The following is a 51,461-nucleotide window of genomic DNA, read 5'->3' as shown; positions in this document are numbered from 1 at the left end:
GTGAAAAGTATTTTGATGAGAGTGTGATGAACCGCCCCGCCTTAGGAACGACGCCCCTTCCAACGTAAACCAAGGGAAAGGAAATGGGGAAGCTGGCATTTTAAAGGTTTGGTGCAGGGAGGGGCGCCTGGCTGTCTCAGCGGGTAGAGCACGAGGCTTTTGATCTCTCAGAGTCGTGAGTTCGAGCCCAGGTTGGGGGTAAAGATTATTTGATAAACAAATTTTTTTTTTTTTTTTTTTTTAAATAAAGGTTTGGTGCAGGGAAGCCGATGGAAGTTCGGTTCGATGCTTTCTCCTTCTTTCAGTAAACTCGGCCTGGAGTAAGGGAGTTGACCCTGCGTGGAGGTTGGAGGGGAGTGCGGGCTATTTTTTTTGGAAAAGGCCGCTGCGGGGAGGTGTGCCCGGGCGAGGAGACAGACGTAGGCTGGTCGGCGCTGGGGTCCTGCGGGCAGAAGCCCGGTGCGGCCTGCAGAAGAGCCGGGAGGACGAGTCGTGGCGCGCTGCCATGGCAACAGGACCGCGGGGCGCAGCCCGCGGCCGACTGGTAACTGGACCGAGCGGCGGCGTTTCAACACAGCGCTCGCGAAACCGGGCGAGGTGCCAACCAAGAGGCCCAAAACGCGACGGCAGGCGCCGCCAATCTGGGCGTCACTGGCCGTGACGCTCGCGCTGCTGCGCGTCAGCGTGCGAAACGTCATCATCCCGCGACGCCGACGCTGTAATAGGACGCCCTCCCGGAAGTGGGCTCTAGATCTGGCAGTCGAAGTGGCCGCCGGTGGCCTCCGAGACCAGATCCGGGGAGGTCGCGGCTGAACTGTTTGTCTACGTTTCCTCCGGATCCCTCCTGAATCCTCCAGGTCCGCGCAGAGAGGAAATTTCTCCGTCGTCATGGGGGGCGGAGATCTGGTAAGTGGGGGAAGCCTGGGCGGGAGAGGACTGAGCGGGAGACCGACCGGGTCTGGGGACGGAAATTGGAGGGTGCGGGAGTGGGTGACCATGGCTACACAGCCGTGCTTTCGCGAGAAGGGAGCCGTAGCCTTGGAGAGGGGACCGATCTCTGGGGCCACGGAGGGACAGGGTGGAGACTTGGAAAGGTGTGTGAAGCGTGTCGCCAACGGTGGCGGCAGGTGTTTGTGTTGTTTGTTCGCGGGGACTCTCCCGACTGGAAATTCTGGGAGGGGGTGGTGGTGGTGGTGGTGGTGGTGGAACCATGCTTACGAAAGGAGGCAGATATCGAGTCACGCAAGCTTTACTTTGTATGTCTTGTCTTGGGACACTTCTCTCTTCCTCAGCTGGGAGTTCAGTCATATTTTGGACTATAGTAGGAGTGGTTTGTGCCCCATTCTCTTTGCCCTTGAGCCGTATCCAGGGGTCTGTTTTAAACCTGAAGAGATCTTCTTCATGTCCACCTTTCTGACTTCCACTCCTCGTCAGTGCTTCATTCTGATCTGTAGTGACAGCTTTCTTCTGAATTTATAGCACTTAAATATAAGTGATGTGGCAATTTCTCTTGAACTGCATAGTTCATTTGTAGGGTGCTGAAGCCCCCGACGGGGCAAAAGACCCACAACGGCATGGTGCAAGGTCAGAAAGATGCTAATCTCTTTAAAGTGTAGCTGATTGAATCAGCAAATAGATCAATTCTACCTATCCAGTATCTGTATTAGAGTTTGTTAGGTGTCACTGATTAGAATGACACCTAATTCTAATGCTGAGTGTGGCTCGATCCCATGACCCTGGGATCATGACCTGAGCTGAAATCAAGTGTCATATGCTCAACTCACTGAGCCACCCAGGCACCGCTTTTTGTTTTGCTTGTGTGTGTGTGTGTGTGTGTGTGTGTGTGTGTGTGTCGGGGTGGGGGGATGATGGCCCTATGCATTGTAGGATGTTTAGCAGCATTCTTGGTCCCTCGCCACTGGATACCAGTAGCACTCTTCTCTGGATGGGGCAACCAAAAATGTGTCTGGACATTGTCAGATGTGGAGTGCATGGGGGGGGGGCAAGATCACCCATGTTAAAGGAGAGAGAGGAAGACCAGTAGGCTAAGGCCAGGGATGGGGTGGGGACAGGGGATTGAGTGACCTGATGAAGGGAAAGGAAGGACAAGGAGGAAGAGAGAAAAGAAAGAAAAGAGAGCCCTCATTGACGGAATACCTTCTCCGTGCCAGATACCTTGTGTTGGTTTTCTCATTTAGGCCTCTTAACCGGTCTCCTGGTCTCCAGTCTCTGCCCTCTCCAACCCATTCTTCACATGATAGCTAGTCATGCCTGCACTGTTTAGTGTTTCCTACTCTCCACAGGATGAAGCCCACTCCATTAACATGGTTTATAAGGCCCTTATTCTATTGCTTTCTTAGTTGGTTTTGTTGATTTCATCTTGGACCCCCCCCCCCTCCGGTCCCCCTTCATCAGCTTGCATGCCATCTTTAGCCACACGAAATCATCTGTGCTGTGTTCTTTGTTGCCGCTGGGCCTGCGGTTGTGTGTGCTGTTCCCTCTGGAAATCTGCCCCCACTCTACCCTGCTTCCTACATCACTGGGCTAAATTATAATTGTCCTTAGATGATCACTGCTTCCAGGAAACCTTCCCTGGTTGGGAAGCTGAACCAAAGTAGTGGCTTATGGGGAAGCGGGAGAGGAGAAGCATTCTTGAAGTCCGTCGAGGTGTGGTGCGAAGGGGAGCTCAGAACCAAGGGGAGAGTCCCAGGAAGGAAGGGGGAAAGAGGTACTCGGTGGGGTTGTAAACCACGAAAGGTTGGGGTTGTAAACCAAGGTGAAGGCAGGTTAAGTGGACTCGAGAGAAGGAAGATTGTGTTCGTGAAAATGAAAGGTCCCCTGCCAAAGGCACTTGAGTTCTGTTGCCTTTCAGAGTTTACCTTCCCACCTCTCTGCCCATTCCTCCTTTACTGTCATCACTAACCCTTAGTTCAGGAATGGCCCGTGGAAGTCCGAGTCGTGTGCGTTCCGAGTGAAAAGTGCTCAAAGGGAACCCGGACAAGGCCTGAAGCCTTACATACTTGACCAGAACCCCTGGATGTGTGGGAGATTGGTGGGGGCCAACCTCGCCGTTGTGAACGATGCCTTGCCCCTAGATGTCTGCCCTGGCATGAACAGGGAGCAGAGGGGTCGGTGGTGGTGGGGCCCACGCACCCACCGGCTCCCCGCATCGTCTTCTCCCTTCTTTCGCCACCACAGAATCTGAAGAAGAGCTGGCACCCCCAGACCCTCCGCAATGTGGAGAAGGTGTGGAAGGCCGAGCAGAAGCATGAGGCTGAGCGGAAGAAGATCGAAGAGCTGCAGCGGGAGCTGCGGGAGGAGCGGGCCCGGGAAGAGATGCAGCGCTATGCCGAGGACGTCGGGGCTGTCAAGTGAGGGGGCAGCCGGGGCTGCGGGGAGGCGGCGGGGCTGTGGGTGTCCCAGGGTGCGGGGCCGGCCCCCAGCGGCATCTTCCTTTGGCTGCAGACCTGCTGGTTAAGAGCATGGGTTTGGGAGTTGGCCCGGCCTGAGCGCTGAGGCTGGCTTGGGGTGTCCTGGCCTCACTGTGGCACCGAGAGCAAGTTCGGGGCCTCGGTGACCTCGGTAGGACCAAGGAAGGGAGAGTGTCCAGTTCCCAAGGTTTGTGGAGGATCAAATGAGATGACACCCAAAGGGCCTAGCGCAGGCCTGGCTTGTGGCAGGCGATCGACCAATAACCAGGCCTGAGGATGATTGCCCCCCACCCCGCCTCTCGGGACGTGTCCAGGTCTCAGACCTGCTTTTGTTTGTTTACGTACCGCGGACTCATTTCAGGGGCGCAGTGAGGCCTCGTGGAGGGAGGCAGATGGTGCGTCTGTCAGTAAAAGCTACGTGAGCGTGGACAGTCCCACCGCTTGGTTTTACCTTATTTCAGTTTCCTCTTGTATAATATGGGATAGGAGTAGCAGATAATTATCAGGCTACCCGTCTCATAAACTGAGGTGGGAGGACATGTGTTCTGAGAAAAATGCAAAGCATAAAGCTTACAGCGCATTCTTAAGTTTTGCGAGAACAACACAGAGCCAGAAATGGGGTAATCGGCACCGTCTCCTTGTTCGTTCTCCTCGTACGTGTGCCTTGCTCGCGTCCTTGTGGGCAAGTCCCCGGGGTGCCGTGTGGCATACTCTCCCCACTGGGTATCTAGGGCTCTTCCTTAATACTTCATGACAGGGTCTGTGACATTCAGGGTTGTGTGTGTACGTGAAACTTAGTTTCACTTCATGGAAATGGCATTACGGACATGGTGCCCTGGGGACGTTCAGGATAATGGATTGGGGAGAAGGCCCTTCTGACTCAAGTATGAAACTTGGAATGTTTTAAAATAAATAAGAGTTTTTAGAGGCACGTAGGTGGCTCCGTCCCTCGAGCACCCAACTCTTGGTATCGGCTCAGGTCATGATCTCACGGCTTTGTGGGTTCGAGCCCTGCCTTGGGCCCTGCACTGACAGTGCGGAGCCTGCTTGAGATTCTCTCTCTCCCTCTCTCTCTGCCCCTCCCCCACTTGTGCTGTCTCTGTCTCTTTCAAAATAGATTTTTTAAAATTTGGGAAAAAAAAAAAGAATTTTAGAATTTTTAAATACAGCAAAATATGACATTAATATATCCAATGAGATAAGGGAATGAAGTTTTATGTTTTTTGGTACTGTAGACACGCCTTAAATTATTTTACTTTATATGCTTTATGTAAATTAAAGCCTATAAAGCAAAAAAAAAAATTTACTTTTTTTTTTTTATAGAGTGAGCGAGAGTATGTGGGGGAGGGAGCTGAGGGAGGGAGAGAGCGAGAATCTTAAGCAGGCTCCACCCTCAGCACGGAGCCCGAAGTGGAGCTACATCCCACAACCCCGGGATCATGACACTGAACTGACTAAGCCACCCAGGTGCCCCTAAATTTTTTTTTTTTTTTTTTTTTTTTTAGGTAAATTCTGCCCCCCATGTGGGGGCTCAGACTCACAGCTCTGAGATCAAGAGTTGCATGCTCTACTGACTGAGCCAACCAGACACCTACGTTATAATTTAATGCAAATAGGGGCACCTGGATGGCTTAGTTGGTTGAGCAACCAACTCAGCTCAGGTCATGATCTCGTGGTTCATGAGTTCAAACCTCGCGTTGGGCTCATTGCTGTCAGCGCAGAGCCTGTTTTGGACTCTCTGTCCCCCCTTCTCTTTCTGCCCCGCTGACTCTTGCATGCTCCATCTCTCTCTCAAAAATAAGTAAAAATTAAAAAAAATGTTTAATAAAAACTAACAATTGAATGTAAATAAACTTCACACATTCAAATTAATTCCTGGGCAGCTTACAAAGTGAACACACATTGTTCTATGTGAAATTTTAGACTTTGTGAACCCTGGATTTTCAAACAGATACCAATTTTAGATTCAATACTCACTAGTCATAAGAGTTTGCTTTCCCACTAACCAAAAGTTAAAAAAAAAAAAAATTGTGAAATTCTCTCTCTGTCTTTTTTTTTTTTTTTTAATTTTTGTTTTAAAGTAATCTCTACACCCAGCGTGGGGCTCAGACTCACAATCCCAAGATCAAGCATTGCATGCTCTTATGACGGAGCCAGCCAGGTGCCCCTTGAAATTTTTATTCAGCAAAGCATTACACATCATATGCCTGATGTGTCTTATTTAATCCCCAACAAACCTGTGAGGTAGGTACAGTTTTATCCTTATTTTATAGGTGAGGACACCAGGGCTCGGAGAAGGTGCTTGGCTTTAGACCTGGGGTTCAAATCCCTGTTGCCTGACTCCAGAGCTGGTGCTCTTAACCATCATGTTGATTATACGGCCTTTCAGGAAAGTGAGCTTCCTAGAATGTTCTAGGCAACACTGATCTTCCTACTCAGACTTCCTTAAGATCTGAAGTGGTCTGCCTTTCACAATCAATTCTTTCTTTTTTTTTTTTTTTCGCCCCAGGCACAGAAGTCCCAAAGGAAATGGTGGCCATGTTTCACGGCTATTTGCCCTTTGTCCTTGACCTTCTAAGCACTTATTATATATTTTATTTTAATGCTATTGGACATTTACTTTAGTCACAAATAGCGTCTAAGGGTGGATAAAGAAATGTATTCTCTCTTTACACCTCATCCCCTTCCCCCCGTGTGCTAAATGTCTCTTCATAGCCTGTTTGGCCATAGTTATCCTATGGTTTAAAACAGACTGTACCTTGGTCTTCCCAAATCCTTCTTGAACTGCAACTTATTCTGTTAAAGAAGTCCTGGGAAAGAAATCCTGTTGGCATTGTCCATATAGGACTCTCCAATGGGGAGAGTGGTCACTGGGTTGAAGGCAACTGGGAGGAGTCTTCAACAAACTAAGGACCATTGAGAAACCACACAAAAGCGAAATAAGTCAGTCAGAGAAAGACAGATATATCCTATGTTTTCACTCATATGTGGATCTTGAGAAACTTAACAGAAGACCATGGGGGAAGGGAAAGGGGGAAAAAGTTACAAACAGAGAGGGAGGGAGGCAAACCATAAGAAACTCTTAAATACAGAGAACAAACTGAGGGTTGATGGGGGATGGGGGAGAGGGGAACGTGGGTGATGGGCATTGAGGAGGGCACTTGTTGGGATGAGCACTGGGTGTTGTATGGAAGCCAATTTGACAATAAATCATATTTTTAAAAAAAAGAAACTGCACAAAAGCAAATCTTGTCAACCAGATACCAGCTCGTCCAGTTAATCCTTGGATCACCCATCACAGCTGACCCAACAACCATGGCCACTGGTCCATTTCTTGCTGCCAGTGTGGCTCCTATCAAGGCAGCACATGTGATGGAGTTTCAGAGGCCTTTGTTCCCTTTATCTTGAACCGTACAACAATCGATCGTGGAAAACAGACCTCTCCAGACTACAAAGCTACCTCCCAACTGCGGAGGCCTGATTTTAATAGCTGTCAAAGTCTCCTGTAGTCGCTGGTTTATTCCAGCTGGAGAATGGCAAGAACCTTTAATTGCTCGAAAGACTCCACTACCTGCGGTACTCATTGTAAAGGCCCCACCACAGTCTCCCACAGTTCGCCAGGGCACGGCCCTGTCTATATTCCTCCTTCTTGACTCCAGTGGGGTGAGTGAGGCTGGGCAAGCTGGGTGGAGCCCGACCCCCGTGGCCCACAATCAGTTTTTAATTATAGACTAGAGGGTTTCTCAAATCGCTCCTTTTAATGGGGAAAAAAAACAAAAACAAATCTAAAACGAAAGCATTATGACCCTCCGTTATTGGGTTAAAATATTCTTATTAAAAATGTCCAAAGACCTAACTAGGAAGACTTTCCTTATGCTCATAGTTGTTACGTAATCGTAAGCAAAAATCGATACGCCAGTTTTGAAAAGCCATATTCAAAAAACATTGAATTTAATGTTACAGGTAATACTGCTTTTGATGAAGCTACTTAGCCGCTCGCAGTGTAAACGTGCTATGGGCTGCTGCGGCGCATGCACTTAATTTGGCGTGCCTTTGCTGTCTGTTGTGGGAAGGTTCAGTTCTCCCACCATTTTTTCCCCCTCAGAAGCACAGGGCCATGTTTGTTGGGCAAATATCGGACATGACTGACATTACTGATATTGATAACTCTCTTTTGGCTTGAAAGCATAATTTCCTTCTTCACTTATCTCTGGTCTTCTCTCATCATCTTGAGTCATCTCAGATGTGGAATTCCTGCTTGTGCCCACGCTCCAAAAGACACCTCGAACAACCGCACACGTGCTCCCTGAAACTGTTCTCGGTCACGAGGTGATGCAGAATCTCTTTATTGTTTCAGATTATCCTCAAAACTGAAAGCGTAACATAAGGACTTTGTAAAGGGAGGCTTGAGAAGCCCTGAACAAAGGTCCATGTCTCGGAGGATACTGTCTTCACAGAAATTGCTTTAAGTGTGGAGGAACGATCTCTCCACGAAATGGCGAGCTCCATGCCGGCAAGCACCATTTCTTCTCATGTGCCACGAGGACACAGCGTTTAGTCCCTACTAGGTGCTTGGAGAATGAGTCGTGCTCTTGCCAGCTGCCATCTCTCCCTCGTGTTGGGGTTGTGTGTGTAGGTCTGCAAGAGCCCTACACTTCCTTTGATTGTATTTTTTTTTTTTGTCTTGACCTAGGAAAAAAGAAGAAAAATTAGACTGGATGTATCAGGGTCCTGGTGGGATGGTGAACCGTGATGAGTACTTGCTGGGGCGCCCCATTGACAAGTACGTCTTTGAGAAGATGGAGGAGAAGGAGGCAGGCTGTTCTTCGGAGACAGGACTGCTCCCAGGTTCCATTTTTGCCCCATCCGGTGCCAATTCCCTCCTCGACATGGCCAGCAAGATCCGGGAGGACCCGCTCTTCATCATCAGGTACTGGCAACGGGCCGGGGAGGGTTTCTTCATAGTTGCTCAGCTTTCCAGTCGGTTTCCTCTTGACTTTGGTCTGCTCTGTAAAAGGATTTGTCTCCATTTGGGCTCCCTGATGTTGGGAAGGAGGCTCCATCAAGTGTGTCTTATCTAGGCCGTGTGGTAAGAGATGGCAAGTAGACCAGGGCAGACCAGATTGATTCATTTACCTTTGGCCCTTGAACAAAAAATGGGATAGAAGCAAGGTAAGGGGTACGTGGGTAGCTCAGTTGGTTAGGGGTGGTTTTGGCTCAAGTCATGATCTCGTGGTTCGTGAGATTGAGCCCCACACCAGGCTCTGTGCTGGTAGTGCGGAGCTTGCTTGGGATTCGCTCGCTCTCTCTCTCTGTCTCTCAAAAAATTTAAAAAAAAAAGATGAGAAAGGCTGGCAGCTTCTTGGAAATTTGGGGATATGTATATCGTGGGATAGGTGGGTGAACGGGCCTTCTACCTACCCCCCGGCCCTCCTTTCTTGTGCAGCCAAACCCTTTAAAAAGAATCTGCCTCGAAACCCTAATGTGTAATGTATCAAAGTGGAGTTGCATTTTGCCATATGTATAAATTTGTTTGGTTTAATTTGCAGGATTTTATTTCAAGTGGATAGGTTGAACGTTGAAAAACCTTTGTCATTTATATTTCTTCTTTTGAAAACATGTTAAAGTTATTTACATATTGGGGCACCTGGGTGGCACAGTCGGTTGAGCGTCCAACTTCAGCTCAGGTCATGATCTCACGGTTCGTGGGTTCGAGCCCCGCGTCAGGCTCTTGCTGACAGCTCGGAGCCTGGAACCTGCTTCAGATTCTGCGCCTGTCTCTCTCTCTGCCCCTCCCCAACTCACACTCTGTCTCTCTCTCTCAAAAATAAATAAACATTAAAAAAATTTTTTTTAATAAAAAAATAAAGTTACTTACATGTTAAAGGTATTGCATAGATATATATATATAAAGGTATTGTATAAAAATTTATTTATTTTGAGAGAGAGAGAGTGTGAGCAGGAGAGGTGCAGAGAGAGAGAGAGAGAGAGAGAGAGAGAGAGAGAGAGAGAATCCCAAGCAGGTTCCGTGCTAACAGCTCAGAGCCCGACTTGGGGCTTGAACTCAAGAACTGCGAGATCACGACCTGAACTGAAATCAAGAGTCAGACGCTTAACTGACTGAGCCACCCAGGCGCCCCACCATTTTGTTAGCCTCTTAATTAATTAAATTGTGGTAATTGTGTTAGCTGTGCTGACAGGTTCAGAGCCTGGATCCTGCTCCTGATTCTGTGTGTCCCTCTCTCTCCGCTGCTTCTCCACTTGGACTCTCTCTCTCCCAAAATAAATACATTAAAAAAAAAAAAAAAAAAGGTTTTCACCTTACAAAGCTGAAACTCTTTACTCATGAAACAAGAACTCCACATTTCCCCTTGCCCCAACTCCTGCGAACCACCATTCTCTTTTCTTTGAGTTCTACTACTCTAGGAACGTCATATAAGTGAAATCATACAGTAGTTATCTTTTTGTGGGACTGGGTTATTTCGCTCAGTATAATGTCTTCCAGGTTCGTCCATGTTATACCATGTATAACATGTCCTTCCTTTTTAAGGCCGAATAATATTCCGTTGTATACATTTTGTTTGTCTCTTCGTCTGTCGATGGACATTTGGGTTATTTCCACTTTTTGGCTATTGTGAATAATGCTACTGTGAACATTGATGTACAGATATTGTGCACATTATTTTATAAGCCTTTTTTTCACCTAATTATATATAGCAAGCATCTTTCTACGTCCCTATGTTTTTATAATACCATTTTTTATGTCGATATTATGTGATATACCATAATTTTTTAATGCTCTCTTATTAGTTCCCTAATAACCTGTTTCTGAATTTTCATTGTTATAATATGGACGACTCTGTAGGGACCTCTTGATTATATCCATACAGTAACAAATTCTTGGGAAAGAATTGGTTAAAGAGTGTGCAGGCAGTGATAAGTATTGCCAAATTGTCTTCCATGAAGGCTGACCAGTTTACCCTCATGAATAATGAGAGTAAGACTCCTTTTTGTTTTTTTAATTTTTTTTAATGTTTATTTATTTTTGAGAGAGAGAGAGCAAGTGGGGGAGGAGCAGAGAGAGAGGGAGACACGGAATCCGAAGCAGGCTCCAGGCTCTGAGTTGTCAGCACAGAGCCTGACGCGGGCTTGAACTCACAAGCTATGAGATCATGACTTGAGCCCAAGTCAGATACTCAACTGACTGAGCCACTCAGGCATTCCCCGTACTCATTCTTATACAACAGGGAGCCAGTGTGGACTTGCCCCACACCATTCAGTCCCTTCTGCAGATTTGGGGAAGAGTCCTGACTTCCACACCATCATGTAGCTTTTAACACAGGGCCTGTCTGCGTGTATTTGGAAAAACAATTGCTATATAGATGGTCTTGTGGAGAGTACAATGAATGACTTAATCCCCTTCCCCAAAGAGATAGTCATGATTTTTATAATGTTCTCTTTCTCTTTAGGAAGAAGGAGGAAGAGAAAAAAAGAGAGGTGTTGAATAATCCCGTGAAAATGAAGAAAATCAAAGAATTGGTAAGTAGCGCATCAAGTTAGGCACCAAGAGTGCCTTTTAGCTACTTCTCGTGAGAACTACTCACCATTCACTCTTACCTTGTGAGAGGGCAGACAGAATGGCTTTTACATTCTGGCTTTTAGAGACCTTCCCTTGGTGATTTTATGCAGTCTTCATTATCGAGCTCAATTACGCTTACCTTCTCTTTTATTTTTTTGATTGGAAGAGCACCATGTGATGTCTTTTTTGTTTGTTTGTTTAGAAAAAAGGGGAGTATGGGATAGGCCTGTGCAAGTCCTAATCACACAGTGTGTTCAGGGGATCAGGTGATATCAAGCCTCGAGGGCCCATTTGTCATTCACGTGACATATTCCGCGATTGTGTTTTGGATTAGTTGGCAAGGAGAATGGAAAGCTGGATCCTGCGGTCCCCGATTGCTTTCGGTGTTGCTGGGAGTTCCTCTGACAGATTGGAAATTCCCAGGCACCGGTTCTGGGGATGGTTTAAAAATACAGATTCCGGGGCGCCTGGGTGGCACAGTCGGTTAAGCGTCCGACTTCAGCCAGGTCACGATCTCACGGTCCGTGAGTTCGAGCCCCGCGTCAGGCTCTGGGCTGATGGCTCAGAGCCTGGAGCCTGTTTCCGATTCTGTGTCTCCCTCTCTCTCTGCCCCTCCCCTGTTCATGCTCTGTCTCTCTCTGTCCCCAAAATAAATAAACGTTGAAAAAAAAAAAATTAAAAAAAAAAAATACAGATTCCTAGCCCCACTCGCCAGAGATTCTGTTCAGTAGTCTAGGGGCTGTTTATGCACCCCCCAAGGTAAAACTCGCCCCCTCTGGTTGGTGGGGAAACTCCGCTGGGGTCCTGGGCCTCTGTAGTCCCAGAGGACGAAGTCAGGTAGTTTTGGGCGTGAACCAGGCCCCTCGGAGGGACCGACAGGGGCCTTCGTGATCTTGCATGGTTATGTTCTGGGTGTTTTGTAGTTGCAGATGAGTCTGGAAAAAAAGGAGAAGAAGAAAAAGAAGGAGAAGAAAAAGAAGCACAAGAAACATAAGCACAGAAGCTCAAGTAGCGATGGCGGCAGCAGCCAGGATGAGCGCAGCCGGGGGAGGTGAGCACGTGGGGGCGGGCCTCCCTCATTGACTCATTCACTCATTCATTCCCCACATAGTCACGGCTGCTCTAGGCGGGGAACTGCCAGGCACTGGGGTTTCAGTGGTGAACGCTCGTACGTGGGCCCCGTGCCCACAGAACTTTGCCATCTAGCACCAGAGTTCCTTGGAGGTCTTGGCGTGGCCCCTAAAGGGCTGCCCGTAGCCTTGTAGGTCTTAGCTCAGACATCCTGGCTGTGACTTTCGTCTCAGCTTATGACTCCTCCAAGACCGAAGTGGGTTTTATGTAGGCCTTTTTTTTTTGTTTTTTTTTTAAAATGCATTAATGGGCCCATCTGGGCGCATTCTGTGTGCCTTCTCTGTGGGAACAGTGAGCATTGTCACCGCTGACTCACTCTTAGTCGCTGGAATAGCAAGCAGCACGAGGTGAGAGGAGAATGTGTTCAGGCGGCGGGGCTGAAGAGCCAGGCCCACGTGTTTTCATAGGAAAAACATGACTGTGCTGATGCATCTTCCAAAGACAGTCCAAAGCGAGAGCCACGCTCCCAAGTAATAGAAGAAGTGGGGAAGGTCACGTTTGAAGCAGGAGGAGGCGTGTTTCAGCACGAGACATTTAAACTGGACCTTCATACATGTTCTTTTTCAATGAATGTGTGTTTTAATCTCTTAGAGCTCAAAAGAAGACGGCAGATTCTTCCCCTGTTTTGTCCAAAGCCCCTGGATACGGCTTACAGGTAAGGGTGTGGGCGTCTCAGAGGGAGTGACCGTGGACCAGGGAATGCGTTAACTTGAGAGCCTTTTTGGACAGAGAGCATTTCGAGCAGCCAGTCAGACACCACGTGGGAAAAAGGGAGTTTGGGCAGCCAAAGCGGGCACCTCTGGGGAACTGGCCCATTCCTTGTCCTTGAGCCTCCGACCGGGGCTGGGGGCCCTCTGAGTGGAGAGTCTAAACCACCAGTGGGGCCTGCAGGTGTTCTGCCCGTCTCTCTGCAGATAACTTACGTGAAATGCAGGCATTTTAAGCTTCAAGGTTGATGACTTTTGACAGATGGACATCCCTCTGGATCCCTTTTTCCCATAGTAGGTTTAACCTTAGGGCCTGTTCTCCACGCTCTGTCTCTTGCTCCTGCTCAGGCTTTGGTGAAGCACCAAGCCAGTGGAGGTGACTGGGTGGGTACATTCTCTTAGGGGACCCTGCAGATAACTTTGCTAAGTTTGAGTGGTTCTCTGCGGTTAACTGTGTGATGGGATCGGTACACCCACTTAGCTTCGTACAGACCCGCATTGCTCATTCATTTCCTTGCTTCACTGCATTTCCTCCTGAGCTGCACATTTTCCTCTGAATACCTTTTCTTCCCTTCCTTGGTGCTACAGATCAGGGACTCCTACCACAGCCAGGGACTGCAGAGTCCTCTGACGGCCAAGCAAAAGGGAATGCACGGGTTGAAGAATTATTCCAGGTCCAGAAGCTCCTCCCACTCACCTCCCAGACATGCCAGCAAGAAGAGCACCAGAGAAGCAGGGTCCCGGGACAGGAGTTCTCGATCCCCAGGCAGAAGGTCACGGTCCCCAAGGCCAAGCAAACCGTGAGTGTAGGAATTCACTGGGAAATGGCTTGTAAGGGGGGGGAGGGGGTTGCTCACCGCAGGTATTTCTGTTCATTCATTTTTCCAAAGCCTTTGCTTTATTTCCTTTACATCATTTTCCCCCACCGCTATGTAAAGCTCAGTCCCCTAGAGCTACATATTTATATATGTAGGCTCTTTGGAGTGAGTTTAGTACCAAATCTTCTGTTTCTTTAGGTATTTGTTTTTCTTCCACCTCTGCCCTCTGTTCCCTTCAATTTGGATTGTATTTCTAAGACTGTTAACTTTTCTCCCATCATTTGAGGGACACAATAAGAGCCCCTACCTTGAAAAGGCTTTTCTCCTTTCTGCCCTCTGTGTGTCTGTCCCAGGCACAACTCTAAGGTCAACAGGAGAGAGAGAGGCCGCACTAAGAGCCCATCGCCTAAAAAAGAGGTCTATCAAAGGCGCCACGCTCCTGGATACACCAGGTGAGTCAAGAGCCCCGTAGGTGAACTTCAGGCTCTGCGGGCCTGAGTCTCGGAGTGGCTCAAACCAGGGCAGGTGGATAATCTAAATCACCTTTTCTCTTTCTTTTTTTAATTAAAAAAATTAAAAAAAAAATTTTTTTTTTCAACGTTTATTTATTTTTGGGACAGAGAGAGACAGAGCATGAACGGGGGAGGGGCAGAGAGAGAGGGAGACACAGATTCAGAAACAGGCTCCAGGCTCTGAGCTGTCAGCACAGAGCCCAACGCGGGGCTCGAACTCACGGACCGTGAGATCGTGACCTGGCTGAAGTCGGATGCTTAACCGACTGCGCCACCCAGGCGCCCCTTAATTAAAAAAATTTTAACCCAAACCTCTCTCTTTGAGAGAGAACGAGACAGTGCGTGAGCAGAGGAGGGGCAGAGAGAGAGGGAGACACAGAATCCAAAGCAGGCTCCAGGTTCCCAGGTGTCAACATAGAGCCCGACGCGGGGCTTGATCTCACAAGCCGTCAGTCAGATCGTGACCTGAGCCAAAGTTGGACGCTTAACCGACTAAGCCACCCAGGCACCCCTACATCACCTTTTTGCCAAACCTGCTTTTATTCTTCATGTCAGCTTTTTTTTTTAATATTTTATTTTTTATTTTTGAGAGAGAGAGAGAGAGAGCATGAGCAAGGGAGGGGCAGAGAGAGAGAGGAAGACACAGAACTTGAAGCAGGCTTCAGGCTCTGCACTGTCAGTACAGGGCCCAACGTGGGGCTTGAACTCATAAACTGTGAGATCCTGACCTCATGAGCTGAAGTCAGATGCCATCCAGGGACCCCTCTTCCTCTCAGCTGTTAACAGTCTGTCCCGCCTCCCTACACTGCGCACACTTAAAGGACAAAGTAAGAGTTTTAACTTGATGAACAATCGATTAAGCGACTGTCTCTGGACATCTAACCATGTTAATTCTCTCAAGAGATTTCCACCGAGAAGCTTTTCTTGAGAGAGTGCTCCTTTCTTGAGGCACCAGCTGAAGGAGAAGCAGGGTGCTCTCCTTGAGGGCCGACACCCTAAGATGGACTCTGTGTTCACGTTGGGTGTGTGGTGGGTCAGACAGAACAGGGACATAAAGCCCTGGGACCTGAGGGGAGTTGGTGGTGCCCATGAAAGGCTGTCCCTAGGGGTCCGTCTTGCTCTTAGAATTTAGAGGAGCCAGGCAACTCTTGTGAACTTCCTTTTACTGCCCAAATTGGCTGCACGTTCGAATCACCTGGGAAGCATAAAAAAGAAAAAATCCCATTACCCAGCTACACCCCAGCCCTACCACATCAGAACCTCTGGGGGTGGGCAGCCAACGTTGAGAACCGCCGAGAGTCTATAACCACCTCTTTTATTCACTGTGTTAAAACAGAGGCAGACCCTACATGTCCCTTGCAACTCTTAATTGCCCGACTCCCTGAGTCTCCAAGGAACAGAAACTTTTAAAAGGTTTAGTCTTGACTGACAACCTTGAAAAGTATGTTATATATTTCCCTGCCTTCCCAGACAGAGTATGTTACGTAGAATTTGACCTATTATCAGTTGGCAGTTTTTCAGCTGTGCTGTAATTCATGCTGCTCTTAGGGTAGATACTCGTGAGTGTATTTGTTTCTGTGTTTTAAGGCTTGTGGGCGGCAGGCTTTTTCAGATCCTGCTTTGTTTTTCTCTCTTTTGCCATCTACCATCACTTTAAGTTTATGTATTTATTTTGAGAGAGAGACAGCACGAGCAGGAGAGAGGCAGAGTAGAGGGAGAGAGAGAATCCCAAGCAGGCTCCACACTGTCAGCACAGAGCCTGATGCGGGGCTTGAACTCAGGAACCGTGAGATCATGACCTGAGCCGAAACCAAGAGTTGGATACTTAACTGACTGAGCCACTCAGGTGCCCCTCACTTTAGTTTGTTTTCTTTTATCAGCCTTCCTTACCTCCCTTTTTTTTTTTTAATTTTTTTTCAACGTTTATTTATTTTTGGGACAGAGAGAGACAGAGCATGAACGGGGGAGGGGCAGAGAGAGAGGGAGACACAGAATCAGAAACAGGCTCCAGGCTCTGAGCCATCAGCCCAGAGCCCGACGCGGGGCTTGAACTCACGGACCGTGAGATCGTGACCTGGCTGAAGTCGGACGCTTAACCGACTGCGCCACCCAGGCGCCCCTCTCCCTTTCAATTTGTGTTGAATTTTGTGACATAAATGGTTTAGAGCCCTCAAGACCTCTCTTCCCCAGGAGTAAAAGCACAGAAACTTTAACGCATAGACTTTATGATTTCATTGTCTGTTTCGGTTTGGTGTTCCAAGTGGTCAAGGTTGTTTTATGTACTTAAGATGATGCTGAATTAAGAAAAAGAAAAATTAGGGCCATAATTGAGAATTCTGTGAGAACTCTTTCTTTTGTGTATTTTAGCTGGTGATCTAAAATGACTTTCTTAATGGCTGAAAAGATGAAGGTTCTCTTTTATAGTGAGATGCTCAATTTAAAGTGATTTTTAGGGGCGCCTGGGTGGCTCAGTCGGTTAAGCGTCCGACTTCAGCTCAGGTCACGATCTTGCGGTCCGTGAGTTCGAGCCCCACGTCGGGCTCTGGGCTGACGGCTCAGAGCCTGGAGCCTGCTTCCGATTCTGTGTCTCCCTCTCTCTCTGCTCCTCCCCCGTTCATGCTCTGTCTCTCTCTGTCTCAAAAATAAATAAACGTTAAAAAAATTAAAATAAATAAATAAATAAAGTAATTTTTATGGGTCAAGACTGTATTTTTTTCTTGTAAAAAATTTTCGGGGTCTTTTGGGATTCCCATTTAATTAATATTAGTTTTGATTGCTTTTGAAATTTCTTACAGGCAACACAGCCCTTTTATAAGTTAAAAATATATGTGCTCAAAACAGACCAAAAAACCACTACTATGATGTCACACCCCAGAAATGCCTAAAATTCCTTCTATTGGGCTTATAAATTGCCCGGAATAAAAGTGGCTACAGGCAATAAAAAATAAAGCTATTACTCTTTTAAATTTTTTTTTTTTCAACGTTTATTTACTTTTGGGACAGAGACAGAGCATGAACGCGGGAGGGGCAGAGAGAGAGGGAGACACAGAATCGGAAACAGGCTCCAGGCTCTGAGCCATCAGCCCAGAGCCTGACGCGGGGCTCGAACTCACGGACCGCGAGATCGTGACCTGGCTGAAGTCGGACGCTTAACCGACTGCGCCACCCAGGCACCCCTGAAGCTATTACTCTTATATTAATTACTATTATTTTAGAGGCACAATTACTGTTATTATCGAGGCTTAAATTATTTTGATCAGATAATACCCCTTAGGGATACATTTTATTTTGTTTTATTTTATTTTATTTTATTCTATTTTATTTTATTTTATTTAACATTTTATTTATTTTTAAAATATTTTTTTTTCAACGCTTATTTATTTTTGGGACAGAGAGAGACAGAGCATGAACGGGGGAGGGGCAGAGAGAGAGGGAGACACAGAATCGGAAACAGGCTCCAGGCTCTGAGCCATCAGCCCAGAGCCTGACGCGGGGCTCGAACTCACGGACCACGAGATCGTGACCCGGCTGAAGTCGGACGCTTAACCCACTGCGCCACCCAGGCGCCCCAAACATTTTATTTATTTTTAAAGAGAGAGTGAGCACAACCGGGAAAGGGGCAGAGAGAGACGGGGACACAGGATCCGAAGCAGGTTCTGCGCTCTCAGCACAAGCCTGATGCGGGGCTCAAACTCACATACCGTGAGATCATGACCTGAGCTGAAGTTGGACACTCAACTGACTGTGCCACCCAGGCTCCTAATTGTTTTTTTTTTTTTTTTTTTTTTTTTTTTCGAGAGAGACTGCGAGTGGGGGAGAGGGGCAGAGGGAGAGGGAGATCGAGAGAGAATCCCAAGTAGGGGCTTGAACTCACAAACTGTGAGATGATGACCTGGGCTAAAATGAAGAGTCAGAGGCTTAACCGACTGAGCCACCCAGGCACCCCTAATAATACACATTTTTAAAAGTTAAAAACGATTAAAAATCTTCTCACAAGAGGTGCCTTGTGAGACCCAGAGCCTGCTTCGGATTGTGTCTCCCTCGCTCTCTCTGCCCCTCCCCCCTCACACTCTGTCTTTCTCTCAAAAATAAAATAAACATGAAAAAAAAAATGTCACAAAAACTACCAGTTCCTTGCTCTGCCTGACCTCACTTCCAGTCATGCTGCCTAGTGGCAAACACTTTCAGCTTTTTGAGTGGTTTCTTTTGGCAGCTACCTGTCTCTAAAAATATGCACATGTTGCTGTCTCTTAAGTCATCAATTTTATGTATGTATGTATGTATGTATGTATTATTTATTTATTTATTTATTTTAAGATTTGATTTTTTAAAGTAATCTCTACCCCTAATGTGGGGCTTGAACTCACAATCCCAAGATCAAGAGTCTCATGTTCTACCAACTGAGCCAGCCAGGCACCCCTTAAGTCATCAATTTTATTTATCTATCTATCTATCTATCTATCTATCTATCTATCTATATTTATATCTATTTACTTATTTATTCCTATTTATTTATTTTTAAGTTTACTTATTTTGAGAGAGAAAGAGCACAAGCAGGGGAGGGGAAGAAAGAAGGGGAGAGAGAGAAAGAGAGAGAGAGAAACCCAAGCAGGCTCTGCACTGTTAGCACAGTGCCCGACACAGGGCTCGAACCCACAAACCGTGAGATCATGACCTGAGCCAGAGTCCAGAGCTGGGCGCTTAACCGATTGAGCCACCCAGCTGCCCCTTAAGTCATCAATTTTAGACATTAGGTATTTTCTTACTATTGGAGTAAATGAGCTCTTACACACTCCCAGTCCCATATTTCTTCTCCCTCCATTTATTCCATTAGGTAAATATCACAGTTTTTGGTTTTGTCAATAAGTGGATTCATGTTCTTCCATTATGTAAATATTGTTCATCGATACTTTTCATCGCCAAGCAGAATATTGAGGTTATATCTCTTTTCTTGTATGAGTTTCATATTTTTTCTAGGGTCAATATTTGCCTCTTTCAGTTTTGACTTACGGATTTTATTTCTGGGAAATGTTCTTGTATCAGTTCTTTGATAACTTCTTTGTTCTCTCTGATTTTTCAGAGCTCTTGTATGTTCTGATTGTTCCTTTTTAAAAGCCTTTCTCGGGGTGCCTGGGTGGCTCAGTCTCTTGAGCATCCAGCTCTTGGTTTCGACTTTGGTCATGATCCCAGGGTTGTGGGATTGAGCCCTGCGTTGGGCTCCGAGCTGAGCCCGGAGCCTGCTTAGGAGTCTCTCTCTCTCTCTCTCTCTCTCTCTCTCTCTCTCTCCCCGCCTGCCCCTTTCCCCTGCTTGCAGTCTCTCTCTCTCTCAAATAAAAAATTAAAAGAAAGTAAAACAAAAGCCTTTCCCATTTCAATGATGTAATATCTTTTATTTATCATCTCTGAGTGAGATTTTTAATTGTTCACTTTTTGTTGCCAATTTTAGTTTTATTTAAGATGAATTGTACATTTTTTAAAAGTTTCGTGGTTTATCTTTGTTAAGTTCTCTTTTCCTTTTCCTTTGGTCGCTTTCATGTGAGAGGCTTTCCTGAAATGTTTGGTGATATTTCACTGTCTCTTCATAGGCATTAAAAAGCTGAGATCACTGTATTGTGTATGGGCAGGGCTTGTCTACTGGTGGAGTTTGGTTTTTTGTACTGGTTTTTAGCTGGGGACATTCTTATACCCTCTGGTTACCTTTGGTTCTCCTGTCAGGAACCATTAAATTTTTGTAGAAGAAAAAAAAAAATCCCCTCTGGTTGCCTGACCAATGGCTCTAACTCTGGCTGCTGGCATTTTGGGACGTTTGGCTATGCCGGATACCTCTGCAACTTCTGATTTCCTATCTGGTTAATTCTTCAGACACTACAAGAAATGTCTCCCCTTTGGAGGGTCTCCTGTATTCGTTTGGGAGAAAAATCACTGGCCTCCCCCAAGTTAGGCATGAGGTCCCAGGATGTCTTAATTGCTTCCCATACAGACTTTAAATCATTCCCTTTGTTTTCAGCCTTGCTGCCATCCTTCAAAGTACTGGGTGCCTGCAGTCCCTGAGCCTTTCCTGGATTTTGCTTCTGATTAGTATTGGGCACTTTATTTATTTAAAAAAAAAAAAATTTTTTTTAATGTTTATTTTTTTTTTTAATTTTTTTTTTCTCAACGTTTATTTATTTTTGGGACAGAGAGAGACAGAGCATGAACGGGGGAGGGGCAGAGAGAGAGGGAGACACAGAATCGGAAACAGGCTCCAGGCTCTGAGCCATCAGCCCAGAGCCTGACGCGGGGCTCGAACTCACGGACCACGAGATCGTGACCTGGCTGAAGTCGGACGCTTAACCGACTGCGCCACCCAGGCGCCCCTGTTTTAATGTTTATTTTTGAGAGGCAGGGAGACAGAGCACGAGTGGGGAAGGGACAGAGAGAGAGGGAGACACAGAATCCAAAGCAGGCTCCAGGCTCTGAGCTGTCAGCACAGAGCCCGATGCGGGGCTCGAACTCACAAGCCGTGAGATCATGACCCGAGCCGAAGTCAGACATTTAACCAGCGGAGCCACCCAGGTGCCCCCTAGTATTGGGCACTTTAAAGGGATTCAGTTTTCTCTAATCTGTTAAAGTAGTTACCACTTCTTTATCCACTTCCATCTTCCAAAAATTTTTAGACATCTCTTATCCAGTGTCGTCTCCTCTCCCGTTCTCTTTGTGGTTTTTTTGAAAGGGAGCATTGCCATTTCACTGTAGACAACCGAATGTCAAGTTTTAGTGTCTTAAGTTTGTTTCTCAAAATTTGGCTCCATTTATGTATGTATGTTTGTATGTATGTATTTGTTTTAAAGTTTTATTTATTTATTTTTAAGTAATCTTTATGCCCATTGTGGGGCTTGAACTCATGACCCTGAGATCAAGAGTCACATGCTCTTCCGACTATGCCAGCCAGGCACCCCTTATTTTTTCTTTTAAAGGGGGATCTTTCATGGGGTACCTGGCTGGCTCAATCTGAAGAGCTGCGACTCATGATCTCGGGGTTGTTAAGTTTGAGCCCCACGTTGGGTGTAGAGATTCCTACAAAAAAATAAACTTAGAGAGGGATCTTTTTTTTTTTTTTTTCTCTAAAGACTTTATTTTTAAGTAATCTCTACACCCAACATGGGGCTTAAACTTACAACCCCAAGATCAAGAGTCACATGCTCTACCAACTGAGTTAGCCAGGCACCTCTAAAGGGGAATCTTCCAAATGGGTACATCACACCCACTTGAGAAGCAATGGATTCCGATTTCTCATATTGTTAAATAGTGATTGAGCTCCTTCATCACCTCCTCTTCTTGCTCCGACTTCATTTCAGTGAGTGCCAGGAAAGACTTACCTATTACTTTCTGAGGTTAAGTTGAATTGACTTGAATTCTTCAGGCATCTGGCTTCTGGCTTAGTCCTAAAGTGGTATACTCATGGGCTGCATCCATGAATTTCTAAGCATTTCCAGTGGGTAGATGGTAGATGTCAACAGTCACATGGCTAACTTAGTCCTCCATACTTCAATAAGTTGTTGAGCAAACAGTGGAATATTTTGTTTTTTGGGGGGAATATTTTGTTTTTAATGTTTCAGAATAATCACTCCAGGGATTATTGAGAGAGTATGGAATCCTTCATTACAAGTCTTTGAAATTTGGATGAAACCACCTGACCCAAGATGTTAGGAAGGAAGGAAACTCATGCTGAGTTTGGCCCTGGGTTGGGCATTTCCATGGAGAGAGCAGTGCGATGGAGAACCTGGGGTCCTACCTGATTTCTGTTCTCCCTGAAGTGTTTGGGGTTTTTTTGCTGGGAGAGAAGTAGACCTGATGGTTTTTGTGTTCAACAGAAAGCTCTCATCAGAGGAACTAGAGCGAAAACGGCAAGAGATGATGGAAAATGCCAAGTGGCGGGAGGAAGAGAGGCTAAACATCCTCAAGAGGCACGCTAAGGATGACGAACGGGAGCAGAAGCTGGAGAAGCTGGGCTCCCGAGATGGAAGGTTTATCCAGTGAGTGCATCTTCCTGCTGCCTAAAGGCTTTCATGGCTATGGTTCCAAGGAGGCAGTTGGGCAGCTGACTCACTCATCGTGTTCCTGGTGTTTCTGTGACTATGTAGAGAGAACGGGGAGGTCAGCCTCCAAGCCACCTTTGTTACTACTCCCAGCATCTAGCCAGACAGTGGGATGGTTTTGATTTGAGGAGAGGAGAAGTGAATTAGTATTTTCATTGAATCTCCTTGCCTTCCATTTAAATAAGAGTTCATGGCTCAGGAGGCCTTTTTCCTTTTTTTTTTTTTTTTCTTTTTTTGCATGAACAGGGGAAGGGCGGGGGGGAGGGCAGGGGGGAGAGAATCCCAAGCAGGCTCCACGCTGTCAGCACAGAGCCTGACGTGGGGCTTGATCTCACGAACTGTGAGATCATGACCTGAGCTGAAATCAAGAGTCAGATGCTTAACTGACTGAGCCACCCAGGCGCCTCTCAGGAGGCCTTTTTCCAATGAGGCTTTACTTACTTTCCAAAACAGATAAATTTGCCCTTAGGGATATTGGTTTAAAGAATGGAGTTCCAAATGGACTCACTCCAAAGTTATCTACATGGGCTTAAAAGAGCTTGGATTTCTACATGGGCTATATGACTGGCAACCCGTTTCTTCTAATTCTGCCAGAGAGTTGACCAGCTGACAAATATTTGTAACTCACATTATTCTCCTCTCTTCTGTTCCTAGTCGCATGAAGCTGGAGAGTGCATCTACCTCCTCCCTGGAGGACCGGGTAAAACGGAATATCTACTCTCTGCAGAGAACCTCAATAGCTCTGGAGAAGAACTTTATGAAAAGATGAAAACCATCCCCTCTTTTGTTGGTTTTCCTGAATTTTCCAGGGAGGCTGCTGATCCCTTAAAAATTCTCTTTATAAGAGTTCAAGTGACTTCTTCCACAGTTGTCAAACCACCACTGTTCAAAGTGACTCTCCTCCAGCGATTCCCGAAACAGCTCACTTCCTTTAAGAACCAGTGTGACTCGCTTTATGGGACCCTCAGTAACTTTTGCTGGGTGCTGAGTGGGTTTTGACTGTGTTTTTAATGAGTGGGCACTGGACCATGTAGGTGTGAGCACTTGCCCTGCCGTGGAAGGGCTGCTCCCTGTGGTCGTGATACTGATTATGCCACTTCTTTCCCACCCGTGTAAACTGTGTGCCTCGGTATAGACCGGACCTTTCAGAAACCTCCCTCCAGAGTCACCCAGGTAGATGGCGCCTAGTGGGGTAAATGAACATTTACTGGGTTTAGTAGATAATGGGACAGAATGATGTCTGCTTAGGGCAGAGCGAAGGGGGTGACAAAGAATCTGGAAGGGAAAACAATACAAAAAAGCACTAAATGAGCTGTTGAACTATTTGGACTATCTTTTCAACTGTAAAAGTGTAGTGTGTATGTGTATAAATGTATAATTTTTACAAGCTTTTTAAAAAGTTAGCTTTGTGAGAATATCTTGTTCGGTAAGTGACTTTACTATGTCATGGAAATGTATCTTGTTATCGAGTAATACGGTAAGGCAGGTCAGCTTTTTGTCCCCTCTGAATCCAGCTAGTTTAGGAGAAGCCTGGGTTTGTAGATCGGATCTAGTGTATGTATCCTTTTACACTGCTTCTAGTCTCCCATGTGGGCAGTGCAGTGGTGAAGTCAAATGATTTTAGGAGTCAGGACCAAATTACCAGTGTGCTCCCACCCTGGCTCTTAAAAGAAAATAAAATGGAAGCTGTTCCTTTCATGGCTTCCTTTTTATCATGTAGTAATCTTATTACAATGCTAAAATTTCAGTAGGTGTTTGCTACTAATTTTTAGTCAGGTATTAAAAAAAAACCCAAAACTCATGGGACCGGTCTCCTGTCTTTACTCCTTCCCCTTTTCTATTCTTTTACCAGAAGCCTTTCATTTGACCCATGCAGTCCTAGGCCCTGTTGACCCACACATTAGCTGGGCCAGTTCCTTGTTCTGCCAATCCCTAATTCTGCTTAAAACGACGTTGGATCTATATTTTTGAGCACTTACGATGCCAGGCACTGCAATACTTAAAACCCAGTCTTTCCCCAGAAAGAAAGTAACGTACACTTGTTAATTCATTTAATCACCTCATCGTGCTTCTCTATGCTAGAGTTAATTATGTCTTTTATTTTATTACTTGGTAATAAAGGCTACATTTATTTTTTGTAACTGTTTAAAGAGCAACCACGCGCGGAGTACCGAATTTACGAATTCCCCCCCAGAACGATATTGACCTGTTAATTTGTGTCGAATGTATGGAGATCCTTCGTCCAAGAGGAATTATGTAACAAAGCGTGGGCAGTTTACCGAAAGATTTCATGAAGTGAGCCAGAGAATAAGACGATTATGTTTCTCGGCTGTAGGATAGAAGTCTTAAGGTGCCGCCGGTCTTTTAACTGGACCCTCTGGAGGGAGGAGGCCAAGCGGCAGGTGGGTGGACGCGCGACCCATTCATAAAACCCAGGGCTCTCGGCTTGCTTCTCTCATTGGCCCCGGGGGGAAGGGGCGTGACCCGCGGGTGGAGCGCGCTCCAGGCCCCAGGGAGTGGGAAGATCCACGCTTGGGTGGAGCGAGGGGGCGTTCCTTAGTTTTCCCGGCAGGACTGCCTTTTCCTCTCGCCGTGTTCCTCCTCTCTCCCCTGGGGTGGGATGGTACGTCCCACCCTCCTCGCATTCCCGCCCCCTCCTCCCCTCCGGAGCTGTGGCGCTGCCGCCATCTTGGCACGTCAGGTTGAGGGAAAGAGCCAAACCCTGGCTTCAGGGGGCCCGGACAGGAGGGACCCTCCGGCGGTAGACAGCGAGCCCTACCCCCAGCCCTCCTCCCGTTTTTGCTCCGGCGCGGGGCTCTGAGGCGTCCCAAGGCCGGCCGGTTCCTGTCAGGCCCGGGGAGGAGGGGCGGGCGGGGCGGCCTCTGCCTCCCCGGGACGGGCGCTACCACCCGGGCGGGGAGGAGAGCGCCTGGTGACGGTGGGGCGGCGGCGGCGCCCGGGGGCGGGGTGCGGAGCTAGCCGGCCGACTCCCTGGAGCGGAGCGGGGCGGGGCGGGGCGGGGCGGGCCGTGGGGGCGGGCCGTGGGGCGGACGGAACCACCGGGGCGGGGTGGGGAGGTAACGGGACGGGCGCTACCATGGCGCGGTGAGGGAGCGGGGGTGGGGATCGGTCCCGGGGAGGCCTGGGGCCGCTGGCTTGTGCGCCGTCTCGGCCGCCCCCCCTTTTGCCGCCGCCGCCGCCGCCGCCCCGGGCATGTCGTCCAACTGCACCAGCACCACGGCGGTGGCGGTGGCGCCGCTCAGCGCCAGCAAGACCAAGACCAAAAAGAAGCATTTCGTGTGCCAGAAAGTGAAGCTATTCCGGGCCAGCGAGCCGATCCTCAGCGTCCTGATGTGGGGGGTGAACCACACGGTAACCAGCTCCCCCGCGCGCGCCCCTCCGAGCGCGGCGCCGCGCGCTCCCACGCCCCCCGCAGGCCCGGCCCTCGCCCCGCGGGCCCTGCCGGTGACGCCTGCAGCCCCTCGCCAAGCCACTTGCACGCCCACCCCACCCTTGCACGCCGTCCCGGCCGGGTGTGCACTCCCCGAGCGCCACGCGAGGCCTGGTGTCTCCGACGGTGGTATGCCGTCGCCCCCTCCCTTCCCTCCAGCCCCTCTAGCTTCCTGCGTCTGGCTTGCTCGCTTCGGGCAGTCCCTGGAGCGCTGGGGGAAGGCCTGGGTGCGGCGGAATCGCTTTCATCCCTTCACCCTGTTTGTTGCATGTGTTTCCCCCCTTGTTCCTTTAACCGGCTGCCAGCTCACTGTCCAGTTGACGGAGCAAGTGGCATTGGCCTGCCTGAATATTCCTCTATTTCTGGTTATTTGGTTGGTGTGGCTGCTTAAAGTTTCCCACCCTCCAGATCTCCCTACCCCTGACTGTGGAAATCCTTCCTGGGTTTCCTTTTTTCCTTCTTGAACAAGATGTATCAACTGGAGAAGCACAGGCTTCCTTGAACCACAGACACTTTACCAGGGTCTTCCTTGGTTAGGGAGAAGAGAGAATGTAACCATTTGAGAGAAGGTGAGGCCTGATTATAAGGAGGGCTATTCATAGTAGAAATAATGTGTCTTCTTGCATTCGCCTATGGTGTTCATGTCAAAGACACTGACTTCTCTTTTTATTGAGCTTTCTGTTGTATGGTCATGAAGGGTATTGATAGTGGATGGTGGTTAGGGTGAGAGGGCGGTCCCCTGGACCTTTGGGGTGCTTTGAGATTGTCCTAGGAAGTTGGAGCCCAGCATTAGTGCTTGAGCTGGAAGACTTTGTGCCCTGATTGTTTAGGGTCTTTCTTTTCTTTTCCATCCACTTGCTCCTTGCCTTCTGACCACTTGCACTGTGAGTCCCTACACCAGGAATGAGCAGAGGAAGTTAAAGGACCTGAAACACCAACTTCACCAACTGCAAGTTTGGAATGAGGAAGATGAAGCTGATGGCTTGGGTTTCCTGTGAATTTCAGTTTAGGCACCTGACTTTTCAGAGCACTTGCAATTATCCTCAAGATCAAATGATGACAAAGGGGCCTGGGGCCAGCAAGACTTTGTGCTTTGCTTTGGTAGAGGAGCCTTCGGCTGGAGATCGATGAACCTTAGTCTGAGCCTGGGTTTTAGATCTTTACATCTAGTACAGAAAAGTACATGCATATGATGAGGTCTTTGTTGGTGTTTTGGTCTTGGACAGGTTACGGTTTTCAGTAACCTCACTCAGGCGAGGGTCCTCCTGGCCAGGGGTAGGGACTAGCATTGCCTGGAAGCTGCTCTGGGCGAGTAGTCCAGCAGACTTTGTTTCTCCTGCTTCCTGCTGCTTCAGGGGTCATCTGACAACATTGCAAGGGAAACTGGGTCATCAAAATGTGAACCTTGTGTCCCTGCCTGGAAGCCAATCCTTAATTTTGTTCTACAGCCTGCTTCTTACTAGAAAGCATCCTGTCTATATAGAGAACTGGTGGAGGTCTGAGAGTCAGGAATATCGCAGCTAACTACCTTGGGTCTTTATTTTATACACGAAGAAATGGAGGCCTCAGGCCGGGGATTAGCTCACCCATGGCCACGGCAAAAGATGCAGCTCATTGTCCGACACCATGGGCTGTGTTGGCCACTGGTGGTGCTTGAATGGCAGGTCTCACTTTCTGTGCTTCCTGTTGTTCATTCCATCTCTCAACCGAGTGCCAGGATAGGTGGGGATTATCGTCTTGTTGGAGAACCTGAATGCACCCTCCTGTATGTGTGCTTGTGCACACCGTTTCTCGGGAGTGTATGTGACGTTTGGCAATGAGTCTGCCCAGATGTGGGCCTCTGAATGGCAGATGGATAGGCATCTGTGATTCTTACTTTCTTGGACTAGGGGGTCACCCTCCTTCATTGCTAACTTGAAGAAAGTTCGTTTGAGGGCTAGTTGGGAAGGCATTGACTTTAAGTAAGGCCCACGGTTCTGGGTGTAATGAGTGAGCACCTCAGGGGAAAGGCACCGGGCACCCCTCCCTGGACAGGCCAAGCAGCATAGGGCAGTTAGTTCCAAGCTTTATTGCATTCATCTTGGCCTGCCATAAGGTCTGATACTTTAGGGTCCCCATCTGGGAGATGGAGGTGTCTCTGCAGAAGAAGAGTGGTATAAAATCTTGCAGTTCTCTAGGGGGTCAGGACTGCGTTGTTCTTGGCGGATTGCTAGCCTTTCTGGGAGGTTACCTTCCTTCAGAAGCCCACTGTTGCCACTCTTTGCAATCTGAGGTTTCAGATACCACGTTTCTTTGATTCTTTAGTCTCTCACCCACTTAGGCGTTTAGAGCATGATGGTCTGTGACTGATGGTGCATGAGATGCTATGTCTTTATCGAGAGCAAAAGTCAGTTACTCTGTCCTGAAGTGGTTGATTGACTTCTAGATGGAAAAAGACAGGTTTTTGAGCTTGGTGTTGTTACAGGAGCTCCTCTCCTGGACAAGAGATGCGGCCCATGGACTTTGTGGAGGGAGACTGAAGGAAAAGGAGAAGAGTCAGAAGACTTTGGATCTGTCAGGGAAGAACTAGTAAAGAGAGAAAACCAGGGTTTTTGTGGATGAAAAACACGTTTAGAGGCTCTTGAGTTAGGGAAGAGATTGTCTTGGAGAGGGGCGTGGAAACCAGAGATCTCCAGACCTGGGTCGATAACCTGTTGGCCATTTCAGGAATCAGGTATGTGTGAAGATTCACCCAGGTTATCAGAAAGAGTGGGAGCAATCCATGGTAGCGATATTTAACCACACAGGAAACTGATAGACTGTTCTACACCATTTTACATTTCCCCCAGCAGGGTTGTGGGGTTTCCAATTTCTCCTCATCCTTGGCAACACTTGTTATTGTCTGTCTTTTTTATTATAGCCCCCCTGATGGATTTGAAGTGTTACCTCCTTGTAATTATGATTTGTGTTTCCTTGATAACTAATGGTGTCGAGTATCTTTTCATGTGCTAATTAGCCTTTTTTATGTTTTCATTGGAGAAACATCTAAGACCCTTTGCCCGTTCTTTTAAAAACACTTTTGTCCGTTTTTTAATTGGGTTGCCTTTTTATTACTGAGTTGTAAGAGTTCTTTATATATTTTCGATACGAGTCCCTTATCAGATATATGATTTGCAAATATTTTCTCACATTCTTTGGATTATCTTTTCTGCTTTCTTGATGGTATCTTTTGAAGCTCAGGTTTTTTAATTTTGATAAAGTCCAATTTATGTATTTTTGTTTGTTTGTTTGCTTGTACTTTTGGTGTCATATCTAAGAAGGCTTCCCCTTATCCAAGGTCAATGAAAATTCACTCCTATATTTTCTTCTAAGAAAAAGTCTGATAGTTTTAGCTCTTACATTTAGGTCTGTAATCCATTTTGCATTAATTTTTGTGTACGGTGGAAGGGACAGATTCATTCTTAAGTCTGCTCAGTTCTCCCCCCACACTTCACCCCTGTTCTGCCCATGTATTTTCTTTGCCTAATGCAGACCCAGAACCTCTTTTTACCTGCCCTTTTGTCTTGCTCTGCCACTTTTAAAACCTTCAGTAAATATTCCCATTCTAGTGAGGCCTTTGGATAACTTTGCCCTTTGCCAGGGCTTTCCACCTCACCGAGAAGAAAAGGAGAAGAAAACCCACGGTGTGCAGAAGGACGAATAAACGTAGGGGTGAATTTGTTGGCACGTGTGGCTCTGTTCGTGTTTTTTCCTCTCGGGTTTGAGGTCTTGCTTGGACTTCCTTGGTCTTGGGAGTGTGTTTTTCAACACGACATGTTTTCTGATGGAGGCAGGTGACACATGATTGTCAGTGGTAGCCAGCCCATTGCTGAGCCAACCACAGAATTGCAGGACAGGTCAGGAAACCAGCACGTCCCGCCCACGCCTTCTGTGTAACAATTCCTATGAAGGTCACACAGGGAAGTAGAGGCTTCTGGAGTCAGAAGTTCACCAGACGAGAACTAGCGACTGAATTTTCATCTCCAGTAGGATCAGCAGAGGGTGAATTCTCTGCTCCTAAATTTCTCACTCAGCTTGTTTAGCCTCCTTATTATTCATGCTGATGGCTCATGGAGTTAATCATGTGGATAATCCAAAAACCACTTACGTGATGTGAGATACAACAGATTTACCATCCTAACACGTTGTATTTAGCGTGATACTTGAATGAATATGCATTCCGCAAGTGCACTTCTGCTGAAGGGCAGAGGGGTTGGTTGGCCCAGAAATGTGCTGGATAATAAAGGAAAGGCACATCTTCCTGAAACGTCGCTTTAAGTCATGACCTTTCGGGTTTCGAAACTTTTAGTTACTCCCCTTTACCTACCAAATAAAGTTTCTTCTTCTCTCCCTGGTATTTAAGACTTTTTAAGGTCTAGTCATAGCCTTCTCCACAGCTGACTTAATCTTCGTTCCCATTCTCCAGACCATGAGTCTTTGGCAAAGTCACAACAGCTTTGCTGTCTCTTTTCTCTTTGTCCTGGTGTTGCCATCCTTCAGTCCCCTTTTTCTAGCCATGCATCCCTCTGGCCAACATTTATTGTGCAATTACTATGTGCCAGTCATTGTGCTAGGGGCATAAACATGGGTGAGGTGGTCTCTTCCTTCTAGGGGCTCACAGCCTAGTGGAAAAATCAAGCATGTAAGCAAACAGTTACCCAAGTGAGTGTGATATTTAGGTTATAAAGATGCACAGAGGAATGAATAATTAATTCAGCCTGGGAAAGACAGAGTGGGTCTCACAGAGGAAGTGTCATTTAGCCAGATCTTGTATGATTCTCTTAGCTTTATCTTTTCCTCAATTCCTGCTGCCAGAGTCTGTCACCTGAACTATTGTAATGGCCCCATAAATGGTCTTACTGCTGCTTATTTTTGCCTTTTCCAGTCCTTGATTTTGATTCCAGGATACCTTTCTGTTCCATTTGAACATGTGAATTCCCAGACTTAAACCCAAGAGGACTTCCCATTTCCTGCCTAGTTAAGTCCAGATCTATATAGTGGACAAGTCTAAGTTCAAATCCAGGCTCTGCCCTTTGTTATAGCTTTGGAGCTTCATTTTCCTTTTCTATAAAATAAGCAAAAACACTTGCCTTGCAGATTATTAGAATAGAGGCAAGGGATGGAAAATGCTTCCTTAGTCAAGGTAGCTATCCATAAGAAGGATCACACAGCACAGTATAGGGGCACCAGACCGACCTGGGAGCAAATCCTGACTCTGCACATCCTGTCTATGTGACCTTGAGCAAGGTACTCTAAACTTCTTTTGCAAAATCAGATTAATAGCAGTTCATGTGACCAACCAGGTATTAGAAATAATAGCACAGAGGGGCGCCTGGGTGGCTTGGTCGGTTAGGCACCTGACTTCGGCTCAGGTCATGATCTCACGGTCCGTGAGTTTGAGCCCCGTGTCGGGCTCTGGGCTGATGGCTCAGAGCCTGGAGCCCGTTTCAGATTCTGTGTCTCCCTCTCTCTCTGCCCCTCCCCTGTTCATGCTCTGTCTCTCTCTGTCTCAAAAATAAATAAACGTTAAAAAAAATTAAAAAAAAAAGAAATAATAGCACAGAGCAGAAAATATGCGATACATGTGATATCCATGTATTTGTATATACAATATATGATAATATAAAGCACCAGCCACTTTTAGGTATTTGGTAAAAAGAAGCGGCTGTTCTTTATTAATACTGATAATATGAACGTGTTAGACCAGTCACCTATCTTCCTATGTTGTCTCCCTCCACTCCTTAGTGCTGCTGACCTACCCTCTCACCCTCCAGCCTTCTCCTCACCCCCCAGCTCTGTACTTAGGCTGGGCAATAGACTTTTACAACTCTGAGGCTTGGTTCTGACTGTTCCCACCACCTGGGATTCCCTTCCTCTTATTTATTTATTTATTTTTTGGAGAACTACCATCCTAGGCCTTTCTCACACATTCTCCACAGCTTCCTCTAGCCAGCAACTCTGACTCCCACTCCCAGGCAGCACCAGTTTCTTAATCTGTTTTGCCACCTCCCTTTATTCATAACTCCATAGCACTCATCACATTGTATTCTTTGTCGTCTGTCTTCTCAGCTAGACAGAGATCATGTCTTTTTATTTTTGTATCCCCAGCTCTGGCACAGCCCTGGCACGTAGAGTAAGGCCCTCGGTGCACTGAGTGGAAATTAGCAGAAGAGGAGTTTGGCAGAGTCTGAGCCAGGTCAGGAAAGGCCTTAAATGTCAGGCTAAGGAGGTTTGCCCTGCGGTTGATGAAGAGTCATGGAAGATCTTAAGTAGGGGTGTAACATGATCTTGTAGATTCTTCCAGTGTCAAGTGCCCTTGGCAATACCAGGAGAGGCATTGGGTGCCCTGTTTCAAGCCTGATGTGTGAGAGCCAGGAGTCTTTGTGACCACATTAACCTCACCCTCTGAGCCTCTCCTGTTCTTGATGTCTCTGTGCTGTGTTCGCACTTACTTGTATACTACTTGACTTTGAATTTCTCTTATGTCACGGGTTTGTCTCATCTCCCTGATTAGAGGAGAAGCCTCCTACTTCTTTTGGGTACATAGTGTGCATGTTTCCCCCGCTGTGCGCCCCCTCCTCCCTAACATGAAGTGAAGCATGTAGTAGGTATTTTAGTAAGTGCTTGTTCAATTGAAATTGAATAGAACTCTCTGGGGATGTAAAATTTAGCACAACTAAAAAAAAAAAAAAAATAGTACAGCTAATCCCCAGAGTGAATCATCTACATGGGGCCCAGTGGAAATGAGAGGTGAATCTCCATAGTTCAGATGTATGGATTGTTCGCCAAAAAGTATCTCAGAAATTTCCTCCCGTTGGGTTGTGTAGTCAAGAATAGAGATGAAGGGAGAGCTGAAAACCAACCAACTGAACAACCACTCGAACTAGGCTGAACTAAAAGTTAACAGAGAATTAATGAGTGTTCCTGAATAGCTGCTGTTAGAATAATTCCCCCCCCCCCGGCTTGCCGCAGCTGACCCTCGCAGGCAAGGGCTTCAGTCTTTTCTAGTCCTCGCAGCATCAAGCCCTGCCCTGGCACCAAATCTGGATTTGAGACGATCCCAGAATCTATGGATAGCAAATACTAGAACATTTTGGTATAAAACCATACTCTTGGAGCCAGTGGTATGTCCTTTCTAGTGTGGAGGTGTGAACTAGAAAATCCGGAAGCTGCACATGCTCTATGAACTTCTTAACTTCTTTAGCTGTCAGAGCCGGGCAGTATATGCTGGGGCGGGGGCGAGGGGGGCAGGGGGGAGGAGGTGGGCCAGCTACCATGAATTGTTTGTGTTGGCAGGAAAACGAGGAAGTAGAATGGTTTCCTCCGTAGGCACAAGCTTAACAATCGGGCTCCCTTGTGAGCAGCCCCTGGAATGGGAAGTGTGTGTGTGTGTGCGCGCGTGTGCGTGTGTGTGTGTGTGGCTGGTAAGCCAATGGCAGGCATCACAGACCTGAATGCTGGGAATTTTCAGGTCCAGTCTGATGAGTTTCGGCAAATGTATATAGCCATGTAATTATCAACCCAAACAACATATAGAACACTTCTGTCACCCCAGAATCACACCTGTCATGTCCCTTTACAGTCAACCACCTCCAGCCCAAACCCAGGCAGCCTCTTTTTGGATTTCTCTCACTGTAGATTTCTGCTCTAGAATGTCCTGTAAATGGACCCATACAGGATATACTCTCGTGTGTATGCCTGTCCGTTTTTGCCAGCAGTTTATTGAGTCTCTGCCCCACTGCCAACTTCTGCCAGTACCCTGCTTACCCGCCCCCCCCCCCCGCCCCTCCGCCACATATATATGCCTGTGCCTTCCTTCATTTCCCCTGAAGCAAATTAGGTTTTTCACTAACTCTAGGAAAATATGGTTCCCCAGCCTGGTTACTGCATTAACTTTAACTTCTATCCTCTGACATTTCTAAATAAAAAAGGCTTGGAGCATGAAAGGGGCAGCAAATTAAATGCTTTTTCCCCCATTCATGCTCCTAATGACTCTAGGTTATTCCCTCACTGCCACATGGGCCTATTAAGATAATAGGATTTGCAAGGAAAGTCTCTGGGAGACATAAGGCTGTGCGTCCCCTCCCCCCCAGCCATTAAGGCAGACCTAAGGTTTCCTCTGTAAATCCTGAATGCATTAGTGGCCACTGGGTAGAGGGTCAAGTGTCAAATACTCTGCTGTGAAGGGAGAGGACATCTGTGGCTAATTAGACCACTAATTGGCTAAGCTGGGGACAGGGAAGGGCAGGATGAGCTCTCTCAGCTCTGCACCAATGGGAAGCCTGCTCTCCGGCAGCCTCCTGCTCCCTGAAGGGAGAAGAAAGCCCATGGGAAGGTTTGTAAGGCACCCCACCCCATCTCCCCCAGTTTAGCAGAAGGCAGGACCTGGCTTTAGGAACTGGCCCTTTTAAATTTTAATTATTTAAAATTTATTTTTAGTTTTATTTTTTATTTTTGAGAGAGAGAGCATGAACATCCATGAAGATGGAGTGGGGGGGGGGGGCGCAGGGGACAGAGGATCCAAAGCGGGCTCTGCGCTGACAGCCCAGAGCCCAGTGTGGGGCTCGAACTTCACGAACTCTGAGATCGTGACCTGAGCTGAAGTCAGACACTCACCCAGGCGCCCCTATTTTTAATTAAAAAAAAAAAGTTTACTTATTATGAGAGAGCACAAGTGGGGGAGGAGCAGAGAGGGAGAGAGAATCCCAAGCAGGCTCCCTGCTGTCAGCTCAGAGCCTGACATTGAGCTCAATCTGAAGAACCTTGAGCCGAAATCAAGAGTTGGCTGCTTACCCAGGCACCCCAAGAACTGGCCCTTTTTTAATCAGGAGAGTGAGAGTGAGCCAGTGGCCAGATGTCTACCTCATCTTTTCACTTAGTCCTTTATTTTAGGGGCACCTGGGTGGCTGAGTCGGTTAAACATCTGATTCTTGATTTTGGCTCAGGGCATGATCTCATGGTTCATGAGTTCAAGTCCTGCATCTGGCTGTGTGCAGGCAGCAGGGAGACTACTTGGGACTCTCTCTCCCTGTCTCTCTGTTCCTCTCTCTCTCAAATAAGTAAACTTAGGGGCGCCTGGTGGCTCAGTCGGTCAAGCGGCCAACTTCGGCTCAGGTCATGATCTTGCGGTCTGTGAGTTTGAGCCCCATGTCAGGCTCTGTACTGACAGCTCGGAGCCTGGAGCCTGCTTCGGATTCTGTGTGTCCCTCTCTTTCTAGCCCTCCCCCGTTCGTGCTCTGTCTCTGTCTTTCAAAAATGAATAAATGTTTAAAAAATTTGTTTTAAATAAATAAGTAAACTTATAAAAATAAATTTAATCCTTCACTTTGGAGATGAGTTATCCACCCACACAAACTCATCCAGCTGCTTTCGTACCATAACCTGGTTTCTTGAGTGACCTCAATTTGTATGAAGATGTTAAAGGCCACCATACCCACATAGGTTGTGTGATGTTTCTTCATTGATCTACTTATTACTACATTTGACAAATATTTATACAGTATCTGCCAGATGCAAATCATGGTGCCAAGCACCATGGAGCCTCTGGAGATCAGTTAGATGACCTTTGCTTACAAGGATCAGTAATAGGGTCTTGCCTCGCTTAGAGTCTAGCAAGCTTGTGAGGTTGATAAGCACTAACCACAATATGAGGGAGGCTGTGTGATGGCCCAAAGGACAGATGCAAACACGGCTTCAGGAATTCCAAAATCAGAAAGAATATTTATGGTCTAGAGAATCACGGGGAGCTTCCTGGAGGGAGGTGCCTTTTGAGCTGGACCTTATCAGGTGGGGAGAATTTCAGTAGGTAGAGATGAAGTTGGGAACTTAACTTGAAGAGAAGAGCAGAAATACAAAGACCAGGAGGGACTCCATAGACACGTTTTTGGTGAGATGGCGGCATTCACGTTTGTAGCATATCGCGTCTCTTGCTTTGCAGATCAATGAGCTGAGCAATGTCCCCGTCCCTGTCATGCTAATGCCAGATGACTTCAAAGCATACAGCAAGATCAAGGTGGACAATCATCTCTTCAATAAGTAAGTTACCTACTGAGTGGGCTCAGGTTTTGTGGGCAGTCCTTTCCCTCAAGGCAGAGAGCTTCTGAAAACTGGCGCACGATAGTGCCAAGCCAGCGCCTGGCAGGGTGTGACAGGGACACCTGGATCTCAGAGCTGACAGACTGGCAGGGAAAATCCATTCATTATGGGCCTCTCCCCTTTGCGGTGTTCTGTCATCGCCTTTGTCTACCTGCCTCCGGTGTCCCTCGGGGCATGTGGCCAGGCCCAGGGTGATTCATCTGGGGCCAGGTTAGGTAGCAGTGAGCTGCTCACGAGCTGTGGTGTCTAGTGTGAGGCTGACAGCAGTGGCCCTATCTTGATCTCCGTCTGAGGCAAGAGGCTGCCAGACATGTTCCAGGCCCGGAATGCAGCCAAGCTCTTCCCTCTCCAACGGGTGTGTGAAAGACAGGCCGAGCATGGGGCCCAGGGGCGCCATCCAAAGTAATTCTTCCCACTTTCGTTCACTGTGGCTTCTGGGATCGGCACTGGGGTCGGAAGCTTGTCTCGGGTTGTTGGAGCAGCCATCTCACCTGGTCCAGTGTGGGGCCGGCTCTGAGCCCTCTGGAAGCCTCACGTTTTCATCCTACTGTGGGTCACCCCGGGAACCATTCGCTGTGCACACTCCCCTCCGTTCTGCATTTGCATCCTGGCTCCACTTTCCATTGCCCCACCGTCCCCGCACCTCACCAGCTGGGCTCTGTCACCCCACCATTGCCAGACTGCTAGCCTGGAGGGAAGCTTGATTTGAAAATATCCCTTAGTGGCCTCTCTGCCACAGTAAGTAATAACGACATCTTATTCTAGAAGACATCTGTCTTCATGGCTAAGCGGCCACCTGTATAGACGGAAAACTCCTGTGTTTCTCACACCACTACCACACGTCACTTCACTGGGTTTTCCACACGTCAAGCAATTCTGTAGGACACTAGTCGGGTGCCCTGCCAATTCAATTCAGCTCTGACACTGTCCACCTGCAGTTAGCATCAGGCCCCACAGGTGAAGAGCTTAGTCCCACAGAACTGCCCCCCACCTTCAGACGCCAATCGCAAATCTAGGTCGTCACCTGTGCTTCTGACCAGCCTGCTGTGGGGCCCATGTTCCCCCGACCCTCCCCCTTGGGTTCGGTTAATTTGCTGGAGGGGCTCACAGAACACAGGAAAACAGTTTATTTACTTGATTACTAGTTTATCCTCAAGGGTACAGCTCAGGAACAACCAGTTAGAAGAGACACATGGGGGAAGGTATGTGGGAAGGGGTGCGGAGGTCCCATGCCCTCTCCAGGTACACCGCCCTCCCCACACCTGCATGCATGCAGCACCTGCGAACTCCGGAGCCCTGTCTTCATTAAGAAGGCATGATTGAGGAAATCGACTGGTGATTGGTTCAGCCTCTAGCCCCTCTCCCCTCCCTGCCATCCAGGGAGTGGGACTGAAAGTTCCAGGCCTCTCATCCTGGTTGGTTCCCCTGGCAACCAGCACCTATCCTTTGAGGCTTTCCAAAAATCACCTTATTCACATAAGCTCAGATGTGGTTGAAAGGGGATTGTTATGAATTAAAAAAAAGACCTCTTTATTGCTCTTATGACTTGGGAAATTCCAAGGTTTTTAGCTGCTCTGTGTCCGAAACAGGAATGAAGACCAAATATATATATTTCTTATTATATCACAATATCACACCCGGTAAGGAAGAAGAGGCAGCCCTTGGCTCTGAGGCAGGAAAGGAGGTTGTTCTTTCCCAGGGGTCAGGGCTCTGGAAGTGGGCATCGAACCACTGCCCATTTCAGGATCCGTGGCCTCTGGTGAAGTTCCGGGACCTTGACATCTTGGCCTAAGGCAGAGCATCAATTTCTTCTTTTCTTTCTTTGTTCCTTTTGACCTTTCAACGACTGTTTATGTGCTAGTTATTAGCCTGCAGTGCTCCTTACTAAAAGATGGGTACATGAGGCAGACCAGGCCCCTGCCCTCATGAGAAGCCACTGCTTTTTTATTTCCTCGAAGTATATCATCCTGGAGTAGTCAGAGGGATGTATTTCTCAAAGGGACTCCCCAAGGAAGGTGGCCATTGTAACGACGGAGGATTTGGAGGAGGCATCCCTTCAAGGCGATTCTCTACCCTCCTGGGAGTCTGAGTTTTTGACCAACGAGTGGGAAGGGTTGAGGTTGGTGCCAGCAGCCCACAGACAAGGCTTCCTGAAAAGAGAGGATTCCAGTCATTTGAGATCTCTTTAATCCGAAGCACCCTTGTCCTCCGTCCCGGGGGAAGCCCAAGGCAGGGCCTCAGGACGTGTTGATAGCAGCGTCCCGAGGAGAGGGTCCCTTGGTGGAGAAAGTCCGCTCCCTTTAGCAGTCAGACTGCTGTCTGCCTCACAACTGCTGTTCCCATGCAGCCATTGACAGGTAGCAAGTACAGCTCTCGTGCAGGAAGGGCCTGCACTCCGTCTCACTTCTTGGCAGCTAAGGTTTTTTTCCCTTTAATGTCGATTTCGTCTAAAGATAACACACAGGAAAAGTACACAGATTGTAAGTACACAGCTCGACTAATTTTTACCAAGTGAACACAAGGGATGTAAAGTTTTAAAACTCTTACGTGCTCAGAATCACCAGGAGTATTTGTTAAAAATGCAGTTTCCAGACTCCTCTCCAGAATTTCTGGGGCCTAGAAACCTCCATTCTAAGCGCCACAAATTGTTCCGATTCTGATGACCTGTGGACCAAACCCACAGAAGTTCTGATGTAAGGGTTAGACGGGCAAGGAGAGGCTCACAAAGACATTTCTCTGCTTTGCCCTAGGGAGAACCTTCCCAGCCGTTTTAAGTTTAAGGAGTACTGCCCCATGGTGTTCCGGAATCTCCGGGAGAGGTTTGGGATTGATGATCAGGATTACCAGGTACCGGGTGTCTTTGCAAAGTCGGAGGGGTCAGGGAGTGAAGTGGGGCCAGGAAGCCACAGGACGAGGAGAGGCAAGACTGGTCCACCGTTCTTATGCTACGTCTTCCTGTCCTGTCCTGCTCCCGCCCACCCGGCGGTCTTTCCCCCGGTGCTGGCAGGCTTCTGGAGGGGTGAGGGCCCTGGAAGTGGTTCTGAAACTGCCTCGAAGGCTCAGGCTGTCTCCCTGGGAGGGAGAGGCGCGGGAGGGAGAGGGCTGCGGAAGCTGCTTCATCTCAGTCTGACATTCCCAGTCTAGGCCGAAGAACCCTTCTCCTTCGTAGTTTGACTTAAAAGAGAATTGTTGCCAGCGGGAGATGAGGCCTCTTAAAGCAGATAAGACAGAGTAGAAAAGGAAGACTTCAAGGGTAGTGTAACCTTGCCAGGTATGAGTGCCACCTCCTAAACTTGTCCCCTGTCCTCTGTTGGGAGGGGGGGATTGGCGAGACTGGTGACTGCCCCCTCCAGGGGCTGATAATGCCATAGAGGCCTTTGGCCTGCTGGAAGGAATCAGTCCCAGTATCAGGGACGTTATAGTCTGACTCCTAGTGTGTGGTTTCTGTTACTGCTCCGCCTAGCACCTTCCTTGGACCTTCTCCCCCTGGCAGATAGCCTGCCGGTGATGGTGGGAGAATTTTCCACTTCGCTTTGGTAGCAGTAAGAAATACAACTGACTTTCAGTTGTCTGGGGGGGCGGGGGGGGGGGAGAAAAAAAAGGAGCGTACAGCCTACTGAAATCGAAAATGGACGCCCGAATCTTTTTAGAGACCATAACACCTCCCGGCCTGGTCCCAGTAAGCCCTTCATAGCGTAGTTCCTGAGGAGCAGAACGCGCCTCGGTGAGTCCCCCTGCCCTCCCCCTCCGCTCTGGAGGGCCTCCTGCAAAGACGCCATCCCCGAGAGGAGGGCACGGGGATGTGGGAGGAGGAGATGCCAGGCCCGGAACGGTCAAGAATGGCTGTGTCTAGGAGGTACTGGGAGGTCCCTCCAGCCCCGTCTGTTCGGACTGAGCCCTGAGCTGAATCACGACCTGATTGGAGCTGGAGGTTTTCTGAAAACTCTTGCCACTACTGCAACCACACGTTGCTCGGACGTCTTCCTTCCGCCGTGGCCCCTTCCCTTCCCCTCGGTATTCTAACCACATCCTCTCGGTGTCTGCATTTTTCCTCTAATAACCTTGTGGGCGAATGATTGTGCTCACAACTGACAGAGGCAGGGCGGGTGTAGTTCAGAGAGGGGACTCGAAAGATCTGGAGTCAGAAAGCGCTGCCTGCAGACAAGGCAGCAGTGGAACCTTCCTTCGCACCTGGGCTGGAGGCCTGCATGTCTGACTGGGAGAAGGACCAGGCTGGGAGGGTGAGGCCCTCAGCGGTGTAGCCTACTCAACATTTCTGGGTCGGGGACACCCTGCTTTGGGGATGCCCTTTTAATTCAGGGAGCATCTCACCATGTCACATTTCAGTCTCCCCATGACGGTGGTGCTCCCTCCTTCCCCCGGGGTCCCGTGAGGAGGCATTCAGTGAGGGGAAAGCGTCGAATCCTAGGTAAGAGCTGAGGAAAGGGCTTGGAGAGGAGGCGTTTCTGGGAGCAGATCCCCACGCGTGTGCTTGGGAACGGGGACATCTGGGACCTCCCTCTCTGCCTCGCCTTGCAAAGGTCTGCTTGGTGAACACATCCCTTCGGTTGACTCACGTGTCCCCCGCCACCCCCTCTAGAGGCTTCTACTGCTCTCTGATCCTAATGGGAGTAGGGCCTCAAGGAGGAGCGGTGGCACTAAGCTTTGTCTTTGTCGCCCCAGGAAACTGGGAAAATCATCTCCGTCTGCCTCGTGTTCCGGGTCAGGGAATTCAGGAGTGGACAAGTTAAATGGCTCACCCAAGGTCATGTTACCTGTGAGCGTCAAGATTCAAGCTCAGCCCCAACGTCTGAGGCAGAGATTTAGTTTACAGGGCAGTTCTAGGGGGTCAGAATGAGAGGAAGTGTCTCATAGTCAGCCCTCTTCCCACCCAGTCAGGGATTAGGAGCTGGTGGAAAGGAACAGCTCTTGTCACTCTGCAGGAGGACTTTCGGGAGAGAGGTGAACTTCCGGTGAGGCAAGGGGTGGGTAAGGCCCTGCCTGTCTCGGCGTGGCTGGCTTCAGAGCAGTCTGGCCCAAGTAAAGGTCAGAGTCTTTGTTCCCCTCCCAAGACCAGCCCGCTTTTGTCTTGGTCCGTCAGAATTCGGTGACGCGCAGCGCCCCTATCAACAGTGACAGCCAGGGCCGATGTGGCACACGTTTCCTCACCACCTACGACCGGCGCTTTGTCATCAAGACCGTGTCAAGTGAGGACGTGGCTGAGATGCACAACATCTTAAAGAAATACCACCAGGTATGGTGAGTCCCGAGCCTGGGCGGTAGAGGAAGGATGGCAAGAGGGAGAAGAGAGCCCCTGGGGAGGGACGGGTCCTCTCACAGCGGCCCACACCTCCTGAGAACCAGGCACTTGGCCCTTCCCGGTGCCATGTGTCTGTGAGCTGAAATGCCTACTGGAAAAAAGGGAAAAAGGAGACATGAAGGCGTGTTACCGATTCAGTCCCATCGAACAGCTGCTTCTTGTCAGAGTCGGGAAGTTTCACACTCGGGCACCTGCCGCGTGTCTTCTAAAAGAGGCCCTGTGGGCTCGGCAGGCTCGCCGCTTTTCCCCTTCTGACTCCCCGCTCATCAGGAACCGGTCCCGGAGAAAAGCAGGGGGCGGTGCGGCGGCCTGCTTGCGTCGTCAGGGAAAGCTGGCTTGTCTCTGGGGCCCCTGAGAAGTGGTGAAAGGGACTCCTGGTCTTTGGGGGGACAACGAAAACCCTGCCCGTGGCATGGCTAAGGCCTCCCGGTGCAGGGCCGTTCATTTTTCCCGGACAGCCGGACGGCAGCCCTGCCTCTGCATGCCCCGTGCCCTCCGGCTTGCCCGTTCAGGCCGGCGGAGGAGAGGCCAGACCCGTCTGAGGTGCTGACACACCTCTGAAATGGCAGACACGTTCAGTGGCATCCCAGTAGTGCGAAACCAGAAGGGCTCTGGAACTGCCTCAGCCTCTCCCTCTGCCATGCCCGCTGGGGGCGGGGGTGGCCGTGGCCCGCTGTATGTCCAGGAAGCCCCTGTGACTCCACAGGACCCCTTTGAAACCGACCGGTCTGGGAGCTAGACTCCCCGGGAGCGTCTGAGCCTGGGGCGAGCCCCGTCCGTCCTGGCACCTTCACACGTTCCTCAGCATCCGCCTTCCTCCCTTCGCTCTAGTTCATCGTGGAGTGTCACGGCAACACCCTTTTGCCGCAGTTCCTGGGCATGTACCGCTTGACCGTGGATGGCGTGGAGACCTACATGGTGGTCACCAGGAACGTGTTCAGCCATCGGCTCACTGTGCACCGCAAGTATGACCTCAAGGTAAAGGGCTCTGTGGCCGCCCTCCCACGTGTCGGGAGAGCCGGGGCACGTGTTTTGGCGTGGACGGGAGACTCGGGAGTTGATGTGCCTAATTCTTACGGGTCAAAGGCTGTTTGAAGTCCAGATGACAGTGACAAGGGGTTATTTATCGTACCATATTTATGGCACGGTCGATGTGCTTCAACTCCTGTCAGTGGGACATGCACGCCGAGGGCAGCACTTTAGGGACAGGCTGTGCTGATACACGCACTCAGGCGTGTGTCCGGGCCCCGCGGACCGACAGCACAAGCACGGTTCTGGACACGGAGAGGAACACGCTTGTGACTGTGAGCCACCGTGCTCCACTGTTCTCGCAGCTGGCTTCCTGACGTGTCCCCTCACACCTCTCTCTCCCTGCTACAGCCACGAGGGTTTCTTTCCATTCCAGTGCCCGTGCTCTCCTCCTCCAGCAGCTCGCGCGGGCTGCCTGGCCTGCGTTCCCTCCCTGCCCTTTTCTCCACCTCCACCAGCTCCCACCTCATCGCTTCCTGCTTTCCCTTCTGGGCTCAGCTCAGCTATCACTTCTTGCAGGAAGCCGGCCTTGGCCTCCACCGCTGTCCCTCCCCAGTCTGGACCTGCCCTGTGCTAGTGCTCTTGGTGTCCTCCTCCCTCGTACCACCTAGTACTGTTGTACCTAATGGATTAATTAATCGCATGACTGCTTCTTACTGCCTGTCTCCCCTGTTAGAAGGAGAGTCCCCTAAGGGCGGGGACCGGGTCTTGGTTCGGGGCTGTTGGCCGAGCACGTGCCTAGTGTCCGATCAGAGCTCGGTCAGTGGTCCGTGACACGGGAAGTGAACAAGTTGCTGCCTCCTGGCCTCTAGGACTCTAACCAGCCTCCTTCAGTTCACCTGCTGCCTCTCCCCAAAGACTGGTGCATGTTTTCTCGCTCAAAGGACTTTGCCTCAGCTGGACCTCTCCTGACGGCTCTTATCCTTTCAGGGCTCCACTGTTGCCAGAGAAGCGAGCGACAAGGAGAAGGTATGCCGGGACCTGTACTGAGCGAGTGTGGAATGGGCTGCTTGGAATCAGAAACACCTTCTGTCCGTCACCCTGTCCCTTCCTCCACCACAGCCCCCAGCCCAGTTCCCAGACGTGTGGCCTGTCGGTGCTGTGTCACCAAGCTCCCGCCCGTCCTCATCCTCGGCCCCGGCCTCTCTTTCCAGCCTTTAATCTCCACCCTTGCTGGGTTGGTCATCGTCCTACAGGGCTGGCGATCTCTGTCTCATAGTCCAGCCTGAAGTGGGGAGTGGCTGCCTGAGCCCCGAGGTAGTTCCGGCTCAGCAGGAAGACGTGCTTTGGTCAGTCCTCAGTGTCTGACGTATGTCAGATATTTGCCATCCCTGCCTGCCCGAGGCCTGGGACTGTAGCCTCCTGCGCTGAACCTATTGATTGGGCAGGCGACCATCTGTGCTCTAAGGACCCTTCCCTTTCCTGTACCATCACCTCTGGGGGTGAATGGTACCCAGCCTAACACACTGCTGTTGCTCTCCCAGGCCAAGGACTTGCCGACATTCAAAGACAACGACTTCCTCAATGAGGGGCAGAAGCTGCATGTGGGAGAGGAGAGTAAAAAGAACTTCCTGGAAAAACTGAAACGGGACGTGGAGGTACTTACTAACCCTCGTTTTCACCTTGGTTGAGGAGGCCCCCTCTTGTCCTCAGAGCAGGAGCCTGTTCAGCCTTAAGAAAAATTGAACTCACTACTTTCCAGGAGTGTGGACAAAAGGAAGGCTGGTGATTTGAACAGTGTGGGTGCGAATGAGTATTCCATTGCGGGGGAGACATTTGTGCCGGTAGAAGCTTTGTAACTCAAGTCGGAATGCTTTCCTTCACCTCTTCACGAATCTATTCCAGCACCTTTCTCAAACGCCCCGAAACTTTCTTTCTGGAGGTGTCCCTGTAGCGGAGAGGGTGGCAACGAGTTGCTGAGATCCACCAAGCAGGCCCTTCTTTGGCTCCCATGCTCCACTTACCCAGCAGCCTTCTGGTGGAATGGGGCTTCCTGTGGAGAAGTTCTTCCAGGGCGGGCAGGTGCTAAATAGTGAATGCGTTACTGGACCGCTTGATAACTCAGTGTTTCCTATTTTAACAAATTGGGAGCCTGCTCATTAAAACGAAACCCTACAAACTTTTGAAATGTTTTCTTTTTTTTATTATTGTGGCAAAATACGCATAAGATAAAATTTGCTGTCTTAACCGTTTGTGAGTATATCGTTGAGTGACATTAAGTACATTCACGCTGTTGTGCAGCCGTCATCACCATCCATCTCCAGAACTTTTCATCTTCCCAAACCGAAACTCTGTACTCATTAAACACTAATTCCCCGTTTCTCCTTCTGCCTAGCCCCTGGCAGCCGTCACGCTGCTTTCTGTCTCTGTGAATCAGACATTTTTTTAATGTTTATTTATTTATTTTGGGGGGGGCAGGAAATGTGATTGGGGGAGGGACGGAGGGAGAGGGAGAATCTCAAGCAGGCTCCATGCTGTCAGCGCAGAGCCCAACATGGGGTGTGATCCCATGAACCACAAGGTCATGACTTGAGCCAAAATCAAGGGTCATATGCTCAACTGACTGAGCCACCCAGGCGCCCCGTGAATCGGGCTATTTTAAGTGCTTTATATATAAATGGATTCCTACGGTTTTTGTCTTTTGCGTCAGGCTTATTTCACTTACCGTCATGTCTTCAAGGTTCATGCATGTTATATATAACACATGTCAAAGTGGCCTTCCTTTTTAGGGCCGAATAATATTCCACTGTATGTTTATACCACATTTCGTTTACCTGTTCATCCATCAGAGGGGAATTGGTTAAGGTTCTCCAGAGAAATAGACTAGGGTGCCGACAGATAGATACACAGACAGACAGACAGACAGATGTTTATTGTAAGGAATCAGCTCACAGCTGTACCTGGCACGTTAGAGACCCAGGAGAGTGGGTGGTAGAGAGTGTCGCCCGGCTGTGGCTTTCTTTTTTTTTTTAATTTTTAAAATTTTTTAAATTTGAGACAGACAGAGAGAGAGAGAGAGAATGAGCGGGGCAGGGCCAGAGAGAGACGGAGACAGAATCTGAAGCAGGCTCCAGGCTCTGAGCTGACAGCTCAGAGCCGGATGCGGGGCTCAAACTCATCAGCTGTGAGATAGTGACCTGAGCCAAAGTCCGACACTTAACCAGTAGAGCCACCCAGGCAGGCGCCCCGGCTCTGGCTTTCTTATGGGGTGTTTGTTCCCTTTTCTTTTCCTCCTCATTTTCATCCTGACTGTTAAAGAAGCTGAATTACATAGTTTTTCAAGCTTTGCCTGTGCCCCTCAATTAGAAGTACATTTTACCTCACAGCCCAACACGCGCAACTGAAACACTGCCTGCCTACGTCGTGTTACATATGTTTTCTATCCTGTTCCATAGTATTTAATAATAAAAACTGCCTAGTCCCGGCCAACTAAATTAGATTTCCGGCTCCCAGTGGGTTGAGACCTGTGGCTTGAAAGCCACTGCCCCGTCACACCCACCTCTCCAGCCTCCGTGCAGTGTGGGACTCCTTTCTTCGCTGGGACTCACCACAGCGTCTCCCGGGCGGTTTCCTCTTCCCTCAGTGTTCTACATCCTCCCGCAGCTTCTGCCTGCCTGTCTGCTCCTCCTCCGTCAGGCCGCCTGGGCTCCTCTCCCCAGAGAGGCCCCTCTCCTTGCTGCCCTGGCTCCCGCAGCTACTTCCCTTGAGGGACGGCCTCGTCCCTCGAGGGACAGCCGTCTTCCCCACCGGGCACTGAGCTCACTGAAGGCGGAGACTGATGTTTTATTCTCACCCGGGGCTCAGAATCGGAGAATGGACTTGAAGGGAGTGCCTTTTCTCCTCTTTCCAGGGGTGTCCCTGTAACCTCTCCCTCCCATCTCTCCCTCCTCACCCTCCCTAGTTCCTGGCCCAGCTGAAGATCATGGACTACAGCCTGCTGGTGGGCATCCACGACGTGGACCGGGCGGAGCAGGAGGAGATGGAGGTGGAGGAGCGGGCAGAGGACGAGGAGTGCGAGAATGACGGGCTGGGTGGCAACCTGCTGTGCTCCTACGGCACGCCTCCGGACAGCCCCGGCAACCTCCTCAGCTTCCCCCGCTTCTTTGGTCCTGGGGAGTTCGACCCCTCTGTTGACGTCTATGCCATGAAAAGCCATGAAAGTAAGTGGGAGCCGCGTCTGTCTGGCCACGGGGCCAGCTGCTTACTGCCCTCCTCCCTGCCGCCTCTTCTTCCTTTCCTGCTTCCCTCCCCTGCAGGTGCCCCCAAGAAAGAGGTCTATTTCATGGCCATCATCGACATCCTCACGCCATATGATGCTAAGAAGAAAGCCGCGCACGCTGCCAAAACAGTGAAGCACGGGGTGAGTCCTCCCTGCCACGTCGAGGCCCGGGGCGGGCAGCCTTGGCTCTGAGCCGCTCCCCACCCCGCCCCCACAGGGAGCAGGCCCCCTCCCAGCCTCCTGGTTCTCCCTGCCGCCCACCCCTGTGCTCTCCCCACCAGCTGATCTGCCCAGCCCAGTGGCCCCTACTTCTCAGCTTATCGGTTCCGTTCCCAGAGCTGCTGGGCAAGTTGTGCGTCCTGTTGCCTGCAGGGAATAGCTCTGTGTACATGCCCATGCTCCTCCCCAGAGGCCCTTTTCCCCATGGACTTGAAATTACTGTCTCCAAACACGGACCCCGCCCAGAGATCCAGTCTCTCCACCACCTCCCCACCGCCTTGCCGCTACTCAGTGGGTTCAGGCGGGGGCTTGTGAGTCAAAGGAGCAAGGCCACGGTGGTTCTGAGACGGGAACTGCTCCTCGAGGGCCTGCCCAGGGGGGGGTACAGCATTCAGTTCAAACGCTGGGCCAGAGACTTCCGGATACCCAGGCTCCTCCCGGCTGTAGGCTCTCAGGGCCAGGGAGCTCGACCTGAGTCAGCCTCTGTGTGTTACAGGCGGGGGCCGAGATCTCGACTGTGAACCCTGAGCAGTACTCCAAACGCTTCAACGAGTTCATGTCCAACATCCTGACGTAGTTACCTTCTACCTTCAGCCAGAGCCGGAGAGCCGGATGTGGGGTCGGGCCAGAAAAGGGAGAGGGTGTATTTGGGCTAGATGGGAGGGTGGGGAGCGTGGGGAGCAGTGTAGGGGGAGGGGAGGGCTTCAGTGATGAGACTGCAGCCTGTGACATTGAAAGACTCTAGCTGGGGAGGAGGGGATGTGCTGTGTGAGCACGTACCCACAGGGTGTAGCCTTGATCTTTCCCCCATTTGACCCAGGTTGAAAGGGGTTTCCTTTTTGTTCCCTTGTAACCTTTTTAACAATACGTTGGGGCTAGAGATGACTTTGTGGGTTTATGTGGGTTTTGTTTCTGAAATCTCATTGCTCCAGGTTTGCTATTTATAATGATGTGTGTCATCACCCCATCACCCTCCCCATCCCTGCCCTGCTCTCGGTTCCCTTCAGTGAAAGAGGCACCCCCATGGACCCGGCCAAGGGGCCTCTCAGGGCCAAGTGCTCTGATGGCAGAGGAGAGGTCAGACACTTCAGTCCTGCTGCATTTGATCTTGTCTGGATTAACTTTTTCACTTTATGGAGTATTGTGCACAAACTTCCTCCACCTTTTCACCTTGGATCCAAGTGAAATGTTACCTGATTCCTCCATCTAAATGCTGTCCTCCAAATCAACAGCAGGCATCTTGGATCAGAATCAGAGATCTCACAGGGGCGTGAGTTCATCCTCATGGGATGGTGAGGGGTGGGGGTAGCGGCTGGGCTCTTGGACAGCTGGTTCTCACAGAACCCTGCGATCATCACCCACGCCTCTGAGCTCCTTTGGCTGCTGGAGTTCAGATGTCCTCTGTCTAAAGCCTGCCTCCCGTTGGTCAAGAGGAACTAGAAAGCATCTTTAGGTACAGCAGGAGCCTTCATGCTTCGATGGTTATTTCCCCTTGGGAAACCCCCAGAACCTGATGAGTATCCAGTGAGGCCTTGTGCCCTCCATCCATTGACTTCCTCCTGACCTTCTCCCACGCACCCTCCCTTGTAGTTGAGCTTTTAGCTGGGGGAGACCTCCACGTGCCTGGGATGCTCCTTGCAGAGAGGCCTCCTCAAGCCCCAGGGCCACCATGTAGATAATCTGATGCCCTGTGCCTGTGGTCTGTCCCCCTGGACAGTTCTGGCCATCAGGGAGTGCTGCTCCCCACCGTGGAGTGTGGCACCCAAGCCTGAGCTTGCCGCGGAGTCACTTGAAGATGTGACCCAGGAAATCCAATGTGGAGGCCTGAAACGGGATTCGACCTGGCCCAGCTTTGGGGCTGTTTTCCTTGATGCCCCCGTCTTAACTTTGAGCAGATCTGCCACCCCAGGGGTGCTTCGGGAGTGGCTTCCTGCAGCTTCGTGCAGGGTCCCCACCCACCTGCTGAGCTACCCAGGCCTCAGAACTGAGCCGGGTGTCATTCTGTGATGCCATCAGAGCAGTCTGGTCTGGCTCAGAGAGAACAGCCCTGTGTTGGGGGAGGTACATTCCTGCCCCTTCTCACCCCCTCACCCGGAACTGGGGATTTGGGATGATCTATGGTAAAACTTTTGTAGATAACCCCACAGGTGCGATGAAAGTTTATGGAAACATTTCAAATGGATGGATTGGTTTCCTGCGGCTCCCTCCAAACCTGGCCAAGTTCAGCTTCTGGAGCAGGAACCACCGCCTCCGTGCCCTACCTGCAGCGTTTAGGTGAGGGGGGAATGGAGGCAGCATTCTTGGACTCCAGTGAGGCTGCTGGAACTGTTCTGGAAGAGGCAAATAGGTCAGACAACCGCCCCCCAGCCCAGGAAGGGGCCGTAGGCAGCTCTGAATGATCAGCAGCAGCAAGGCCATGAAGTGACTTGGGGAAGAACTTGGAACCAAGTGGCTCACGGAGAAAACAGATCTGACTTAGGACGGGATTACGTAGGAACGATGTTTGGACTTGATCTCCCCACCTCCTAATCAAGAATGGAAATTTGGATCTGTCCCTCGGGAGGCCCGCATCTTCCGAGCTTGGCGGGCTATCCTCCAGCAGAGGCCACAGCCTTGGGCTCCCACCGGCTTCCTGCGTTTGGTCTGCTGATTATGTTGCCATCATGTGTGTGAAAAGTGTAACACAATCCATCGGTTAAAAATGAGCTACCAGGTATCTAACTTCTTTAACATTGAGTTTTGTGTTTTTTGTGGGGTTTTTGGGTGGGTTTTTTTTTTTGTATATTGTTTACATTTTGAGAGTAGCATTCTGTTTCAAATGCTTTTTTTTTTTTTTTTTGACAGTATTGTTGTTTGGGTCAAAACATTTGAGCTGTGGTCGGGTGGACTTTAGATTTTTTTAAAAGGTCATTCTCTGTGCTATCTTCAAAACCTTGGGTTTGGCCCTCTAATTCCTTTGGCATTCAAATGTTTAAAAGCTATTTATCTTGGTTTATGCCAGTTTTCTTTCTCTTCTTTCTGTAATGATGCCGATGTGTTTGGTTTGTGGTCTGAATGTGGAGAAAGTGAACTGATGGCCAAGCCTTTGTCTGCCCCCACTCCTTTCTCAGAGCCCCACCTTCCCGCTCTCCCTGCAGAAGGCATCCAAGAGCAAAGGACTACCCTCAGCCTTCCTCTCTGGAGCCCTGAAGAAAAGCTCAGCTGTCCCACGGCACCCTAGAATAATTTGGGGGTCTCCTAAGAACCAGGTGTAAGGATAGGACGTGACGGACTGGGTGAAGCCTGGGATGGGGGTCAGGGCAGGATTCCTCTCCATTCCCCCCACCTTGACCACCTAGCCAGTTGCAGCTTCACCCGTCCTGAGAGTCTGGGGCTGAGAAACCCAGGCTGGTCCTCTGAAGACTCCGCGTAGACCACTAGATGAAGGCCTCTGGCCCTTGTTCCTATTAGTGAACCACTGAGTCTTTGTCCCCCCACCCCCACCCCAGTGCAAGCTCCTTCCCTGTGCCCTGCGGTTTGGGGGTACAGGGCGGGCTGGGAAGCCAGCAGTTCCGGGAGCAGACTGAAGCAGCGCTCCATCTCTCCTTATCTAGCTCAGGGGTTACTGGTCTGTGGCGGGTGCCACTAGTCGCCCCTGTGGCTGTTCTCAGTGGCACCTTCTAAGTTCCCACCACAGGCAGCTCTCCCTCCCCTCTCCCAACTCCTACTGTTTCTCTCGCCTGTGCTTTAGGCCTCAAACAGGTCCCCTGGTAGCGCTCAGGGCTTGGGACTAGACTCCTGCCCTAGTTGACTTTCCCTCTTCAGTCTGCCAGGGTCTGCCCTGGGGAGGTGGACCAAAGACACAGGACTTCTCTCAGTAGCCAATCCCCACCCCCCCAATTGTCTTACCAATTCAAGTTGGGAGGGAAAAAAAACTTCAGCACTCCCTAGCATCTGAGCTACTCGAGTGTTAGGGGCCAGAAGGGACAGTGTGTTTAAATGGCCCTTACAGCTCTGGCCTTATATGGCTCCCCCGAGTCTAGGGACCTCACTTCTTTCTGGCAGAAATGGGGGGGGCGGGGGCCCAGCCTGAGCACAGAAATCAAAGGGAAAACACATCCGAACAACTGCCCCCAAACCTACCAGCCACCTGCAGGGGCAGTGACTGCCTAGCTTTCCTCTGAGATGTGCCGCCTACGAAGAGTGCCTCCAGAGGGAAGGGGAGACTCAGCTGTCCCCAGCGAGTTGTGCAGAGATCCTTCAGAGGCTGGGGAGGAAACTTCCAGAGGAGTTCCTTCCCCCTCGCTCAGAGCTATTTTGTGAGTTGTGAACCAACAAACAGCCTTTAGGGGGAGGCCGGTGCCGCTCAGCACACCTCAACATCAGGTCAAATCATTGTAATCAAAAAATGTGAATGAAGCTGAGATTCAGCTTTTGGGGGAGCAGGATAAATACGACCCCTTCACGTGTGTGTCACTTCTCGGTTCTCACCGCACTCTCCATTTTTTAAATAGGAATTTTCAACCCCTTGTGCTTGTCTAATGTCTGCTCGGAACAGTTCGAGACACTGTTACTGTTTAAAAATGCATGCATGTGAAGATGAATCTCCAACCCAAGGAACAAATAAAACTCAAAAAACTTTGTGTACACATCTGTCATGTGTCAGTCCTTTGGAAACGAGCCTTTATTTTTCTCAGAATTAAAAGGTTTTGGCCCCAGTTTCAAAGGCTGCTTGGGTGAAATCAGTGTCTGGCTTGAGTTTGGAGAAAGAGTATATACAGGCCGTGATGTGACTTTGGCCGCCTGCTTTCAGATGTGGCTAACAGAGCAGTGGTTAAGAGCACAGGCACCAGAACTGGGCAGCCGTCGTGACCT

At 49.4% G+C, this 51,461-nt stretch overlaps 2 protein-coding genes across 5 annotated transcripts; both read left to right on the top strand.

Moving 5' to 3' along the window:
- The first annotated feature begins 718 nt into the window (after positions 1 to 718).
- Positions 719 to 24,057, top strand: CWC25 (CWC25 spliceosome associated protein homolog). The gene is made up of 10 exons (XM_043584267.1): positions 719 to 906; positions 3,199 to 3,371; positions 8,125 to 8,361; positions 10,901 to 10,970; positions 11,934 to 12,061; positions 12,733 to 12,796; positions 13,437 to 13,648; positions 14,020 to 14,118; positions 22,032 to 22,193; positions 22,911 to 24,057. The coding sequence occupies exons 1-10, from the start codon at positions 889 to 891 to the stop codon at positions 23,023 to 23,025; spliced, it is 1,278 nt and encodes a 425-aa protein (XP_043440202.1). The 5' UTR covers positions 719 to 888; the 3' UTR covers positions 23,026 to 24,057.
- Positions 24,058 to 25,311: 1,254 nt separating this feature from the next.
- Positions 25,312 to 51,233, top strand: PIP4K2B (phosphatidylinositol-5-phosphate 4-kinase type 2 beta). Of its 4 annotated transcripts, XM_043584265.1 has the most exons (11): positions 25,517 to 25,628; positions 26,177 to 26,276; positions 35,663 to 35,760; positions 38,571 to 38,667; positions 40,922 to 41,074; positions 41,972 to 42,118; positions 43,100 to 43,138; positions 43,654 to 43,767; positions 46,071 to 46,329; positions 46,426 to 46,529; positions 46,761 to 47,061. In XM_043584265.1, the coding sequence occupies exons 3-11, from the start codon at positions 35,696 to 35,698 to the stop codon at positions 46,920 to 46,922; spliced, it is 1,140 nt and encodes a 379-aa protein (XP_043440200.1). In that variant the 5' UTR covers positions 25,517 to 25,628; positions 26,177 to 26,276; positions 35,663 to 35,695; the 3' UTR covers positions 46,923 to 47,061. The 4 variants fall into 4 exon arrangements, with proteins under 4 accessions (XP_043440199.1, XP_043440198.1, XP_043440200.1 ...); XM_043584264.1 differs by lacking the exons at positions 26,177 to 26,276; positions 46,761 to 47,061 and adding an exon at positions 47,104 to 51,233 and having other exon boundaries at positions 25,312 to 25,628; XM_043584263.1 differs by lacking the exon at positions 26,177 to 26,276 and having other exon boundaries at positions 25,312 to 25,628; positions 46,761 to 47,060.
- The last annotated feature ends 228 nt before the right edge of the window (positions 51,234 to 51,461 follow it).

The sequence above is a fragment of the Prionailurus bengalensis genome, chromosome E1 (assembly GCF_016509475.1).
Source record: "Prionailurus bengalensis isolate Pbe53 chromosome E1, Fcat_Pben_1.1_paternal_pri, whole genome shotgun sequence".
NCBI lineage: Eukaryota > Metazoa > Chordata > Mammalia > Carnivora > Felidae > Prionailurus > Prionailurus bengalensis.
The sequence above is the reverse complement of the archived record's forward strand: the minus strand, read 5'-3'. Positions and strand labels throughout refer to the sequence as shown.

Bases quoted from the DNA above. Each gene is read 5' to 3' on its own strand.
- PIP4K2B (XM_043584263.1), top strand. From the start codon at position 25,470: ATGTCGTCCAACTGCACCAGCACCACGGCGGTGGCGGTGGCGCCGCTC. The intron at 38,668-40,921 runs GTACCGGGTGTC...TTGGTCCGTCAG, and splicing joins TTGATGATCAGGATTACCAG to AATTCGGTGACGCGCAGCGC. The intron at 43,768-46,070 runs GTACTTACTAAC...CACCCTCCCTAG, and splicing joins AACTGAAACGGGACGTGGAG to TTCCTGGCCCAGCTGAAGAT.
- CWC25 (XM_043584267.1), top strand. The intron at 13,649-14,019 runs GTGAGTGTAGGA...TGTCTGTCCCAG, and splicing joins TCCCCAAGGCCAAGCAAACC to GCACAACTCTAAGGTCAACA. The intron at 22,194-22,910 runs GTGAGTGCATCT...TTCTGTTCCTAG, and splicing joins CGAGATGGAAGGTTTATCCA to TCGCATGAAGCTGGAGAGTG.